Raw genomic sequence first — 69929 nt, forward strand, 5'->3', positions numbered from 1 at the left:
CTTGAAACGGGCCCGGGCCGCACCGTCAGCCAATCACCGCCCACTCCGCCGGGGCGCGGCCAATGAGCGAAGGGCGGGGGCGGCACCGAGCCGCTAAAGGGCGCAGGCTAGGCTGCGCGCCGCGCCGAGCGGCGGAGGCAGGTGCAGCGCGACGGCGGCGGTGGCGGCGAGATGGGCGCAACGGCGGCGGCCGGCGGTCGGCCCTGAGCCGCTCCTCCGGCCCGGCCAGCCTCGCGGCGGCCCGGGGAACCCTGCCCCGGCCCGGCCAGCCCCGCCCCGCCCCGGCCGGGCCGCCCGGCGGGCGGAAGATGCTGCGCACCGGGGGCCGGTAGTACTATGATTTGGTATGTGGCCGCTTTGGTAGCAAGTGTGCTCGGCGCCCGCGGGCTGAGCGTGCAAGGTGAGCGGGGCCGGGGGGCTGCGTGTGCGTGCGGTGGGGTTTGCACCGGGAGGTTGCCCCGGGATCGGCTGGTTGGTTGCACCGAGGGTTGATGCGGGGCTTCGCGCCGAGGTTCCGCACCTCGGGGCGCGGGGAGGACGGTGCGCGCCCCCGGGGCGCTGTGCGCGCGGCTTTGCTGCGGCTCCGGCTGGGTTTTGCATCTCCTCCGGTGTCTGTGCATGGACGAGGGCAGCGTGCCGGGCTGCGGGGAGGGCTTCACTGCTTTATTTTTTATTAGTATTATTATTTTGGGTCTTTTTAATAAAAACCGTTGGTAGGGAGGGCGCTGCGAGCGGAGCGTTTTTGTGGTGACCTCCCGGAGAGCAGCGGCTGCACGTCGGGACGCTGCGATCCCCCCGCGCTGCGGTGCCGCAAATTGGTGCGGATGTGCGGCTGCGGCTCCGCTCCCAGCTTTGGAATTGTCCTCGGGAGAAGTTAATGGGGACGAGCCCTTGCTAGGGATGTGTCCCGTAGGGTTTTTTTGCGCCCCTTTTTTTTTTTTTTTCTTGCAACTCAGGGAATGCGGAGTGCCTTTCCCTGCAGGGCTGTAGCCTCGGGGGAAGGTGGGGAGGGGGGGGTGGGTAAGGAGAAATGCGGAGGGGTTTGGTGCTTTCTCTGCACTGTGAAGTCAGTGCTCCCATCTGCAGGCTTTGTGGGGCGGTTTGCTCCCCGCAACCCCGGTGGTTCTTTCTCCTTCCCTGGGTGGCTGCTGCGCGCGGGTAAACTGAGGCACAGGGTTGTCCAAGGTCAGGCAGGAGACAGCTGCAGGGACTCACCCTGCTTTTCCTGCTCTGCCTTCAGCCGCCAGCCCTGCAGGGAGCAGGTGAGCCGCGAGCTGTCTGCTGATGCAGCAGCAGCTCCCGGATGGTTGGGGGATGGGGGGTGGTCCTGGGTGCCCCAGAGCCCAATTATGGGGACATGGGGGCTCCCCGAGCTTACGGTGGCACCGCTATGGGGCTGGCATCTCTGCAGCTAGTGTGAGGGGGGAGGGTCAGGAGGGGTCTGTCCCTAATGGGCTGAGGCTACCCTAATCGGGAGGGGGTGGCGGGGCTGGCACGGGCGAGTGGGCTGCAGGGGTTGGCTGCTGTGCGTACGGCGAGGCGCCGACGTGATGAATGAGCGCGCTGTGAGTAATGTGTGGGTGGGCACAGCGGGCGGGGGGCGTGCAGCCCCCGCGGGGATGCAGCAGCGTGGGGATGGGGACGAGACGATGAGGAGAGAGGGGCTTTGATGGGGGATGATTGCAGTGTTCCCTGCCCGAAGCGGTGCTGGGGGTGCAGCAGCCGATGGGCAAGGAGCAGGGAGTCCCGTGGGTGGGTGGCTGTCACCCTGCATCACTCGGTGATGGATGGGGACAGCGTTTGTTGGCGATGTGGCTGTGGGGAAGGAGCCGTCAGCGTGTGGTTGGTGGCAGTGCTACATGGATTCGCCGGTGTCCTGCCGGCCCTGGGCTCTTCTGCAGGGTCTGTCCATCCTGAGCTGTTGCACACAGTGCTGTGCTAACCAGGCTGGTGATGCTCATGGGCTGAGATCTCATCCTGCACCAGATTTCAGCCCTCCCTGCCTCGCCAGCCCTCCTCCCGCTGCCACCACCTCTTCTTGCTGCTCTTCCTCGCTCAGGGCTGACCCACAGCCCCTCACAGCCTTGCTGGCCGCAAGCAGCCCCCTGGCCTGGCGATGCTCTCCCAGGGCTTTCCAGGCGGTAATCCGCTCAGCGAGGCTGCGTTATCCCCTCTTATGGAGAGGGGGAGGAGAGCTGGAACGTGACAGTGCCGGGGTGCGGCGGCAGTGGGTGTCGGGGGGCCCGGCCTCCCGGCGTTCCCTTGGGGCTGTGACGATGCTGGGGCTTTCCTCTCTCTCTCCCGTTGGCGTGGCGTTGCAGAGATGGCACAGCACGGCGTGTGGAGGGATTTTAGGCTCGGTTTTGGGTGAACCACCGGGATGTTGGCACCGGGGGATGCTTTTCGTGGTGGTGCTGGAGCTCGGGCGCTGCATCTCTAGCACACGGATGGTTTGGCACCTGTGTTGAGCAGCGGGTCGGTCCCGTTTCAATCCTTTCCTGGAGGATCGTGTTCCGTTGGATGAGACGTGCGGGGATGGATGCGTGCGCCGCGCTGCCCGGGTTGGTGTTGGATTTGTGCGGTGATGGTTTTCTGGCTCCATTGCCATTCCACTGGACGATGCAGCTTCTCCTCTGATGGGAGGACCCTGCAAGCCTCCATCCCTCTGCAGAGCTGCTGCAGGACAGGTCAGCGTGAGCCTCCCATGTTCCACGCTGTGCCGTTGGCTCTTGGCACGCTCCCATCCCACAGGGATGTGATGGAAGCATCCCCTCTTCCTTTCTTCTCGGCAGACATCTCCCCAGCCTGCGGCTCTGGGTGCCCGGCTGGCCTTGCACGCATCGCTCCGTTCCTCCTGCTTCCTGGCATTGGTGGGAGGACTGCCTGCGCCAGGAACAGCATGATTCAGGATCTGCTGGCGGGTGGCTCGGCTGTCGGCACACAGAGTGCTTGTGCTGTAGTTGATATTAAGCTGGAGGACTGGGATGGAGAGGACCGTGCGCTGTGCAGGAGCCAGATGCAGAGCGGGTCTCCCTGGGGCTGTTTTTGCTCCAGCATCTGCTGCAGCTCAGTGCTATGAGATGGCTCCGGGTGTTGGGATGCTCTGGTGTGGGGAGATGGGCAGATGTGGCACTGGGGGTACTGTAGTGACCCCCCCCACACACCCCAATGTCCTTCGTGTGTTGGGGACACCAGTGAGTGACAGCATAGTCCCACCTGTGCTGTCACCATTATGGTGTGTGGGCAGCAGTCAGATACGCTTAACATGTGCCCCCATGGGGATGGCATTGATGCCACATGGATGTCCTTTGTCCCTGTGGATGGGGCTTGAGCTGCAAACCTGCTCATCCCGAGCTGCCACCGCTGCCTCTCTGTGTGACCTTGAGGTGCGTCGCTTGACCTCCACGCGGCACAGTCCGTCCATCTGGAAAATTGGGTTTAAAACACAGGAATCATGCTGAAAGAAAACCAGATGCTGCTGTTCAGCTGGGGGGGAAGGGCTCCTGCCTGGGGACAGGGACAGCAGGATGGTTCTTTTGCCTGTAATGCAGCAGGATGTCTCCATCCTTCAGGCAAAGCATCCTTCCTGTAGAAGGGGTCCTGTGGGCACATCCCATGGGGCATCCCAGTCTTTAGAGCCAAGCCTCATCGCTGCATCCTCGTTTCTCTCCTGGAAGCCTGGATCCCAGCAAGGAACAAGGGTAGTCCCAGCCTCAGTGGGAGCCCCATGATGGCATCACCCTACGAGATGGCAGCCTTCCCACTCCCTCTGGGATGTGTTCCACTCCACCTCCACATTTTGTATTCTCGCCTCCTGGCACGCGGTGTGCCTTTATTTTTCCTGGATCTGCTCTGATGATGAAGCCTGTTGATTGTGTGCTTTTCTTTACAGAGCATCCCCAGCTCGCTGTGAGCTGCTGCATCGTGGGGGCATTTGGGGTTTGCATCCCTGCTGTGGCTCTCTCCTTTGACCCAGGTCTCAAAGCCCCAGGTTATGTCTCGAATCCCCCCTGAACTTGGCTGGGAAAATCAAGTGCGTTTAAAAATACCCTTTCTATTTGTGCTCTGTTTCTTCTGGCGTCTGCGGGTTGTTTTCAAGCATTTCTTCACAAATGTGAGGGTGGGAAACACTTCTTTTAATGGAAAGCTGCAGTCTCCATTATTGATATGCTTTCAGGAGCTGGGACTGGAAGGGAAACCTGCATGTAGTAGGGTCAGGAGCGGCACCAGGGCTGGGTTTGCAGGCTGAGATGGGGCAGCCCTGCTGCTTCCTGATGAGTGGAGAGCCGGGTGCTGTCCCCATTCCCCTCTGCACCTGGGAATGTGAGATTGTGGGGGTGTTCCTGGGTGTCCATCCTTGAGCTTCATCCCTGGGGTGGGGAAGCTGCTTGGCTGGGGGCTCTCTGCCCACGTGGCCCATTGGCAGCCTTGCTGCACGTGGTCATATGCCAGAAGAGGAGACCCCAGCACAGCACTGCCAGCACTGACCTATTTTCCTCTGTGTGCATTCTGGCACAGTGGCTGCGGGTGGAGGGTCAGTGCTGGGTCTGTCCAGGAATTAGGAGTCGCTGGGGTCACCTCTGGGGACAGATGAGTGCCCAGGAGCAAGTGACTTCTATTGTGGCACCAGGAGGTCCCCCAGAGCCCTTCCCCTTGGCATGGGGGTGCATAGCAGTGCTCTGCCTTACAGCACCATCCACGCTCTGTCGGGCTTCTGGAAGCTGAAAACCAGCATCCCATCCCCTGGGGCAGGAGGAGTGCAGGGGGATGGAGCTGGAAGCAGAGAGATTTGGTGAAGGAGTGGTGGGGAGGCTCTGTCCTGTGTTCATTCTGGGAAGCAGGAGGGGTGTCCCTTGGAAGGTCGCGGGCGATGCAGTGCCTGGCGGGGTGCTGGGGACCCGCTGGGGCGAGACAGCAGCCTGTGCTGGGGAGGCTGGGCCAGCGTTGTCCTTGGATGCTCTTGAGCTGCACGTGACAGCTGCTGTCCCTGCTCTGCGCAGGGGGGCTGCGGGCAGCCGGGGGGAAATCCCACTGCTCCCAGTGCTGTGTCCCTTCCTGCTAGGAGCTTGGCCGCGTCCCAGTGCTGCCCTGAAACCCATCCCTCTGCCACAGCTGTGTGCATGGGAGCAAACCCAGGGCTTGGCATGGGGAACGGGGAGTGCTGGTGAGGTCGTGGGCATGCTTTTGGGGCTGAGATGGCTCCTTGCGGCTCCTCACCACGGGGGCAGAGCTGCCGCCGTCACTGCTGACAGGGTGCAAACGCCTGGGCTCATCAGCAATGCAGTGCTAACAGGGCCCTGGAGGTGCGAGTGCCACCAGGGTGGTGCAGAGCAATCGCAGTGGCCCCACTCTTCCCTACCCCGATGGGGCCACGCAGAAACCTCAATAGCAGTGCAATGCAGCAAAGCTTTCCTCCATGCGCTCTCCTCGCATTGTGGTGCTTTCACCCTCCTCTCTGCTCTCAGCCCTTCCCATTCCCAGCCGTAATCCAGTGCTGAAGGAAGCAGTGATGTCTGGCTTGGTGGGGGTTGCCTTGCTCCGTGGCACAGAGCAGGTTTGGGCTGGCAGAGCCCCGGGATGCCGGGTGGAGGGAGGGAGGGAGGGATGGATGGATGCACGGCGCGGGTCTCTCACCGGTGCACGCTTGTGCCAGAGCCAAAAATAGCCGGTGATGCTCGGCTCCCGCGGCGGGGAAGCGGTGATGTCATTCGCCGCCAATCACCGGCGGCCCCGAAGAGCAGCGCGGAGGAGTGGGAACGTGCCTCCCCGAGCATCCCTCCCCGAGCTTACCCAGGAGCGGGCAGCAGCCATGGATGGGCGGCTGCCTGTAGGATCGTGGGGTCCCTGCCGTGATGTGCTGGAGACTGTGCTCATAGGTAGGGTTAAACCCCACGTCTGCGCTTTTGGGAATCCCCAGCCTGCAGTGCTGCAGGAAGGCTGGTGTGTGGAGCTGCTGCATAGCCCCACGCTGCATCAGGCCCCCCCCCCATCCCTTCCGTACTGATTTTTTGGGGATTGTGGAGAGCTCTGGAAGCCCATCTAGAGCAGTTCCCTTCCCACATGCTGGTTGTGCTGGTGCTTTCTCACCACAAAGGCATTGAGCTGCTGTTCTGCAGGGCTTTCAGTGTGGGAAAGGCGAGCAGTAACTTGGGAGCGGGCACCTCCCTGCCCTGGGTGCCCGTCTCCCTTTGTGAAAGCCGTGCTGAGGATGCTGATGAAAAGCACAGGATGATAACAGGCTGTCTCCAGGGTGGAGCAGCACCTTCATTGGGAGCAAAGAGGCTTTAATTGCTGCGGACAGGCTGAGGAGCAGGGTGCCAGGCCTGACCCACAGGTTGCAGCTGGGTTTCAAGCCTGGGGCTCTTGGTGACACCTGAGGATGGGGACTTGGCCACTCAGACTTGGCCATCCCAGGGCTGCGGGTGCTCAGTGCTGCTTGCTGAGCTCACTTGGCTTCTGATTTTGGTGTGGTCCGACTCTTGGGGTTGGCGCTTGGCATCTCCATCCAGCCTCACTGTCAGCACAGTGGTGTGCAGCAGGGTTGAGCTTCCTGGTTCCCCATCCCAAAGTCTCCAATTCTGCCTTCATCCTCTTGCAGGTGCCCTCGGCTCAAGGGAGGAACCCGAGTTTGTGACCGCTCGCGCTGGCGAGAGCGTGATCCTGGGATGCGACGTCATCCACCCGCTGACGGGACAGCCGCCTCCCTATGTGGTGGAATGGTTCAAGTTCGGTGTCCCCATCCCCATCTTCATCAAGTTTGGGTTTTACCCTCCCCATGTCGACCCGGGGTATGCAGGTGAGGATGGGAGCTCGCCGTTTCCTCCGGGGTGCGTGCGGCTCCGCTCAATCTGCTCCTCCATCGGCAGCCGCGTGCGCTCTCTCTCTCATCGCTTTCTTTCCACCCAGTTGGTTTTAATTAAGCAGCAGCACTAGGAAGCCAGCTGGGCTGTGTGGGACGGGAGCAACCGAGGCAGAGAAACTCAGGGTGATGCGTGGTGGCAGCGGCTGCTGCTGCGCCCCAGAGCAGCTGTGATCCCGGGGAAGCTCAGGGGAGCGAGGCAGCAGTTCGGTCCCCTCTGGGGACATCTCCCTCCACTGGTGGCCAGGCATATGTGGCATTTCCAGCAGAGCCACGTGGCTGCACACTGTTGTGTCACCTTCCCCGTTGTGGCTGGAGGTGCTTCTGAAGGTTCCCTGGGCTGGTGGCACAGTGGGGGTGGACCCATCGCGATGCACCATCACCATGGGGACCTCGGGTATGCAGGAGGCTGAGGCGTCTCCTGTGAGGATGCATTGGTGGGGTTCAGCATGCTGGGGGCAATTAGAGCGAGGTGGGAGGGTCTGGGGTCATAAAACTGACGGGCTGTGCTCTCCCCACAGGCAGGGCCAGCCTGCACGACAAGGCATCCCTGCGCATTGAGCAGGTGCGCTCCGAGGACCAGGGCTGGTATGAGTGCAAAGTGCTGATGCTGGACCAGCAGTACGACACCTTCCACAACGGCAGCTGGGTGCACCTGACGGTCAATGGTGAGTCCCAGCCAGCAGTGCAGTGTTGGGGTGTGGTGATGCCACATCCAGCCCAGCGCTGCTCCTCTGTCTCAGCATGGAACCGTGGCATAGGATGCAGCAGGAGGTTGCGTGCTTGGGGAACACAGCTGTGCTGGGAGCATGGTGTGCATGAGTGGATAGAGATGGTGATGGGATAGAGGTGTGTGTGCTTTGGGTGTTGCGTGCACCAGGAGGACAGGGTCGCTGTTGCACTGAGATGTGGGGTCAAAACCAGTCCCTGTCTGTCTGTCACCTCCCTCCACGTGAATCCCTGCAGCACTGGAGTCGGTGTTTCAGGCTGGGCTGCAGGGTGTGATTCTGTGCATGGCTTTGTAGTTCTGATAGGTGATAGTGATGGACGGCCACCCTCCAGATTTGGCAAAGCCTGATCGTGCAGGCTGCTGGGGCTGGCACTTGGCAGAGGGCAATGGGGCAGGTGCCCAACCCTGGGGAGCTGCAGATGGCCTGGGCAGCAATGCCAGGAGTAGGGGCCAGGTCCCTGTCAAAGCCACGCATTGAGGCTGTTCTGCAGGATGATGCTTTGACCGGGGAGGGCAGAGGGCTCAGGTGTGGCCGTGCCAGATGCAGAGTTGCTGTGGGGCTGGGCCGGGTTCCCTTTGATGCTGGACTTAGATCCTGTCTGCATCTTTAACCAACAAAAAAAACCGTCCAGAGTGACTTCAAGCAGGGACATCACTCGCAACAAGGACAAACTTTTATTACTATTCACACCATTTAATTACACAATGCTTGTTGAAAGGCGAGACATGAAGAAGACAGGGCAGGGCCCGCATCTCCTCTTCACAAACAAATCAGAAAACCAAATCTTTGTTTTCTTGAAATTCAGATTGACTCCAATGACTTTTTCTCCCCCCCTGCCCCCCCCCCTTTCCATTTTATTAGTGCTGAGTGTTCAACTAATTAGCAATTTGTCGTTTTCCACGTCAGGAACCGTCTTTATTTTTAGCTCTGGGAGGCAGGACGCTGTGCTGCAGAGGGGCTGAGGCTCCTGCCTGACCTTGAGCCACTTATGGCACCTCCAGGAGGGCCGTGGCACGGTGCAGAGCTGCCTAATTGAGCCCAATTAACGAGCAGGAGCAGGGCATGGGGCGCGGTGGTTGTGTCCCTGCCCGCTGCCTCCTTCCATCCATGCAATGCAGGATGAGCTGCTGTCCTCTAATGAGCTCGGAGAGGCTGGGAAGGGAGGAGGGAGGGAGGAGGAGGAGGAGGAGCGCAGGGTGAGATGGGAGGAAGGCGTGTGCAATGGCTGGTGGAGCTCAGGCTGTGCAGGGATGCAGGAGGAGGATGGTGTGTGCTCCATCTGCACCATGCAGCGTGCACGGACCCTGTAGAGCACTTGGGAAATGCCATTGGGCTGTGCCTCAACTCCCAGCTGAACTGGCTGGTCACCACCTGCTGGTGTGAGCCCATTTCCCAGCACAGAGGGCACTGGGGTGAATGGGAGCTGCTGGGCGCTGCCAGCACGCCGTGGGGCTGAGCAGGGCGAGGTGACCCCATGTGCTTTCCCCATCCTTGTGCTGCTCTTTGTGTTTTCTGCAGCACAGGGCCTTAATAACAAAATAATAACTGTAATTCTGCAGGGTCGAGGAGCTGCGTTCAGGGGAAGGGCCGTGGCTTTCACCTTGCACATTAGAATGCTTAATTTTCATTGGGGAAGATAGAAATAAAATATAATTCTTTTCTTTTTTTTCTTTTTTTTTTTTTTTCCCCCCCAAGCAGATTAAATTGCCAACCTGTCTTCCTCGAAAGTGGGCTTTAACAACTGCTGGTAATTAGGGGCGGGCTGTAATCCTGCCAACCCCTTTAATCAGAAAGGAGTCTTTCGATCTGCACTGCGGTGTTTTCTTCTGTTTTGACAATAGCGAGTTAATGCGTGATGGGAAGCGAGGGGGAAAGCTGTGCTGTGCTGGGGAGGAGAGAGTGCCATGGGGTGTACTCGGAGGGATTCTGGCCTTCCATGTAGTGCTGTGACATTGCTGTCCTTGCAGCTTCAGCCCTGTTAGCCTTTGGGTGCTGCCTGCCCCTTTCCTGGGGAGAAAGGGTTCACAGGGTGTCCCCACCTCTGTCCCCGTGCCTCTGCATGACAGTGTGGGATGGGGAGGGTGACAGCACTCTGCTCCCTCCCCAGCACCCCCCACCTTCACGGAGACACCACCGCAGTACGTGGAGGCAAAGGAGGGCAGCAGCATCACCCTGACCTGCATGGCATTCGGCAACCCCAAGCCCATCGTCACCTGGCTGCGAGAGGGCGAGCTGCTGGCCGCTGGCCCCAAGTACCAGGTGGGTGCCATGAGGATCCCCACCACGTGTCCCTGCAGCAGAGATGAGATGGATGATAGTGCATGCGGTGGCTGGAGCCAGTCTTGCTGTCTCAGCACATTTCCCTGCTTCCCAGCAGTGGGAATGGGGGTGGGAGGGTTGTGATGCCTGGGCTGCTGGGGGCTGCGCTGCTCCCTTTCCCCAGGAGAGGGTGAGGGCTGGGACCTGGGGACGTGGTGGCTGCAATGGGGTGAAATCAAAGGATTTGTGCAGGGGGGGCTCCCCCAGCCCTGTTTCCCATCCCATAGGCTCCCACTCCTCTCCCGGGCAGAGATTCCATCCGAGCCATAATTGGTAAATCAGGCATTGGAATCAGCGCAGGCACTAATGAGAGTAATTAGGAATCATTTGTTACTAATTGAAATAGAAGGATGAGGCAGAACGAGCGGCGGGGAGGGAGGCTGCCTGGGAGCGCGGCGCTCGCTGGCGGGGGGGATGCAGCAGCCTATGGGGGTGAAAGTCCCCATCCATCCTCTGCACATCCTCAGCCAGGCCACGGCTGCCAGGCAGCGCCAGGGGCGGGAGGCTGGGGGTCACGGCTGCACTGTGACCATTGACAAGGGTGGGGGGGAGGAATGGGAAGCTTCTCATGGTCCCACAGCCCGCAGGGATGCCGAGCAGTGCCCCCGGGACTGGGATGCCCACTGAGCTCCGTGCAGAGTGCAGCACTGTTGTTGGGAAACGCTTGGCAGGAGTGGAGCAGTTTAGAGTCTGCTGTGCGTCAATCACTCCTGCAAGAGATGAATACATTGTGAGAGATGAATACGTTGCAAGGCTTTTTTTTTTGCTTTTTTTTTTTTATTATTATTTTTTCCCCCTTGGCGTCGAGCAGAGACGTGTGTGTTGGTTTATTAATATCTTGCAGAGCAGGGAAACCCATTTCTCAGCCGGCTCTACCGGCAGCCTCAAATCCCATCCGTTGCCTTCTTTTTGGCTTTGGGGGTGCAGGGAGAGAGTGAGCATCCTGCTGGTGGGCTCTGTGTGGTCCCCACATCCTCTGTGATCCCCTCTGGTTGCCTACAGGTCAGTGATGGCAGCCTGACGGTGCTTTCTGTCAGTCGGGAGGACAGAGGTGCCTACACCTGCCGGGCATACAGCATCCAGGGGGAGGCTGTGCACACCACACGTCTGCTGGTCCAAGGTGAGTGTCCTCGGGGTCCCCAGGAGGCTTTGGGATCCGGGACATCCCTGTGTGTCCCCAGTTGTCCCTGGGAAGATCCCAGCCCTGTCCCCATGGTATGGCAAGGACCAGGGTTGGTTGGTGGCACAGCTTGGCCACAGCACGCTGCCACCCCCTACCTGCAGCCTTCTGTTAAAAACACCACCAATAAATAAACAAAGGAGGAAGTGGAGCCCAAACCCAGGCATATAAATGATAATGGGGCTGCCAGCTCATCGGTGGCATGGAGAGCAGATTAGGGTCGGGCTGGGATCCCGGGCAGCACCAATATGTACCTCCTCCCCAGTGCATTGCAGTGGGAGATTTTTTGGGTTTGGGTTGGGGTCCTATTAACACCAGGGCTGATGTGAGTTGCCAGCGAGGATCTGCATCCCGTTTGTAGGGCAGAAATCCATTTAATTGGGGCACTCCAGTGGCCACCCTGTCATCTCAATGAAGCAGCTGTGCCGATTAGCAGCCGGGCCCTGATTGCAGCTCAGTTTTGTTTGGAAAGCAGGGAAAGATGGAGAATGTCACAAAGCGCCTTGTCAGAGAGCGGTGATACATGGCCTGCCTCCTGCTCCTCTTTATTAGTGAAGTCTTTAATTAGGTCAACAGCTTTTGGCAGAGAGAGGAGCTGGGGGGTCCTGGCGTGGACAGGAGGATGTGTTTGCAGGGAGACCGGCCCCAGCTTGGTCCCTATGGGGGTGATGGAGACCGGCCCCAGCCTGGTCCCATAGGGGTGATGCTCTCCTCCCCCAGGACCTCCCTTCATCGTTTCCCCTCCGGAGAACATCACAGTGAACATCTCTCAGGATGCACTGTTCACCTGCCAGGCCGAGGCGTACCCCGGGAACCTCACCTACCTGTGGTACTGGGAGGAGGAGAATGTCTACTTCAAGAAGTGAGTTTGCAATGCATCCCACGCTGGCGCTCTCCTTGCTCCCTCACTCCTGGCATCGCCGTTTCCATCCGTGCTCCTCCTGCAGCTTTTCTCCCCTCTCTTCTCTTGCAGTGACCTGAAGCTGAGGGTGCGGATCCTGATTGATGGCACGCTGATCATTTTCCGGGTGAAGCCAGAAGATGCTGGAAAATACACCTGTATCCCCAGCAACAGCCTGGGCCGCTCGCCGTCTGCCTCCGCCTACCTGACGGTGCAGTGTGAGTGCAGTGAACCCTAAGGGATGCTGTGAGGTGCCTGCTCCCTGCTGTGCATGGGGGGGGGGGTGTCCCCAGGGTGCCCATGCTCCAAATCTTGCACCATTAGGGCTGGTCTTATGCTTCTGCACAAGGCTGAGAGCATCTCTGTGTGCTGGTGGGGTGTCCTGGGTGCCACCCCTAAGTGGGATCAGTGCTTGCCTTCCTGAAAAGTGGTTTATCTCCTCTTGCTGCTGCTCCCGTGGGTGCTCCCGATTGCTGTTCTCATTGCTTGGGCACAGAAACACCAAATCAGGGCTTTTAACACCAAATACCCGCTTGTATTTTCTAGGTATTTATCATAGGTTGCGTGGATTTCTGTGAATTTGTAGCTGTGCATGGAGTAGTTTCAGGCAGTAACTGATCTAAACAAACGCAGAACAGCTCTGAAAGGAGCATTGCTGCCCACGCCTGTTCTTTCAGGCTCCCCCTGCTTTAATGGGTAGTGTGCCACGAGCGTCCTATGGCATTTGACAGTAATGGTCCAAATTGCTACGCTTTGCAATCGCGGTATTGCTCTGCTGTAAAAGACTGTAGCGATTTTATTCTATAATGAAAGATAGGCTCGAGCAAGCTGGGCTTGAAGCACGGTTCCCAATGGCCTTACAGCTTGTGTCTGCAGCCCCACTGCTGCTAAATGCCCTGCAATGGGAGAGCCTGATGCGTGCTGCCGTATGGCGTGCCCAGAGGAGCAGGGTGCACACAGAGCTGGCACGGGGCTTGTGCTGACCCAGACTGGAGCACAGCCAGCGCCTGGCAGAGCCTCTCGATCCCATTACTGTCTCCAACCCCTTGATTGCATTTCTGAAGAGGTCAAGTTAAAGGCGGGGGGGATAAAGCGGGTCCCATATGCACTGCTGTGTAAGCTGGGTTATTGTGGCAGTGCCTGGTTTTGGGGAGCTCTCATGTGTGCAGCTCTGTGCTGCTGGGGGGGCTTGCACCCGAGCTTGGTTCCTTTTGCCCTAAGAAAGCAGCAAGGTGAAGGATCTGGATTCTCGTGCCAGGCTTTGGCTCTGCACGTTTTGCCCACTTTGCATTTCTGCACCCCAAAAACGATTTCGTCTCTTCATGCAGCGTAAGCCCTGCTAGGATTTTCCCGTAACCTCGTGCTGCTGGTGTCTAGACAAGATTGTAGAAATACTCGCTCTTCCTATTAAAGTAACTTTTTTTTTTAATAAAAAAAAAAAAGCTTCTTATTAAAGAAAGTCTAGGTTCTCTCCAACCCACACGCACTTAATTAAAAAGCTCTTAGAAGTGCTGTTAATGACACGTTCTAGACTCGAGGATTGCGAGACGCCTTCCCGTGTGGGTGGTGAAACGTGGGGAGGTTGGAGGCATATTTTAAGCGTTTGCATCCCATTTGGAAGGGTGGAGGTGGCTGATTTTTCCACGCAAGCCAGCAGCAATTAGGCACAGGCTGTGAGTGCAAACAAACAGGAGGTAAACAGCTCTGGACAGCAGGTCTGTGCTGTGCTCCAGGGTGCTGCACTTGGTGTGGTTAAAGGTTCTGGAGTTGTTGTACTGGAGTTGTTTCCTATATAAACAGCAGGAATGGTGTTGTCCCCTTGGCAGATGCCTGCAGACTTGCCTGCAGCTTTTTCCTCTTGGCGTGCAAAGTGAGCTGCAGGGAGGGTGGGTGCCTTGCTTGATGCATGTGTCACCTTGTGTGTGTCCTGCAGGCTGAGGCTGTGCTGATGGAGCAAGTCGGTCTGGATGTGCCAAGCAGATGCATTTAGCATTTCGTTTTAGATGCAGCTTTTAATGAGCTCCAGGTAGGAGCGCTCTGGGTGCAAGCAAAGCCTCACAGAAATGCTGGGTATTAGAGTGGATTTCGAGTGTGTAGCAAGCCTGGAGATAACAGCTTGTGGGAGCTGGAGGGAGCATTTGGGTTTTGTACACATCACAAAAGCAGTGTGATCCTCAAGAGCTGGGTGGGGTGGCTGGGCTGATGGGCTCCTTCCCAACACTGACGCGCTGCTGCTGCTATCCCAGATCCTGCCCGTGTGGTGAACATGCCCCCCATCATCTACATTCCCATCGGGATCCACGGTTACATCCGCTGCCCCGTGGAGGCAGAGCCCCCGGTCACGCTGGTCAAGTGGAACAAGGATGGCCGACCCCTGCGCATCGAGAAGGTGAGCAGCCAGGGAAGGGTGGCAGGGAACAGGGTGGCTGCTGTCCCTGCTTGGCGTGTCCTTGCCTTGGACAGGATGGATGGTGCTGCTTTACCTTATCAGCAGCTTTGCTCTGAGTTGATTCAGGTGCCTGCAGACGTGCTGTCTGTCTCCCAGCCCTCTCCAATGACCTTTTGATGGCTCTGTTCTTCCAAGGGCAGCTAATGGTTAAAAGACCCTTTTAACAAGTCTCCGTCATCCTTTAATCATTGTTTGATGTTCTGAGCCATTAAATATTTAAGGAAAACACTTCGTGTTTTAATTTTTTTTTGTTTAAATATTAACGATTGGATGTTTTTATTTGGTTTAAGCTCGCTGTTGATGTGGGCTCCTTGGTGCCACCAGTCTTTGGTGTCCCCATTGCTTAGCTGCATTTCCCTGTGGTGGGGACACAGGAGCCTGAGTGGAGACTCCTGGTCTCCCCAGTTAACAAAAGATTGGGAGCTGGGTCCTGGAATGACTCCAGCCTGTGACACAGGAGGCTTTCTGTTTAATAAATGCCCAACAGGAGAGTGCTCAAAGGAAAAGGCAACCTCAGTGCCTGTAGGCACATGTTTGACAATAGTTGGAATGGACCTACGAAGATCACTGAGCCTGTCTGTTTCATCTGGGTATGACAGACTGTCCGTGAGTCCTTTGGGTTACTTGAAGAAGCCTGATTGTCTGTGAGGGGGAGAGCAGCAACGAGATAAATATGTGTCATCTGTGTGCTCAGAGCTGGAAATCCTTCCCAGGGAAGGACAGGCAGCAGCGAGATGCTGGCAGGGATTCAGACTCCGTGGGTAGGATTTGTCTCACCTAATTTTAGGTGTCTCCAGGGCTGATGGCTGTGTTGAGGACTACTCACCCAGGCTGCTCTCGTAGTCCTCAGAGAGAGAAGCGCTTCCAGGAGACAGCTTTTCTTTGATTGAGCTGAGGCATCCACGGCTGCAAGGGGTGAATCACACCCTGGGATGTGTGCGTATAGAGAAGGGCAACGAAGCTGTGAAGGATCTGGTTTGGATATTAGGAAGCATTTCTCATCGAAAGGAGCGATGCTGCACTGCACAGCTGCCCAGGGAGCGGTGGCCTCAGTGTCCTTGGAGATGTTCCAGAGCTGTGGGGCACTGAGAGACGTGGTCAGTGGCGTGGTGGGATGAGTAGGCTTGGGGAGCTGAGAGGTCTTTTCCAACCTGAGTGATTCTAAGACCCAGTGATTTCTCTTCATTAGCTAGAAAAGAGGGCTAGAGCAAGGCTGAGATGGGGGTTTCCTCGCAATGAGAGGACGTGTGCAGACAAGCTGATCTTGCCTGCGTTTCCTCTCTCTGCAGTTGAGGAGGTGGCTTGGAGATGGGTTGGACTTTGGGAACGGAACTGGACACTTGAAAGTGATTTGGGAATCTCCAGGAGACACACCAGGCACCCCTGGGCTTAGGTGTTGGGCTTGGCTGAAGGGAAACATAAGCAGTTGTGTGCGTAGGATGCATCAAACCCCTCTTTCTCACCACCACAGTACTCTGGCTGGAACCTGCTGGAAGATGGGTCGATCCGAATTGAGGAGGCAACCGAAGATGCTCTCGGCACTTACACCTGTGTGCCTTATAACGCCCTGGGTACGATGGGCCAGTCTCCCCCTGCCCGACTGGTACTGAAGGTAATGTGCATAGTGCAGCCCTGGCCCTGCAGCCAGCACTTTGGCTGGGTGTGGGATGCTGGGCACTGCTGGGTGCCCGCTGATGTGTCTACTGTGTGACTCAGCTTGCTCAAACCTATTGCCTTTTGCTGTGAGCTTTGTTCCTTACCTGAGAAAGGTGAGGGCAGAACCTCATAAGCACTCATGCAATGAGGGTGACAGCAAAACCCATTCTGAGCGCTCCCTGCCTACTGCAGCTGGAAATACCACTGTGCAGCTGCAATTTTGGCACAAGATTGGGCAAAGCCTGCTGCTGTCAGTGTTGTTGGCATGCACAAAGCCTGTGCTGCTGCATTGCCACTGCTATTTTAGGCTGTGCTGGAGTTGGCAAGGTGAGCTGGGGATGCCTACCTGTGCTGCTAAGCACCTTCAAATGCCAAATAGGCATTGCCAACACTCATCCATCAAGCATTCTTTAAGTTTGCAGCCATGCAGCAGGACTTGGGCAATGCTCAACCGCTCTGCAAGTTTGCTGCAGAAATTGCAAGAGTTCAGTGCAAAGAAATGCTGGAAGTCTGACTGCAGTGATTTGTTAATGGGTGTAGATTAGTGGGGCAGCCCAGGCCCAAATATGTGTTGGTGCCTAGCACTGAGTTTTAACAGTGCTGGACCGGGATAATTTGAGCACTTCATTCATGGCCCTGAGAGGGGCCATTTTTGCCAACGGAAGATTCAGACTTGCTGACCCAGCTTTAGATTTGCAGAGAATTTTAATGAAAAGCTGATTTCAGCTGTAGAGAAGCTCCACGTGCTTCTGCTGCGTGCTCAGCCCAATGCACGCCGGGCTCTGCTGGATTCACCAGTGCTGCTGGGATAGGAGCTGCTGCTCTTTGTTCTCTGAACAAAAAGACACATGCCTGCAAACGGTGGTGGTGAGTTGTGTTATTGCTGAGGCTCATGCAATGCAGCTTAGCAAACCTCGTGTGTACGCACATCCAGCGAGATGGTTGTGGAGCTGATGAAATCAGGCTGATACCTGATGTGACGTGGGTGGTTTTTTCCTGTTTGCCTCCTTAAAATTTAAACAAGGCATCATAGCACTGTGTCTTTTCAGAGAAAACTTCTGTGTGTGCGTGTGTGTAATTTAGTGTACCATAAAGCCTCCTCAGCGCACGCTTTCTGCTGCCTTCCCCTCACCCAAACTGCTGATGGTTCTCGTTTTGGGAGGGTTTGATGGCACAGGGCTGCTGACGTGTGGCAGTTCTTTGTGTGAGCTCAAGCTCCTTGCCTTTTCCCTTGGCTGCAGGACCCCCCCTATTTCACGGTGCTACCAGGCTGGGAGTACAGACAGGAGGCAGGGAGGGAGCTGTTGATTCCTTGTGCTGCTGCGGGAGACCCCTTTCCTATCATCGCCTGGAGAAAGGTACCCGGCCTGCCAGACAAATCTGCAGTGCCTTTGGCTTTTGGTGAATATTGCAGACAGAGAAGCCACACTCTGTCCCGGTAAGAACAAACTGCAGGTACAGCTGCTTCGCTTTGGGCTGAGCCACTGCCGTCCTGTCCCGCAGGTGGGTGGGGGAAGCCCAGCTTGTGGCCATCGAGTACTTAATACTGGGAAACCTTCTCAGCAGCATCTGCAAAGCTGAGCTCTGCTCCCACCCCGGCTCCCTGTTCCTCGCTGATGCTGCTCTCAGGACCCTCCCGGCCCAACACGAGGCTGGCACCGGTGACACTGATCCTGCAGCACAGACCTCCTGCAGCAGGAGGGGATTGTGCCACCACAGCGGGTCTGGGGGCTCTGCCCTGGGCTTGGCTAAGTTTTGGCAAGGGCCTGGACCCACCAGTGGCTGCTTTGCTGCCCTGGGAGTTGGAAGACCGTGGAAAGTAGCTTGTTTTGATCCTGCTGGACTGGACGTGGCAATCTGAGGATGTTCCCTTTTGCAGGGCCAGGTGTGATGTCACCAGGGCTTTCCTGTCTCCCTTTCCCTTTGCTTCCCAACTTTGCTGCTCCCGTAGGGAAGCCACTGCCCAGCTGACAGGATCATCTCCTGCCCCCTCCCAGCCCTTCTCAGGGGGATCCCTTCATTGCCCTGTGAGTGAGATGCTGGATCTATTCACCAAGTTACACCAGCACTAGGAGGACTGTAACTTGCACTGTTTTTGAAGGGCCTACCTAAAACTTGCTGGCTCTTTAATCATCTTATCCAACTTATTTTATCTTCCTTCCCCATCCCCTTCTTATTTAGGTTTATTTCAAAATACTTTTGTGCTTTCTGACCCTCTTCCTCACAACGCAACTTTGGGCTTTTCCTCCCCTGACATCATCTAGGACTGAATTGGGCTGAGCAGAGGTTCTCAGTGAAAGAAGTAAGCTCTCTTGCTCCCCACCAGCCCTTGAGGGCTGACCTCCTTCTCCTGGAGGACTGCAAAAGACCTGGGCTGGGCACTAGTAACCTGCCATGCTCCTGCTGCAGGTCCCTGGAGCCCATCAGTGGGATCCATGCATGAAGAATAGCAGAAGAGAGCTCAGAGCAACACGGGATTTGTGGAGCTTTGGATAATGGGCATAAACACAAGTTGTTTGAAGAGGCATCCTTCCGCTTGGCTTGAGAGCTGCCAGGCACCTCCATGCACGCCATCCTCCCATGTCCCCAGGCTGCCTCCTGCTGAAGTCTCTGCCACTGGCTGGGGCTGAGTGGAGCAGGAGAGGCCGCTGTGAATCTCCTGGGGCAGACCCCCACCTCAGAGAGTGTTTGTGGGGACACTCAGTGCCTCATCCTCCACAGCAGTGACAATTTCAGCTTCGGATGCTGGAGGAGCCACACTGAGTTCTTGTGAAGGGTTCGGTGTCTGTAAGACTTGTTTTCAGGCCTTTAGACCTATGTATGAGTTGGGAATATCAGCCTCTGTTTTGCGTGTCTCCTGAGTTACTGCACCAGGTCGTACTGAAAGCAGGGAGACTGCAGCAAGCAGAGAGATGGGAGCCCTCGCTAGCGCCTGGTGGTGCCCCATAGGCCTTGCAGATAGCTCAGTCATCGCGTTGCTGCCTTGCCTGGCTTGACGTGCTTCTGAATCGTGGTTTTCTCTCTTTGCCATGCTCCCCTTGCTCCTTGCCCAAGGTAGGGAAGCCCAGCAGGAGCAAGCACAACACGCTGCCCGGCGGCACCCTGCAGATCCGCTCCCTTGGCAAGGACGACCATGGCGAGTGGGAGTGCATCGCCACCAACGTCGTCGCAAGCATTACTGCCAGCACTCACCTTACAGTTGTAGGTAGGGGCAGGGGATGGGGCCTCGGGGATGGCTGGTGGCACAGGGACACATTCCTGGGGTGCGCCCAGCAGCGTGCTGAGCGTGGCACGGGATGCTTCCCGTGGAAAGCGATGTCTCCCTTTAATTCCAGCTGCCAGTGGTGCTGTGTTTTCTGCTCTTTTATTTTGGCCACACGCTGCTGGTATTTCTAGCAGACATTCTAGATAGGAAAGCCTTTGCTTTGTGCAGGCGGAGTCTCTTTGTGTCATGGCTGGAAGCAAATCCACACCAGGAGCAGTGGGCTGTGTTAGTGCTGGGAATCGCAGCCGTGCCACTGCTCCTGCTGCAGCCCATCTCTCTCCCTGCAGGCACAAGCCCTCATGCCCCTACCAGCGTGCATGTTGTGGTTGCCATGACCTCTGCCAATGTCTCCTGGGAGCCCGGCTACGACGGTGGATATGAGCAGACTTTCTCAGTTTGGTACGGCCCTCTGTGAGTCATCCTGGCATGCTTTGCTCTCTGCTTCTTTTTCTTCCTAGCTGAGCCCAGCTTTGAGCAGCGGGGCTGTGCTGTGGGGGGGGAGGGGGGATGGGCTGGGGGGAGGGGGGGACATTGCTTGGGTTGCACTGTGATGCAGGGTAGAGCCCCAGTGCAAATCTATACCCTGGGGTGGGAGGGATGGGGAGGATGGAGGTGGCCCTGGCTGTTCTCTGCAGCTTTTCTCTGCTCTTGCTGGGTGCAGAGGAGCTGCTTGTGGGGCACTGCAATGCCACCCAGCACATTGGAGAGACCAGCAACAGAAGTGCTGTGGAGGGCTGTAGGTCTGCAGTGTTTCCTTTCTCTCTTGTGCTAGCCAGTACATCTGTCTGCCCCAGCACATTTTAGTCTGCTTACACAGGGAGACACTTTGCATTCATGTAACTTTGCCTCTGGCATCTGATTTCAAGATAAACTGTTTATGAAGCTTAGCAGCCATGGAGAGGATGGAAAATGCAATCTTTAGAGAATGCATCCTGAAGAAATGTGACTAAGCAGAAACGATCTCTCCCTCCTCTGTGTGATCCCTGGGGGCTGTTAAATCCCAGTTTAGCTTGAGACCAGTGACGGTGAGATGCTGTCTGGGAGACTTTACTCCTTGAGCTGCTGGTACCCAAAGCAAAGGATACATTCAACCTCCTCACAATGAGGCTGGCTCTGCTGGCCCCCCACCCCGAGGCAAGAGAGGGCAAAATGTGTCTGCAGTGAGGTCAGGCTTTTCTCTGGGCTCTGCACTTACTGTTGTCCTTCTCTTCTAAGAGCCACACTTTGAAATGTGAAGAGGGCCTTTTCACAGGCTGGTGTTGATGTCCTCCCCCACTTCTTCAGCCTTTCTTTCCTTCCTTTCCTTAATTTGGCCGGATGGGGTCTGCTGATGGAGTGGAGATTGGAGAGATGCTGCTCATAATGAGTTCTGCTCTGCTCTAAACTGAGGCCGGTCTCTACGCTCGCACAGTGGGGTTGGATAATTGTGTCAGGAGACAAAGGACAGGAGAGAGGAAGAAGGAATTGAATGAGCGGAAGCGAAAAATGAGGAGGCAAACAGGAGTGGATGTAGCAGCGCAGACCTCGCGTAGCTGCCTCTGAAAACGTCCTTGGGAAGGACTGATCTGACCTCCTCGCTCTTGAGACGTGTCTCACCTTGCAGGGAGGTGGCAGCTGCTGGCTGCCTGCCCAGCCCTGTTTTTCTCCAGACCCCCCCACGAAATGAGAGCAGCCAGAGGCAGGGAAGGGCGTTGAGAAATTTAATGCAGGGGGCAGTGGGGAGTTGGAGAAGGAGGGAGAGCCCCACGCAGCTGCACTCCATCCAACTCCTATGGCGTGGGAGCTGGGGTCTCCACTGGAGTTGCTGCGATTTTGGGGCTTTCCTGCCTGCAGCTGGGTTTGGTCTAGGCACTCTGCACGTGCACAGAGCTCTGCTGAGCTGCTTGTTTCCATGGCTTGCTGCTGCTCCTCCTGCCTTCCCTTTTGCTCCCTTTACAGCAGCATTGCTCGGCTTTGCTCCAGATGGGTTTACCTGGCAGCGCACCGACAGCTCACGTATCTGCAGAACAGAGCTTCTGCAGTGATCCTTTCTAAATCCTCTGTGAGCACAACAGAAACCTGCAGCTGAGGGCTGGGACTCCCTAGAGCATCTCTAGTGCATGCGTGGAGCTCAGCAATATTTGCAATATCACTGCAGCACAAAGATGCTGCTTTGAGACATCGGTCTCTTTCACCACGACACTCCCGTTGGTAGCAGTGAATTGGAGATGGATGCTGTGGTGACTGTGCTTTATGTGCCCTGGATTTTGGGGTTAAACCCACAAAATGGGCAAAAATGAGGATTTAGCTAACCGCCTCCCTTATGGGATTGTATGTACAAGGATACAGCTGATGGGAAGCTTAGCTCTGGCCTGGGAGCTGTCAGGGTATGAATGAGAGCAGGGCCTTGTCACTTTGGCAGCACTCAAAGTTTAAAAACAAAACAAACAAACATAAAAAAAAAAAACCTCAGCCAACTTGCTTCTTTGCTTCGGGGATGTGATGGAGGTAATCCTTAGAGCGGGGCTGCTGGCTTTGCTTTTGTTTGTGGCCGCCCTGCTGTCAGGGTGTGGGGTGCAAGGTGGTGATGGCAGTGACTGTGATGCGATGGGACAGCACTCCAGGTCCTCGTGCACGCTGACCCTGAGCCAGCTTTTGGGTGGCAAGTGTCAGCACCTCATCCATGCACGTTGCTGCTGCCAACCAAACCATCTCTCGGGAAAGCTCCATTATCACTCAAGAAGTTAATGCAGCATCTTTGGTTCTCCCAGTCAAAGGCGCATTCCCTGAAGATGCTCCCTTCTCTCTTGGCAGGATGAAGAGAGCCCAGTTTGGCCCCCCATGACTGGCTGTCTCTCCCTGTGCCAGCTGGTTCCAGTTGGCTACTGGTGGATACACTGGAACCGGAGACCGCATACCAGTTCAGTGTCTTGGCTCAGAACAAGCTGGGCACCAGCTCCTTCAGTGAGGTGGTCACTGTGAACACTCTAGGTAGGTCCTCCCCGAGCACAGTGGGAGGAGGGCAAAGAGGGTTTCAGGAGGTCTGCAGAGGAGGGGAAATGGCCCTTTGCATAGGCTGTGTCCTCTGCCTGGAGGTGGTAATGTTCAGCATTAGTTTCCAGCTGCAAAGGAGGTGTTTGTGGAGTGTCCTGGATGGAACCTGTGGACTTGAGGCTCCCAAAAGCTTGTCCTAAGGCAGCTCAGGGGAATGGTACTGTGGTCCTGCTCACCTTTCATGTCTTCCTGAAGTTCAGCTTGGGGCAGGAGTTATTAATAGAGCACAGAATCACTTGCGTGCGGCTCAGAGCTGGAGCTCTCACAAAGGGCTTTGAGCTGGGTACCAGCCTTGGGGCTGTCTCAGAAATAGGTCGAGAGAGGAGGAGGCTTTCTGATGCTGTGCCCCTTTTCCTAGTCCTTGTATCTTTAGTCCACCCCTTTTTTGGAAAGCTGATTTTCTGTCTCTGGGATGAGAGAGCACGTGTCTGAGATATGTCCTGACCTGCTGTGAGGTGGGGAGCTGCTGCTGCAGTGATGCTCTGTCTGCTGCTGATGCCAGCATGTGGGAGGGATCCCGGCACGCTGCTCTTGTGCAGACCCATATGTCATGGCTGTGTGCAAAGGCACGAGGAGCCGCTGCCCCAAAACGCAAGGGGAGAGATCATGGCCATAACCTCAGAGAGGAGAGCATCTGCTGTGCTTCCCCTGGCCCCATCTCAAAGGTCCATCTCCTCTGTCTGCAGCATTCCCTGTAACAACTCCAGAGCCTCTGGTGTTGGTTACCCCACCGAGGTGCCTAACAGCCAACCGGACACAGCAAGGCGTCCTCCTGTCGTGGCTTCCTCCTGCTAACCACAGCTTTCCGATTGACCGCTACGTCATGGAGTTCCGCATTGGGGAGAGGTGGGAGATCCTGGACGATGCCATCCTTGGGACCGAGAGCGAGTTCTTTGCCAAGGACTTGTCCCAGGTGAACAGGGAGGGACTGCCCTGGAAGCTTTTCAGGGTGACTCGTTTCCTTCGCAGAGCTGATTGATGTGTTTGGTGTTTCAGGACACTTGGTATGAGTTCCGGGTCCTGGCAGTCATGCAAGATCTCATCAGCGAACCCAGTAACGTTGCTGGTGTGTCCAGTACAGGTAAGGACTGCTGCTTCCTCCTCCCTCCCTTTGCATGGCTGCTTTGGGAGCACCTGCACTCTGCAGTGCTGCTCTGGTGGGGTGCATTACTATAGCAGCGCTGGCTGGAGCAACTGCTTTTGTGCGTTTGCTTGCAACCTTGGCTGTGAGCTGGGTTAGGATTAGTGTCCCAGCACAGCTGCTGTCTCTCTGATCACAGAAAGCATTAGTCTGTAAAGCAGCATAGCAGTGTATTGGCTGATGCTGTGTTGGTGCTTTCCACAGCCGAAGGTGAATTTGAGAGCTGGGCCACTCTGCTCCCTTGTGTTGTCTTCAGAGCAGCAGTGCTGGGAGCAGGCAAGGTCAAAGTGCCCTTCTTGGTCCTTGCTGCTCTGTGGGGTGCCCTGAGAACAAAGCCCTGAGCCCAGCACTGCGCAGCCTGGAAATGGAAATGAAGGGTGCAGAGAGGGAAATGTAGCACTGCAGTGCGGTGTCTGGGGCAGCGGGGGGGAAAAGCAGCAGAGCTTTGAAATAGGAGATTGCTACACACTGCAGTGTGTCCCCTGCACCCCAGTGCAGCTCGGAGGAGCGCTCCTCCAGCCAGGGCTGGGCAGGTGATGGCGATGGGAAGGGGGAGGTCTGCAGGAGGCAGAGGATGCAGTGAACCCTGCTGGTGTGGTTTTCCTGGAAAAAGCTGAGGAGCCGCCCAGTTGGGCTGCGTGCAGGAATGAAGCAGTCTCTCTCTGCCCCCAAGTGGTGCTGGCGCGATGCAGGGAGCCTGCAGCCTGCTTCTCTGTCCTCCCAGTGCTGCTGCTCTCCTCTTGCCCAGTGTTTCTGATAGGGTTTGACAGCACATGGGGCACGAAGGCAGCTGCAGCCATGGGGCATGCGTGCGTCCCGACCCTCCTGGGTGCTGTCTGCAGCTCAGAGCTGCTGCTCCCAGCAGGCAAATGTGCACTGACCCTGTGTGTGGATGTGTGGCAGGAGCACTGGCGTGTGCAGGATTTGATAAACTGCTCTTGCATCTGCAAATAGCTGCAGCTAAGCTCTGGTGGTGGTTCAAATTCGCTCCTGGTTAGTGAAGTGGTGTAATGAGGGTTCAGAGGCGTGGGTGCTGGTTCCAGCCCAGTTTTCATTGGAGAGCTGAAATATGCTGTATTCACACACTGGGGAAAATACTTGGTGTTGCTACAGCCTGAGCTGCAGTGGGTTATTACAGCAGTAGATAACTGCAGGTTTGGTGCAGCTGTGTTCATTTGTGCATAGACCATAGCATCATAGAATGGCCTAGGTTGAAAAGGATCACAATGATCATCTAGTTTCAACCCCCCTCCTATATGCAGGGTCTCCATCCACTGGACCAGGCTGCCCAGAGCCACATCCAGCGTGGCCATGAACGCCTCCAGGGATGGGGCATCCACAGCCTACTTGGGCAAATAAATATGGATTTGTGTGGTGGGAGCACGTCTCCCCTAGGTATCCATCATCGGAGAAAATGGTCTCTTCTGCGTGACATTTCTGCATCACTTAGCCTGCAGCAACACTGCCTGGTTTTCCCACATGGGCTGGATATAGGGCAGGGTCTTTCCTTCAAGGTTATCATTCCAGGAACAAGTGAGCTGTCTTGCATGAAGGCAGCACTGCCCTTCAGACTGTTGATCCCGCAGGCAGGATGCGCGTGTGTGTGTGTCTCTGTCTAACACCTGATGGTTCCTCTTTTTCCCCAGACGTATTCCCTCAGCCTGACCTGACGGATGAAGGTTTAGCCCGCCCGGTGCTGGCTGGCATCGTTGCCACCATCTGCTTCCTGGCTGCTGCCATCCTCTTCAGCACACTCGCCGCCTGCTTTGTCAACAAGCAACGCAAACGCAAACTGAAGCGCAAGAAAGGTGAGCTTGGCCCCGGCGTGCTTCTCTCCTCGTCCTATCTGTCCTCTTGTTGTTTCTGTCCTCTATCCTGACTGTGTCGTGGTGGTAATGTTCTTCCCTGTCTTGTCTCTTCTTCCACCCCTGCGCGTCTTCAGGTGAAGCCCTGACTTCATCCCCCGGCTGTGCCTGAAAGCGCCTGAGTTCGGGAGTGGGACAGGAAGGGTGGGTGACGAGGCGGCACAGAGGCCTGGGATTTCTGAGGGCACAATCTCACGTGGTGACAGCTCTTAGAGCTTGGGGGTTAAGGCTGGGATCTGCCCTTGGCTGAGGGGAACCATTGCCCTCCCCAGGGCCCCCCCAGCAATGGGCTCTGCAGCCGCTTGGCTCTGCTTGGTGGTGTCCAATGGGTGTGCTAGGCTAGAGAAGACCCCAAGAAGGAGACTCCTTCATTTTCCTTCCCTAAAGCTGGGCCTGCAGCCACCTTACAGGAGCACCTGGTAGGGAAACCACCATCTTTTCAGGCAGCTGGGGCGCTAGAGAGGGCAGGGGAATCAGCTCCTTTGCCTCTAGCGTGTGAAATTGCGGCAGCAGAACTGATAGGAATCTGTGACGGGAGCTGTTTGTTGTCAGCAACCATTAAAGTACAGCAGCAATGAAAACTTGGCCTCTTGTTGAGTGTTTTCTTTGTGGTTGTGATGTTGTCTGTGTGTCTCTCTGTCTTGTTGCGCCTCCTCAGCGTTCTCTCTTCTTTCCCCTTTTATTCTCTTCCAGACCCTCCTCTCTCGATAACCCACTGCAGGAAGAGTTTGGAGTCCCCGTAAGTATCTGTCTGAGATGTGGCACCAGGCTGTGGGTCTTCAGGGTGCCTCTTCCTACAGTTGTTGCAAAGGTCGAATGGAAATATCTGGCCTTGTTTTGTGACGATTTGGTTTCGATGTTCTGTAAACTTGTGGGAACAAAATGGTTCACAAGAGACAAACAGGGTTTGGAGCAGAAAGCAGCAGGGACAAGCACAGCAACCTTTAAGAGATGACCGTGTGGATCTGGACGTGTTGAGCAGGTGGAAATGAATTACACACCCAGCTTGAAAATGGCTCCTCAAGGGAAGGGCTGCTGCTGTGTTCAGAGTCCTTCATGCAAGCTCAGTGTAGTTTTGAGTTGTTCTGTTGGCTCTGTTTTTCTTGGAAAAATTCAGAATCTCAAATGCATATCTTTTCATTTCCTGTGAAGTCTCTGCTGAAGTCTCTTTGCACATGTGCTCAAAGGCTGTGGGTCAGGATGCTGCACTGGCCACAACTCCTTCCAGAGCCCTTCAAAAGTGCTTATAGCCACTAATGCTTGCACTTCTGATGTGAGTGCAAGATTCTGAGGTGTGGACACGTCATGCTTAAGCTCCTGGACTGTTGCATAGCGTTCCTGTGTTGGTGGATCTTAATCTTCCTTTTTTTAGTTCATCCACCGTGCTGAAATGGCCACGCTCACATCATCTCTGTTGGATCTGCTACCTTTTGCCCTTCAATCTTGTTTGAGGCTTTCTGAATAGGGATGCTGTTCTGACGCTTATCTCTTCCTGCCATCTCTTTATCTTTTGAGGCTCTCAGCCTTAAATTTGAGTATTTGAAATGAGGAAGAAATTGATTTGAAACCATCTGTCAGCATCTCTTAGTGAGATGCTGAGATCTGCCGGAGGGAATGTTTGCTTGAGGTTCTTCTGCAGCCCTAAAATGGGGGAGCACCTCTTGGGGGCTTTCCCAGATGTGGGTAGCTTTGGTGAACGTAGGAAACTTTGGAAGGAGTTGGAAAAAGGCTCTGGATCTGTCTTTCATTCTGATGGGACTGTGGAGTTTGTTATGAGACTTTGGAGCAAACTGCCTGCCCTAAGGGGGATGCAAAGGTGTCCTGAGGAGTGGGGACTGTGTGTGGTGGTTCCAGCTCCTCTTTCCCACTTGCTTCTTGCAGCCTGTGTCGGAGCTGGCCGAGCCATCATGGTAGTCCCACAAATTTCTTCCAGCAGTTTCTCTTTTGAGATCTTTGCTTTCTGGATCCAGCAGTTCTTCTGGATGAGAAGAGCTTGTTTCCCCTCAGGTGACGACCCCCTCTCTCGGTTTTTCTCCCCTGTGGTCCAGGTTGTCTTCTGGCAAGGTGAGTCCGGAGAGCATCCGCACGCTCCGTCCCCCGTCCGAGTCCTCTGATGACCAAGGCCCGCAGGCCAAGCGGATGCTGAGCCCCACCAAGGAGAAAGAGCTCTCCCTCTACAAGAAAACCAAGCGAGCCATCAGCAGCAAGAAGTACAGCGTCTCCAAGGCGGAGGCCGAAGCTGAGGCCACCACCCCCATCGAGCTCATCAGCCGCGGACCGGATGGCCGCTTTGTCATGGACCCGGCGGAGATGGAGCCCTCGTTGAAGACGCGGAGGATCGAGGGCTTCCCCTTCGTGGAGGAGACGGACATGTACCCCGAGTTCCGGCAGTCGGATGAGGAGAACGACGACCCTGTCGTCCCAGCCTCCGTCACAGCCCTCAAAGCCCAGCTCACCCCTCTCTCTTCCAGCCAGGAGTCCTACCTTCAGCCACCAGCATACAGCCCCCGGTTCCACCGGGCGCTGGAGGGTCCCGGCGCCCTGCAGGCCACAGGCCAGGCCCGTCCGCCGGCCCCCCGGGCTTTCCACCACCAGTTTTACGGTTACCTCAGCAGCAGCAGCCCCGGGGAGGTGGACCCGCCGCCCTTCTACATGCCAGAAGTCAGCCCTCTGAGCTCGGTCATGTCCTCCCCGCCGCTGCACCCCGAGGGGCCCTTTGGACACCCCACCATCCCCGAGGAGAACGGGGAGAACGCCTCCAACAGCACGCTGCCCCTGGCCCAGACCCCCACGGGGGGCCGGTCCCCCGAGCCCTGGGGGCTCCCCTTCGGCAGCCTGGAAGCGTCCCCCGCGGCGACGTTCCCCCCTCAGCTCCAGCAGTGCGAGGCGGCGGCCGAGGGCTCCCAGCCCACCGGTTGTCTTCCTCGGGGGCCGCCTCCTTCCTCTCTTCAGGTCGTCCCCGCATCCTACCCGGGCATCCTGCCCCTGGAGGCACCAAAGAGTTGGACTGGCAAGTCACCCAGCAGGGGCCAACCCTCTGTGCCCACCACCACCAAGTGGCAGGACAAACCTATGCAACCCATGGGATGTCAAGGGCAGCTAAGACATACCAGTCAAGGTATGGGCATACCTGTGTTGCCTTACCACGAACCGTCCGAGCCCGTCGGCCACAGCGGCACAAGCACATTCAGCCTGGACACCAGGTGGTACGAGCCCCAGCCCCGACCTCGGCCCAGCCCTCGGCAGGTCAGGAGGGCTGAGCCCAGTTTACATCAGGTGGTGCTACAACCTTCGAGGCTTTCTCCTCTGACCCAAAGCCCCCTCAGCTCCCGCAACAGCTCCCCGGAGCTGACCGCCCGCGCCAGGCCCCGTCCGGGCCTCATCCAGCAGGCTGAGGTGTCAGAGATCACCCTGCAGCCTCCCACAGCGGTCAGCTTCTCCCGCAAGTCCACGCCGTCCACCGGATCCCCCGCGCCGAGCAGCCGGGGGGAGAGCCCCAGCTACCGACCTGCCACAGCCTTCACCTCGCTGACCACCGGCTTTTCTGGCTCCCAGGGCTCCTCCCTGCCCGCGGACACCATGGATGTTTTTGGAGACATCCCCTCTCCAAGGAGGGCTAGCGAGGAGATTCTCAGACCGGAGCCCACATCGACTACGGTAGCCACCTCGGGGTAAGTGCGTGAGACCTGTGGTCCGCCCCCCCACCCCCAGGCCCTCTCCCGACTTCCCCCATCCCACCTCGCCCCTCCCTTCCCTCCAACCCCTTCCCCGCCATCATCATCCGAACTGTAGGGTCTCTCTGGGTACGCTGCAGCATCCCTTTTGGAGATGGCGTCCCGCGGGCTTTGCTAGGCTGCGGCTCTGCAGAGGCTCACGCTGCGGGCGCAGGGTGCATGGCCGCTGCCCGAGCCGGCTCGGGGTTAGGCAGGCGGCCTTCCCGATGCTGCTTTCCTCCTCCCCGACTGCTGATGTGGGAACTGGAGCTCTGTGGTTGGGGTACCAGGCTGACAAATGCCTGGGCCGCAGGCCTGGCTCCTGGCTCACGTAGGTAAGTGTCCTGGTGTCACCGGCGGTTGTTTCCTCTTCTAGCTTCTGGCTCTTGGCTTTCTTCGAACGTTAGGGCTGCTGCGCCTGTGTCTTCCTTCTGTTCCATCCCGCGGAATCTAGAGAGCTTTAATGCATGACAGAAACAGCTATAAAAACCACCGCCCCATCTGCAAAAGGGATGCTGCAGCCCCAGGACGCGGGCAGGGAGAGATCAAGGACTTAGCCCCACCAGCAGCATGTCAGGAGAGGAAAAAATAACCCAGTGGAATTCAGGAGGCCGCCGGCACGCTCAGATCCTGCCCTAAAGAGGGATGTGGCTGCACTAGACTGTAGCGGCTGGTTTTCCAGGTACCAGGGTTGCTCCAGGCAAAAAGCGTCTCTCTCTCTCTGTATTCCTCCTCTCTTCCTCCGTCTCTTTCACAGCACCCCAGATCCCGTAGCCGTGCTTTTGTTCCATCCTTTCGTCTCGCTTCATTTCGGCTTGTTGTTGTAGGGGGGGCCGAGCCCCTCGGCTTGTGATGGAGCCCTGCGGCGCGGTCGGAGGCGTTCGGAGCAGAGCCGTGGTTTTTGGGGTGGGGGGAGGCAGCCTTTCACCCCGCAGCGCCCTCCGCATTTCACTCCCACTCTCTGGTACCTGGAAGCGTTATGGCCTTAGGAAATCCCTGCAGCGCGGCTGGGGAAAGGGGTGCGTAGGGTGCAGGGAGGGCTCACGGGAGAGGCTGGGGAGGGAGAGGGGGACCTGGAGGACCTGAGATGATTTCTGCGCGGCTCTTGGGAGCGCAGGTCCGTAGCGATGCAGACACGTACGCATAGATCCACGTCTCCACGCAGTCTCAGAGCCAGGGCACCCCGAGGAGCTCCAGGTACAGGACAGTCGCAGGACAAGTCTGTGTTAGAGCACTGTTGTCCGTGCTTTTAAGCAGTGTATCCATTCGCTTTGTTGATTATTATTTTTGTTCTTTTCCTTTCTCTTCTGTTTCTTTCCCCCTTTCTTCTCCAGCCTTGTTTCGTTTGTGTTTCAGTTTGGTTTCTTTCCCTCCTTTTTCCTTTGGAGTTGTTGACGTGCTGATGTGTTGCGGAGCTCGGCTCCTTGCGGGTGTTGATAACTGCTTTGTTTTTGATTAATCTCAGCTATCTGGGCAGTGTTGTCGAGACAAGCTTCTCCTCAGCTCAATAGGTAAGGGTGATCCATGTCCGAAAGGATGGTGTGGGCGCTGCGGAGGGTGGCCGGGAGCGGGGCATGAGAGGGGACATGGAAGGGGCTTCTCCAATACCATCTCTTCCTTTAAAGGGGAATAAGGAATTATAAAACACTAGGAAACACCTCTGGACGCACAGTTTCTGTGGCTTTTGGGTTTCCCCTATCCCTTTGGAGGAGCTCAGAGCCCCGCACCTCGAGCTGGTTGAAATAGGTGCCCCTGGGACAAGCCGGCTGCAAACAGTGCTTGCGGGCAGTGGCTCCAAAAGAAGTCTCCGGTTCCATTCCACAAAATGGAGATTTTTGTTTCCATCTGTTTTCTTCTTCCCAAGGCTTCTCAGATGTAGGAAGTGGGAGAAGTCTATGTTTCAAGGTGGGCTCTGTGCTTGGCAGCACCTTCGCTGCGGTTCCAGGCAGGTGGAGTGTTTCATCATTCCCGTGGCGAATGTAGTTACAGTACAAAGCCCTCCCTCTCTGAAAAGCTCCTTGGAGAAATCTGTAAGACTTCTCCTGACCCAGCTGTAATTAAACAGCCCTAAGCAAATCTGGAAAGGTTCTCTCAAGAAAATACCTCTCAGGGGCTCCCATGTCGGAGCTGTTTCCTGGATGGCCACAGGCATCCCTGGAATGGCAGCAGGAGCAATCTGGGAGATGGTTTCCGGATCATATAAGCAGAGAATTTCCTCCTTTTTTCTCTTTCACTAAAATGGATAAAACCAGGTGGGATGATGCTTGTTCTCAGCCCTGAGGAGTCAGCCAGGCTGGCTATGAAAGGGAGAGGTGGGATTGAAGATAGGACTTTGTAGGGCCTGACCATGCCCAAGCTTTGTTAGGTTCAAAACCTGCAATCACGAATGAGAAGTGTCAAGGGCCTGGCTCATACTCACCCAACAGCCTGAGAAGCCCATTGGAATGGGAGAGATGCCTAGGGAAATTAAGTAGATATTTCCAAGAGAGAGAAACCCCTGTTCATTGCAGGGGAGCTGGACTAGATGACCTCAGATGGTTCTGTGAGTTCCTCCAGCTCACATGGAGCTTTGTACTGAGGTGGAGAGAGGAAAGGAAGGAGTGTTGGATCTTGGTCATGGAGCTGTGATGGATGCTCCAAGGAGGAGCCATCCTCTTGGCATGGCAAAACCCCTCTGGTTTGAGCTTTGCAGCTTCCAGAGCTCCTGAGAGCTGTTTTATCTCTTTTATCCATGGTGCTTCCTTAATCCAAGAGATCTGGAGACCTGAATGAGTGTGGATTCAGCAAAGCCAGATCAGTCCAGTCTCATGTCCTAGCTTGATGGGGCTCTTGCACAAGTTGCCTTTGGTTCCTGTCTCAGCAGTGAGCCCCATGGGTGGGTGGGTGCCAGGAGCAGGGTGACACTGTCCTACAGGACACATGCTGAGAAACAGCAGTGAGTCCTGCTCTGAGGTGCTGCCAGGGGTTGGAATTGCAGGAGTGAGTCCAGAGTCATCATCCCAAAAAAGGGGAAGCCACAAGGAGAATAAATCTTGGTCTAATAAGCGAGGAATCCTGTAAAGAGCCCAGCTAAGTAATTTCGTGTTGATTTGGGGTCGTAAAATTGTCAGTGGATGCAGAGCACAGGGATTTTCTACTATAGCAGCTGGATTTCTGTACTGCAGTAATAAAAACCAAGAGGAGGAGAGGGAGAGGCGGTTTGTGAGTTGATGGCAGCTGCACTGGGAGCAGGAGCTGCCACGTGGTGGCTTTTGCTGGGTGAAGGTGAGCAGGGAGAAATGCTGCCATTACTGCACTAGCGGCTTCCATCTTCTGCTTCAACCCAGTGGGCGGTGATGCATCTCCTACCAGGGAAGAGGGCATTGTCGTCTCCCTGCAGAGGGAAACCCAAAAACCACAGACGTGACACCGAGCTCCTGTGTCCCTTGGCATCGCAGGCAGCCCCCCTGGCTCCCATTGCCAGTGCTGCCAATGCCAGGAGCTCATGGGCTGGGTGCATCGTAGCATTGAGTGACAAAGGGACATCGGTGCCAGGCGTGCAGGAGCACCCCTCGCTCCCCGCTTGAAAGCAAACAGGTTCCCCTTTAAAGACTGTCCATGTGCTGATCCTCTGCATGTGTTTCATGCCTCCTCCCGCTTGGAGAAGTTGTGAGTCCTCCTGTCTGAGTGCGTTCTTTCCTTTCTTCTTCTTATTTTTTTTTTATTTTCACTTTATTTATTTTTATTTTATTTTATTTTTTTTTACTTTCCTTATATATTTTCACACTCCTGTTTTTCATTTATCCTCCTTTTTCCCCCTCTTTTCCTGTGACTGTATCCCCCCCCTCCCCTTTCTCTCCGCTCCGGTCCCTTTTCCCCCATCCTCTCTCCTCTCCTGTCAGCATGGTGCAGTCCATGGTGTAGATGAGTTGTGTCATCTGCAGACCTGCAGAAGGGCCCCCCCTGCTCCGGTGTGCTCCCTGCTGTCACCAGCCCCCCCTTCCCTCGTTTTGGCAGCAGTGGTCTGGCAACAGCTCTGGGGGAAGGGGCCACAACTGCTGTGTGTCTCCAGCACCTCTTGCACTAAAGGATCTCAATCAGTGCATGGTGGCGTCCTGGGATGGAGGTGGCACTGGGCACTGCCTCAGAGCAAAGAGCATAAGACAATCTTGAGGGGATCCCGCAAGAACTTGAACTTGAGGTTGAGCCTCGTGTAGGCAAATGGAGCTCTTCATCCAAGGATGAGGGGGTGGAGGAGCCTGGCTGGGATGTGGTGGGCACTGGAGATGGCCGAGCAGACGCTCTGATACCTCCAAGCTATTCCTGGATATCGCTGACTTTACTCAAGGAGAAAAGAAGAGTGGAAGAGTGTGAAAGACCTCCACGATGTCCTTGAAGGTCACAGCTTGTGCTTTTGCGTGGCTTCCCCCTGGTGGGCGAAAAAACACTAGTGATGCTTAAGGGGCCTTCTCCCTTGACATCTTCACTTTGTATGTGGAAAGGCGTTTGAAGAAAACGTAGCTGTGTGGTATTTGTTGGTTTGGACAACTTCACCCATAGCTACCATTCCCTGTCCTTCCTGGGGTTGAGTACCTCGTCAGTCTTTCCAGAATGTCTCTGTGCACATGCTTCAGACCTTTGCTGGTGCAGAAGAACTGTCCTTCGAAGACTTGAGGAAAAATTGTGCTGAATGTTTTATGGAATCGCACAGCAGTAACGGCTGGAAATCCCACGTGTTTCTTGAAGCTTCTTTCCTTGGCTCCATCCTGAAGCCTCCAGAAGTTCATCCCCCTCTCTGAACCTCTCGTCTGTTGGCGCTCAGGATCCCTTGTGCATGGATGGCTGCCCAAAGTACAGACTCTGGGGGCAGGAGGAGGCTTTTTGGCTGGACTTAAAATGCAAATTAATTCGATTGAGTCGGAGACCTTTGAAGAAATAAAGGGTGGGTAGAGCAGATAAAATTTGGCTGGTGAGTAGCATCGTTTTGTCCTCCACTGTATCTCTTCCTTGCCAGAGGTCAGACTGTATTTATAGTGACACATGGGTTCAGTGCGCTCGCTGTTGATATTTGTGTGTATAAATACAAGCCCAATTAGGGAGGAACTAGCGGAAACGAACTTCAGGCAATTTCCTCATAATCCCTTGGTAAATCTGTCTCATTTTGTCAACATGCCACAGTCGCTAGCATCTTCTTAGAAGAAAAAAGAATGGAAATAGCAAGAGGCTTTAACATACGGAGCTCTAATAGTATTAGCAAAGTTGTCTGGGCTACGAGACAGAAAGACATGCTTGTGGCAATGCAGTGACATCCAGGGCTTGGCACACGTGAGCCCCGTGGCAGAGGACTGGTATTGGAGTAGCTGAGGTTGCAGTTGGCCAAGTACCTTTCTTGCTTAAGCTGCCTGTACGTCGGGGCTGTGGGAAGAAGGCATTTAAGCACAGCGACTCTACAAGCTTGTAAATGTCTTCCCTACAAGGGAAGACTTGTTTGGATCCCGCCAGCAGGGCTACCAGCTTGTGTAATGAGATGCTTCATTTTCAGCTGATGCACTGCTCTGCTGGGAGCTGGAAGAGAGGATCTCCGGGAGCATCCGTGCCTTGATGTCTCTGTTGCAATGGGAAACATGAAAGGGGCTTTCCTTTGGGTTCCCGTTGCGTCTGCTGCGCCCCAGCTGCTTCACCACATTATGCTGCGTTTTCCTTGGTCCTCTCCAATGCTAATAGCAAAAGCGAGAAGCTTTGTAATCACGTGCATCTTCAAAAACAGCCCCTTCTGCTCCCCAAGGGGGGAACAGCCCTGGGGAGCTCTTAGTGCCTCTCCAGCTGAAGTGTGCACAGCTCCAGCAGCCGCTTGGGATCTCAGATTGATGCGTTGCTTATGAGCTGCACTCCCACACTGGTATTTCATGGCACACGTGGAGACTGGCAGAGGGGGAAAGCCTTGTGTGTGCGCTGCTGGAGAGAGATGAGAAGCTCCAGATGGACCTCAGGCAGCATTGTGCCTGTCCTCCTCTTCCGTGCTGTTCCTGCTAGGCACCTGCAGTGTTTCTGTCATGGTGAATGGCTAACAGCTCATCGACAGCCCTAGAATGGAGTGGAAGAGTTTGGCTTCAAAATTTTGGTGACGCAGAGTTGGACTCAGTGATCCTTGTGGGTTCCTTCCAATGCAGGCTATTCTGTAACTTCATCGAAGTGATGCTCTGACCCATCCGTCCTCCTGCCTTGTGAGGTGCTTGTGGGGTCCTGTCCTTCACAAAGCTCTCAGCACTCCTCGCTCTGGGTTAGACACTTTGCTTATATACGCAGCTCACAGATCTCAAACCTGCTGATCTTTTCAGCTTTGGTGAATGGTGCAGTAGGTGGCATCCTTGCCACAGTGCTCATTTGCCATTCGTCGCCTTCCTCATCTGCAGCAGTGTGTTAGTGGAGAAGGCAGGAATGCTTCTCCTCACTTGTGATCCTCAACATTTCCTATGCATGTTTTTTTTCTGCAGACCTTATGTTTTGAGCCTGTCGTGGTTATTTGCTGTTAGTTGGCCTCTTGGACTGGATAAGTGCAGTGAAATGGGAACAGAAGAAAAGCATCGTGTGTTTGGGTAGAAGTAAACGTGCTGAGAAGATGCATTCACCATCAAGAAGTTCTCATTCCCCTAACTGTGTGTGGGATGTGCCATGTTTTCACTGCTGGAAACTGCACTGAGGAAGAGCTTTGCTCCCATTTTCTGCTGGCAATGGCTCTGCAAGCACAGCCAGCTCTGCCTGACCTCAGGAATGCTGGTGGGGGCTGCGAGAGGGGACAGACACGATGGGCTGGCACTTGAGCCTTGCAAGCATCGTAGAAGACTGAAGATCCTGGAGCTGCTGGCTGTGCTGCCTGCTGTGTTGCTGATTTGGTGACATGCTTTGGTCACTAAGTTAGGAGACCAGAAGACCAGAAGAGTGCCATTCCATTATTTGAAGGATGGGACAGGGTAAGCGCAGGCTCGTGTCATTTCTGGGCACCTGCTGTGCAGGCTGCTGTCACGTCTGAGGCTGATCCCAGGTCACCACCCATGGCCTTAGCTGCCTGAACTTACATTTCTGCTCCCCTGGCGTGAGGTTCATACAATATGGAGAGATGTGAAGATGAAACAAAGGGGAAAGAAAGGGGAATGGGGGGATGCTGTGATGTGTTACAGGTGAATGCTGGACCAGCTGTTCTCCGAAGGAAAAGGTTTTCTTCTACTGCCCTGCATTATAGCAGTCATTTTTCAATCCTTGGATTGAAAAATCCTTGGCAAAACAGGCACAGCGAAGGGAAGTGGAGCACAGAGCCTTTGCGAAGGGGAGACCGCTTAACCTTGAGCAGATTCCTGTACAAGAGTTACGTGGGGACTAAGTCTGGGAAACTATCTCTTACAACTACTGACTCTCCCACTGGAAAAATACCATTACAAATCCCCTCCTTGCCCCCTGCAATGAATTCTCGTTGGCATTTTCATTTCCAAGCCGTGGTGCGTCCTGTTCTGCGAGGCCAGAACGTCCAGCTCCCGACATCCCAGTGTGAAGGAGCAGAAGCTTCTGTGCCTTTATATTTGTTGTCGCTTCTAGCTGGGAGCAAGGTGCTGACCCCAGCTGTGCCCTTCGTGTCCCTGTCTGTTGTGCAGTCCCTGTTTTCTTTGCCATGGGAGCCAGGCAGGATCCCTGCCTCCGTCCTGCTCGTTGCGCCGGTGTCAGCCGCCCCGTGTCGCGCAGGTCTCGGTGCTGTCGTGCCGCTTCTGCGTGTCTCTTCCTCCTCTCTCCATCCCCAAGGGGTTTCCCCACCACTTCCCAAAAATACCTTATCGGACATAGGATCTGCCCCGTCCTTTGTGTCTAGCAGTGCCGGTGTGGCAGGCAGGTGAGCCGGGTGCCGGCTGCGCTCTCTTTGTGCTGGGACTTTGCGATGCAGCTGAGCGGGAGGGGACGGGGACACGGACACGTGTGGGTCTCCTGTCTCCTACGGCAGCGTGCCCGGCCTGGGCTTTCTCACCTTTTCCTTCTCCATGGCAGAGCTGGCTGGGGTCGACCGTTCCCCGCCTGGGACGCCCCGCAGCCCAAGCGTGACCCGGAGCCGCTGATGGCACGTGTCTGCTTTTCCTTTCTAGAAAACGTCCATCTCCGTCCTGGGACGCTGCTGCACCTGAGAGGCTCGAAGCTCTGAAATACCAGCGGATAAAGAAGCCCAAAAAGTCATCCAAGGGCTCCTCGAAATCCAGAAAACAATCCAGTGAGTGTGAGGACCCCACGATCCCCCAGCAGCGTCCCCCTGTACCCCCATGGATTGCTTGGGTTGGTCTCTGAGCGCCTGCCTAGCTCCTGCCTCCCAGATGGATGGCTGCTTGCCCACGTGCTGTCTGCAGTTCTTCCCCTGCTTCCCAACCCCATTCACCTTCCATCCTTTAACATCTGCCCATTACTCATCTTTAGTGACTTACTTTTTTTTTTTTTTTTTTTTTTTTTAGGATTCTTCTATGTTTGTTTCTTTTTCCCTGATGTCCAACCTGCTGCTTGCATGCTGGAGCCCCCCATCCTCCCTCTTGCTCCTCCCTCCCTTCCACTCGAGGCGACTTTCCACATCCTCTCCTACAAAGGCCTACTTTCCTTCCAGCAAATCTTTCCCCCTTCCTTACCCCACATCTGTTGGGGTTTGGAGTGTTGCGGGGAGGAGGAACAGACTTGATATAAGCTCCGTTTTATAGCAGTGTTACAGGTGGGTTCCGTATCTCATCCCTCTGCCTTCTCTCCTCTGCAGATGGCTCTGCCTCCCAGGTTCAGCACCTTCCCAGCTCTCAGGTACTGTGGCCTGACGAGGCTGTCTGCCTCCGAAAGAAGAAGAGACACCCTCGTCAGGACCCCTTTGCCCGCCTCTCGGCGCTGAAGGACGACCTCTGCCACCGGCAGCTCCCTGAGGACCAGACAGCCATCCTCAACAGCGTGGACCACGACGACCCCAGCGGGCACGCCACTTTGCTTTAGCCTCATGCTGACCCAAGAGAAGGTTAAAAGGGAGAGGGTAGAGGGAGCTGAAACCTCGACTGCGTGCACACCGGGGTTGGGCAGCTTTTGGCAAGGATGAGCTGGGGCGACCGGGGTGGGTTGGGGTCCATGGGGGGGGGGATGCTGGGGCTTCTCAGATCTGCATCTCTCCCTTAAAGCTTTGGTGAGATGGGGAGGGGGTGTCACACCTCTGTTTCAGAGAGTTTTCAGATGTAAAAGGCATAGATGGAGATTCTGACATCTGCTTCTGCAGGTTGTGTGTAGGTGGAAGTTGTGAGATTAAGCAGCCGGCCCTGAATTGAAAGAAGGAATTATGTGACACGAGGTGTGATCGATTGACAAGGAACTGACAACCCAGCTAGCTAACAGCTGGTAATCCCGTGAATCTGATTATGATAAAGTACATCCAAATGGTCCCAGGAAAGCTGCAACTGTGAAATCTCCTTGCCTCTCCCTGCCCAGCCTCCCATTATGTGAAGATAACAGCAACAACGTCACTGACATCTTTCCTTGCCCATCTCTGAACGGGAAAACTGGAAAGACCCCATGGCTTCACGCCAGCCTGAGAAGTGATAAATCACTATTTCTCCGTGCATATGCATTTTGAACCTTGTTAACACGTACCAAACCCTTTGCAAGCACGCAGGTATGGAGCCGTTTGCATCCACAGGTGGTTTCCCCTCAAAGTCTGGTTTGTGCCAGCTTTTATGAGGGTGGTTTTGACCAGTTCTTCCTGACGCTCCGTGTATCACTAACATATGTTCCTCAGTGCTGTGCAGAAATGTCCTTGCTTACTATGGTCACGTTTGTAATCTCTGTTCATAACTGCAGAACGGGGAGATGCTGCTGTAGGTGTGTGAGCGAGCAGGGTTTCACCATGTGTTCCCAAAAGCCCCTGTGGCCAACGTGACCCTGAGCCAGGGCAGCTGGAAAAGTCCAGCTCTGTGGGTCGTGATGGACGGCTGCTCCAAGCACAAAGCTCAGCCCAGCATTTGGCATCATTTTGAAATGTGTTGCTGCTGGTTTCACCCCTTCTCCCTCCTGTTCCAGCCCGGCTGTGTAGGTGACCTGTGACTCCTGCTTTGGGATTTATCCCTCCCTTTGCCCATCCGAGGAGACTCGCTGTTCCCCTCTTGGTAATGCTGTTCTAACTCTTCACCAGAATGTATTTCCTCTTCCTAGGGTAGGTTCATTTGGCAACTGATGTTTCTCTGGGTTATGTAGGCCTTTTCTCAGCAGGAAAGCTGCAGCCTGCTCCAAGAACACCGGGCTTCTCTTTCCTGCTCTGCCTCCACTATCGAACTGCGTGGCCTTGGGCAAGTCACTGAACCTCTCTGTGCCTCAGTTCTCCCATCTGTAAAATGGGGATAAGTCATATTTAAGCACTTTTGTAAAGCATTTGGCTGCCCACGGGCAGCAAGTGCTACATGTGTGCTGAGTGCTATTACTACCAAGTGATCCCTACCTTTAAGACACTTAGAGATTTTTTTATTTTATTTTAAATGGTAAGATCAAACACTGCATCCAGGTTTGCACACTTCTTCCTCTCCAGCAAAGTGCTAAACCTGCCAGCCTGCCTGGGAATAAACACCAATGTCACGTGGATGTTCTTCCTTTAAGCTGATTCAGGCTGTTAGAGAATCCAAAAGCCTGCAGGCATTGCCATTTGCATACAAAACTGTTTATTCCCAGGTAGAATTGCCAAGAGATGCTCTGCAATCTTGCCTTTAATTGTGATTTGCCTTGGTTATTGCTCTTGCTGCTGGTTGAACCTCAAAGGGCTTCGATATTTGGAGAAACATGCGACCTCTCAGCTGCACGGCCGGAGTGAAGGGTCGGGGCATGGCAGTGAGAACAAGCCAAGCTTCCAGGGAGGTTTTAGGTAGAAATCTGTTGATCAGCCTGCCTAGAAATTTCTATTTTTAAATGAAACTGTGCTTTGTCTTCCACCGAGATGTTCAGAAACCTGATGAAAGCAGAGCACGTCTTTTTTCAAATCTCAAAGCCCTGACTTAGGCTCGAACCGCTTGACAGAATCCTCTAATCGATGATGAGATATTTTCAAGCTTTAACAACTTCCTTTAGGTGGTCTTCAAACGTGAGCAAGTTTGTCTGAGGAAGGAGGGAGGGTCTCTTATGGGTGCCTCTCTCTTTCATGCCATCAACCACCAGAGTGAGACTTCAACTTCGCTAACAGTATAACAGAGTATTTCTTTTATTTGAGTGTGTTTTAGGGCTTGACCTAGAATCCACTTGGATCTGAATTGATTTAATGCCATTTGCCTGCTTGGCAGTGGGACAAACTTGTGGGTGACTTCAGCTCGCTGGTGCGAGAGGAGCTGATGTCGGCCCCAGACCTTAGCAGATGTGGAAGCAGGCTTAGCCCCAGGGCTCGCCTCCCTGCTGTCCCCATGGCTGCCCGCTGGCACCGGCCCTGGCCGCCCTCGCTGCACAGACCCTACAGGTGATGGTGACTGGGGATGCTCAGTGGTGTGGTGCCCTGTGGGTGGGGGGTGTGGAGGCTCTGTGCCGGCTGGACCGCAGCTTGCTCGCTCTTCTTTTGGCTCTCGTTGCCTGGGCCTCTCTAGCAGAAGGTTTCCTTGTTCATTTGAACGCTTTCCAAGCTCAAATTTACTCTGCCTGTTTGCACGGGCAAGGCAGCGTCTTTGGGCTGTCAAGGTTGGGGGACCGTGCCCCCATCCTGCTGCAAAGAGGAGGATCTGGAGTGCAGGAAGGTTTGACGGAGTGCGCCAGCTTGCTTGGTCAATCTTTTGAGAGTTTGTTTTCCTTTTTCAGGTGTTTTGAGCCGATGGGCCCTCTGCTTTTCATTGTCTTCGACCTTTAAAGGCTGGAGCTGCAGCCCTCTCTCTTTCAGCCGTGTACCTGCCACGCTGCTGCAGTGGGAAATCCTGCCGGGGCTCCTCATGGACGCGGCTCTTCCCTAAACCATCCCTACCTCCTTTCCCCGCTAGACCAAGTTACCTTCCAATAGACTCTTGCCACGTGCTGGGCCGTGCTTTGGCAGATGGGCTCGCCTCTTGCTTTGGCAACCTCCTCGCTTCTCCCAGCTCTGGTTTCCATGCCCTTCAGGGGTTTCTCTCCTCTGCTCCCGCGGACCTGGGACATCGAAGCTGTGTCAGATGATGCCAACCATTTTCCCCCATTCCATCCCTGTTTGAACTCCGTTTTTGTTTTGATGGTTTGCAAACACGGCTGCTGCTGCTGCTGCTTTTCCTTTTTCTTTTATGCTGCAAAATATATCTTGATTTTTTTTATCTTTCTGGGCCAAACTCTCTTATTTTGTAAGTTTGTCCTAGGGTAGATGGTTCTTGCTTTATTGGCAAACATAAGATCCGTTCCTCCTTGCACGGTGCAAAAGCAATGTGTTTCATTACGTCTCATGCAAAGCGCTGGGCTGTGGTGGAAGAAACACCTCTGAATCACAAGCTGTGGTGAGGACACAAGCTGAATGTGTCCGTGCAATTAACCCCAGTTTTTGGGGTCCTGGTGCTGCAGGTGGGCGAGAGTGTTGCAGCTCTGTGCTTCAGTTTCCCGTGGGCTCTGCAGCCAGGCTGTGGGGCTGGAGGAGCACTGAGGCTGCTGCGGGTTTGTTTTGAGAGCATCAGCAAGTGAGAAATGGGCAGGATTCAGCTGCCCTGAGCCGGGGAGTGGATAATGCAGGGAGGTGTATGTACAAGGGCACTGTGATCTGGTTTTGGTGGGCACCAGGCTGTTGTTCCTGCGTGCATTTCCTTGTCAGCTCATCCATGCATGGAGGCTGGAGATAGCTGTGTTTGTGGTGGAGTTTTGCTGGGCAGCTCTGCGGGCTGCAGGGAACGGCTCGCTGATTTGTGCATGGCAGTGGTGCTCAGTGAGGTGAGTTGTGCATGTTAAATGGTCTGCTTGGGGCATGGTTTGGCAGCTGGGAGTCACTGCTGTTGCCAGCTCTGCCTCTGAGCCTGCAGGCAAGTTGCTTCAGCACTCTGCCTTGGTTTCCCCATCGCTAGCAAGGGAATAACAGCAATGCTGTACCTACCTCCAGGGATGCTGAGGGCCCAGGGCTTGTGGTCAGCACTCCAGCAAACCTCCCAGCAGGGCTGGGTCATGGCTAGTGGCATCATGGCATGACACATGCCTTACTGCTGCACGTCTCTCACAGTTAGGACAGAATCTGCTTGGCGGTTTGATTTCTCCTCCTCCTTAAGGCAGTGATGCAGAATTTGGTTTCCTTTGAGTTTTGGGTTGGTTTCCCCATGTGCTTTTGGCTGTAGTTCTTGGCTCGGGGTGTTCTTCAGAGGGCTGAGGCTGGAAGGCTCACAGTCTGATGGCAGTGATTCCTCCACGGCCCGCTTGGGCTCGCTGCAGAGCTGGCAGAGCTGCTGCTTTTTGTGGAAGGGAGCTTTTTCAGGGAGCCAGCACAAAAAGCGATGTATATATGAGATATAAATACATAGAGAAGTGTAGGATGAGGGTAGATATGTATGCAGAAGTCGGGTATATTTGCATGTAAAGGGTACGTTTGTCTGTAGTGGGAGTGTTGGTGGAGGGGGAGGGGATTGGGATGGACAAAACCAGGCAGAGCCTGGGGAGGATTTGGGAATGGATGGGCACAGGGCACCTCTCTGCCTGACCTTCATGCGTCCCCATCCCTGCTACACAGGACCTGGTTGTCCTTTTTTTGCCTTTTTTTTTTTTTTTCAGTCATGCTCCTCCCCCAGATTTTTTTGTTGGCTGTGTTCTTTGTATGTGACTCATTACTGGACCATGGGAGTGGGAAGGTAGCAGTGAAGGGCCTCTTACCTGCACACATGGGCATGGGGGCGAAAAGGAGCATCACATTGCCTCATCTTCCATGTCACTGCAGTCGTTCAAAGAGGAAGCAGCACCATGCAGAACCCCTTATCTAAAATCCCTGTAGGTGCTGTTCTCTGCTTACTCCTGTTAAAGCATTTTGCTTTGCATCTGTTCTTTCCAGAAGAGCATGAGTCAGAAGAGATGAGAGAAATGTGGCTAAATGGGTTGAGAACTGCTGTGCTGGCTGTGCTCAGGCTGTCCCAGAGGTAATGGCTCCACAGGCCAGGATGTTCTGCCTCCCCCTTGGTTGCCACGTTGTCTTTTTTTAAACTCATTGGCAGGACTTTTGGGATAAGTGGATTCATGAAGGCATTGCTGGAGGTACCTTAGCAATGGCTTGCCTGATGCACTGCAGCATTGCTGCTTCGTGCATCAAACCAAGAGCTCCTTGCAGAGCACAGAGCAAGGCTGGTCCTGCTGTGGGGGTGCAGGCAGCACCCGTGGCCCAAAATTGCAGGTGTGCAGTGGCTGAGTTTGGGCTGGATACCCACTGCTCTCCAGGGAGTCCGTCACAGCACTGCTTGGGCATGGGGTCCCTTATAAAGGGACACTGACTCCTGTTCTCATGCTTCAGCTTTGTTTCTGGTTTCTTTTGCTGGGCTTCCCTTTGCCTGTCTTTGCAGAGGAGGACAGGCTGCGCTGAATCTGTAAGGGGAAACGCATGAGCCAAGTGCTGGAGGGCAAAGTGATGGTGTGTGTGATTTGGCAAGTTGTGCGTGCAAGAGAAGAAAGCTGAACGTTATTCCCGTGAGTCTGTGTGTCCCCTGTGTCACTGCCACGTGGCAAGGACTGTGCACAGCTCCTGGTCCCTTGGAGAGGCCAGAGAAAGGACCCTGCTCCCTTCTGCCAGTGACTGGGATGAGTTGGGGCCACCCGGTGCAGTATTTCCTTGATTTCCCTATTTAAGTGTTTCCATCTGGCAAGCCTGTGCTGTCTGAACTGTCTGTCCCTTGTCATTGCCTGGCACTGGGTCTCACCCAGCAGTGCAGGGTAACCTCAGGACATGTGCCGACGAGCATCCCGAATCCCCAGGGCTCTGAGTGTTTTTTGATACGTGCATGGATGGAAGAAGAACCATAGATGGGGAGGGGGTGGGCAAGAGAGAAAGGGGGGGGCAGGTGGGTTGCTCCAGGCTTAGGGGTTTTGGATATTGCAAGCATGCGTTGTAGTGGTAGGTAAGGATTTTTATACTGGTTTCAATGGGGCACGGAGGGGCTGGCATCCTTTTTTTTTTGCACTGGATGGAGCAGGAGGGCCTATGATGACCTCCTGTGAGGCTGGGGGCTCTGGGGACAGCAAGGCGTGGGGAAGGGGCTGCTGGCACACGCATGGACAACAGCCAGCCTCTCATTGCCATGGGGAGGAGGGCAGTTCGCCCAGGATATTTTGCTTTACCATCGAAATACCAATTTTTCTCCTGGGAAGAGTTTTGTTCCAGTTCTCTCGGGGCTACAGGTGACCCAGAGGGCTGCCCATCATCCTGGGGCAGCTCCGTCCTGTGCTCCCAAAGCCCCTCTGATTTCTACTCCCTTCCCCCATCCCACCCAGCACTTAAAAAAGAACCTGACCAGACGTGAGCCCCAATATCTCTATCTAAAGAAACGATATTGGTGTACCGAAACTGCGTTGTATATAAAATTATACAAATATATATTTACTTTCTATTTTAGAACGGGGGGGAGGGGAAGAATAAATATTTAAGATAATTCCTTAGTACTAGGTGTCTGAAACTTCTGTGCAGCATGAGAGAGGCTGTCAGAGGTGGGGAGAGTCTAAACAGCGGGAGCAGAGCGAGTATTTTTACATTATATTGCGCTTAGGCTTCTCTGCTTCTCCATCCACCTATAAATAGACGAAAAAAAATCTATATATACAAATATATATATAAAATATATATATATCTAAGCCACATAGCTGTTTTATTTTTGTAACCATGCCTAGTGCTGTCTGAGCAATACGGTGGCGAGGGGGACGGCGCTGGCTGGGGCTCGTGCCCCGCTTTGGCTCCATCCCGCATCCTTTGCCATCGCTGCTGCTCGCTGCCGCCTTGCTGCTTGAGTAGGAAAAGTGGGAAAAATAGGAGCGGGATGTGGGGCTGCACGGGGAGCCCCAACTGCTGCCAGCTAGATTTGTACCGTGGCAAGGTGATGGTGCCCGTCGTGCTTCCTCCAAGGGGCACGGCTTGTTTTTTTCATTTTGTTTTGCTTTTCGTGGAGGCAAGTGGAAATTCAGCTCGATGGGTGCTGCTTGGAGAGGTTGGGGATGCGGCTGGTGGTTGTGGCAAGGACACGGTGGGGACACGTCTTGCTTGTGGGTGTGCTGCTGCCTCACCTGTACCTGAGGACTCCTCCTTGGCAATCTACGTGCCTTGGGGAGAGGTGCGCAAAGGGCATTTGGTCCTTTGGTGCTCCTGCAGGCTGGGTGGCCTTGGTGGCATCTCCCAGCTCCTCTGTAGGACCTGGCCCTGGCACTTAAATACCTCTCTAGGGAAAGAAGAGATCCGGGACGGTGCTGTGGGGACTGCTGTTAGGTGGGTTAGGATGGATGGTGCTGCATGGGGAGACCCGCGCCTGCTGCAGGCCTGAGGGGAACGTGGCAGGGCTGCTCTGGGATTTTCCTTCAAAGCAATACGGACCCGCCGCCTCCCCTGATGCTCACCGTGTCCCCCATTTCCCTGGGGCTGCATAACCCCCATTCACCCACCCGTGAGGTCCTGCATTCGGGTGCCGAGCCGTGCCCGGGATTGATGCCAGCAGCCTTCCTTCTATTTCCCTCCTCAGGGGCCAGGATTTGGGATTGCCCATGGGCAGAACAGTGGGGTCAGCGGATGCTGCTCCCCTCGGCCGAGCTCACTCCCATGCCCTTGGCTCCATGGGACGCTGTTGGGGCTCAATTCCCCCTGCAGAGAGGGGATCTCCCCCTTCTTGCTTTTGTCCCGCCGTGTCCCCGACCGACTGAGGCATGAATGTAATGTGTTTGGGAGGGTGAGGGTGCCCAGCCGTGGCCCCTCCGCAGCGGCGCCGTCTCCTCTGTAGGTGTCACCTGTATTTTCCATGATATTTCTGTCTTCTTCGTTGGGGTGGGTTTGGGGTGGGGGGGGTGGAGGGGAGGGGGGGTGTGGGGGGCTGTTTCTAATATCGAGCCAAGATTTGTTCAGCACCAATTCTTGATATCGAAGCAAAGCATGTTTGACGGAACTAACTTGCATTTATTAGCGGTAAATACATAAGTGAGTATTTTATATGTTTAAAAAGGGGGGGAAAAGAAGAAAAAACAAAAGAGAAGAAAGCAAAGGGGCGAGCAGTCTCTGCAGCCGCTTCCTGCCGGCATCAGGGCTGGCTTGGCTTTGGGGTATCTCCTAGGGGTGGGCTATGGGGTGGGCAGCTCCCTCCTTTCCCCATCTCTCCTTGAATCACTTACAGAAAAAAAAACAGGAGGAAAAAAAAAAAGAAAAAAAAAAGGAAAAAAAAAAAGAGGTATTTAAAATAAAAAAAAAAAAAAAAAGAAAGAAGAGATGTTTACAAAGCACACTTTCCACAGTACTGTTAACCCTCTGGATGCCAAACAGACACACAGAGCCGCTCCTCCCCTGGGGCACCATGGGACCGAGGGGTGGCCGTGGGGACAGCATCATCCTGCGTCCCTCATGGATGTTTTTAATATCTCTGTTGTTTTGTACACACAACCCCGCCACATCCGTCTGCTGTACAGCACGTGTTCCTGATGGGAGCTTGCTTCTTGGGGGATATATTTGCTTCCTGGGCTCTTCTCAGTGGGAAAACAATGGGCAGAGATGCAGGGAAAGTGCCCAGCTCTGCCTGGAGGGGGTTTGGGCTCTGGTGCCACAGGCAGTGTGTCCATTCCCTGCCCTCCTGGCTGTACTTAAGGCCAAACTTCTCCTTTTTTTCCCTACCTGCTGCGTGGAGCAGCCCTGCCTCAGCTCCCCGTGGGGCCAGCAGAAGGCAGGCAGGGTGCTCCATCCCCACAGGTGCCATGGGACCTTCTGTACTCTGCTCCCTTTGCCTTTCCCTTGATGAAGCCCTGTTGAAATCGATCCAGAAAAGCCTACATTTCTGTAGCTTCTTTGTGCCATCCTTGGGGCATTGGAGATCACATTCGCCTGCCGGCTCCCTCGGAGCATCCCCTGCTCCCTCAGGCAGCGTAGACATAACTCTGATAGGTTTATAGAGTCTCTGAAACCCTCTTAGACTTCCATAGGTAGGTCTTAATTTCCGCCTAACTCTACAGTGCTCTCTCTTCAGGCAGGATTTCCTTTAGAATCCGACAGATCTCTGGTTGTGTGGGACAACTTTTCCTTTTTTTAAGAGTTCTTGCCTATTGATATCCAGACTGGACCATTCAACCTCGTCTCCATTTCTTGAATGTCGAGTATTACAGTGTATAACACACGTTAGGGTGCTCTTTGGTGCTGTTTCAAATGGCAACCAGTGGAACTGACTTTTTTAAAATCACAATAAAGGAAACTTTAGTACCGCTGGTTCCATAACCTTTATCGTCGTGACTTTTTGGGTTTTTCCTTCCTCTTTTTCTGTTGTACTTTATTTTTTTTTGAACTAAGAGTAGCGACCCGCTGCTGAATCTCTGCAGTGTTGGTGCAGTCCAACAGCAGCTGGGTTTGATTTGCTTCGTTTTATAATGGCACAGATGCACACAGCATAACTGGCGATTGGTGTGAGCCCGAGCGGCAACTAGAGGGTTAATTTTTGAACTTCAGGTATGTTCTTCAAAAGCAGAAAATAATAATAATAATAATTAAAAAAAAAAATTAAAAAAAAAAAAAGAAGAAACGAAACACTATTTTTTCAGTCAGCTTTTTTTTTTTTTTTTTTTTTTTTTCTGTAAACGATTTAGAAATAAATCTGAGACATGATGGTGCTGTACCAAAGCCTTACACGACACTTATTCCGCGCTCTGTATAATCTCTGTATCTGTATTGTTGCTCTCAGCCTCCGTTCTCGTGAAGACCTCTGAAATGCCAGCAGCAGGGACCGGCCGTGGCCTGGCAGGTGCCATCTCACACCAGGGTCCTCTATAGGGACCTCAATGGGGAGGGGAAGCCGCGATCCGTCCTCGCTCCCCCTTACGGAGCGGCAGTGGGGTCCCTCGCCCCGCTCTCTCCTTTTGATTGGGTGCTAACCTGCCCTGGGCAGGGAAATGAGACCTCGGGAGCCACCACGTGCTCCTCCTTGCTGTCCCCACCGCTGCGCTGTGGGGTTTGACATCTTCCAGCTCAGCCTACGAAGCGCTTGGCCAACGCAGAGCTCTCGGAGGCACCCGCTGCCGGGCCCTGAGCTGCGTCTGCTCCGATAGCTGTAAGCAATAAACCCGCTCTGCCAAGAAAACTTGCCCCCTCCGGCTCTTGGACTGTTGTTGGTTCTCAAGTCAATGCTGATAAGCCAACAAAAAATTGGAAGGAAATCGAGTTTGAAGCCCTGCCTTACTGGAAGTAGCTGGTCGCTCGGTCTCTGCCTGCTGGGATTTTAAGGCCTGCTGGGTACTTAACGATTTATCGGTAACATTGCATGTTGATGGATTGACTTTGTTTTGTTTTATTCTTTCTTTCTCTTTGTTTGTTTCTTTTTCCGATGTACCCACTTAAGAAATTATGGCAGTGTTGCAATGTTACGTCCAACTAGCCATGCTGTAGGAGAATGATGGGTTTTGGAATCGATTAACCTGCTCCTCATGTAACATGACCCTGCTTCAGAAATGTTTTGTATTTTGATATAAATAAACATTTGCTAAAAAAAAAAGCAGGGTCTTATTGATGATGTTGATTTGGGTTGGGTTCTGGGGAGGAATTTGTGTTTGTAGGGAGAGGGGGGATGCTTTTCCTTTGGGGTTGAGGGGGATGCCCTCCCCCTGTTGCTCCTGGAACCTCTGGGTGCCGGAGCTCTGACCCAATAATGCTGGGAGTGCTGGTGGTGCTGCCCCCCAGCAGGGTGCCCAGGATGATTGTGTCCTTATGGATGGCATACATTGCAGCTCAGAAAGGCACTGGTGTGCATACAGCCACTGATGACAACCCAGTGAGCAGGGGTTGGGAACGGGTGGGCACTGGGGCAGCATTTGGGATGGGAACAGCAGCTCACCGGGTGCCTCTCTTCCAGGATGGCCCTGTGATGGAGCTTGATGCGTTTTCCACGGTCAGTTGGTGTCTGCACAAGGTGAAGACGAGGCAGGCAAATGCCCACGATGGTCCATGGGATCATCTTTAAATCCTTCTATTCCCTTTGCAGGGCGAAGAGCAGATCTCCTGGTTGTTCAGGAGGATGCTGGAAATGTGGACGGCGCTGTGGGCAGGGCAGAGGGCAGAACCACAGGCAGAGCCTCAGGCAGATCAGCAAGCAGAGCCGGAGGCAGAGCACAGAGCAGCTCTTCCAGCCTCCCCACATCACAGCAGTCCAAGCTCCCAGGTTGGCATCCACAGCTGCATCCCATCCGGAGCCCCTCTCTATGAGATACAGGGCATCCTGGGGGCTGCTGGAATCCCAACCTGCCCCCAGGTTGAGAACTTTCAGCCATCCGATGCCCATAGGGTGAACAGGTCACTTCAATCCCCCACCAGGGTCACCCCATCCCCTGCCCAGACCTGTGGCCATGGATCATTTGTCCCCTCCTGGCTTTCTGCAGGATGATGCCAACGTGGAGGCGCAGAGGTCTGAGCAGGTGGCCCTGAAGGACAAGTTCCACTTCTTCTCGTGGAGGTAAATCCCTGCTGGGGTGCAGGGCTGGGTGCTGGGGCAGCAAGCAGTGCCTGTGGCAGCATCTGAAGGATCTCACCTGATTCTTGCAGCAAGGCCTGTTGTGTGCATCACTTCTCAAGCAAGCTGGAGGACAAGGAGACAGAGAACAGGCTGGAGCAAACAGAAAACGAGTGAGCTCCACTTGGCACAGTTTCTGGGGGGTTCCCCTTGCCCAGAGACCCCCATGCATGTAGCTTAGCAGGGGAAAGACCCGCTCCCATTTGCCCTGCTCCCAAAGTCCCTTTATCAGTCCAGAATTATAGAGATGAGGGCGCCAAACCCAAACTCCCTGCAAGGAGAAAGGGCTGCTTGATCCCGGCAGGTGCAGCAGGCGGGGTCCTGCTCCTCTGCCCCATAACCTCTGCTTGCTGCAGCATGCCCCAGCAGCTGCTCCAGGACACACCGGACCAAACGATGGATGCCACAACGGATGCTGGCAACAAGAACCATGATGAACATCGTGACAAGCACTAACATCCAGTTCAACTTCCCTAGCAAGAAGTAGGAGGTAGGAGAGCCCCTTCCCCATCACTCACATCTCCCAGGCAGTCCCCAGGATCACCCTGCCCCATCTGCCTCTCCCTCACCTCTGCCCCACAGGTCTCTGTTCTCCTCCCGTTTCCCAGCTGGGTCTGAAGCTGTTTCCACCTCTCCAGAACCGATCTGCCCCAGGAAATAAAAGGTTTCATGCACCAGCGGGGTTATGTGTGCTGTGTCCAGATGCCACATCCATGCCCTTAATCCATGATATCCCCTCTGTGATCCCACGGTGGGGTCCCAGAAATGGCCTGGAGGGATCACACAGGTGTCCTGGCAGGGTGTTGCCCCAGGCAGCAGGCAGGGCGATGGGCAGCCTGTTGTCAAAGCAGTCCCCATAGCATTTTTATCAGCATTACCATCCAATATTCCCCAGCTGGTTTGTCTTTGCTTTCCATTTATCAATATTACCAGCTGATCCTCCGGTCCCCCTCTGCGGGTTTATTAATATTGCCCTCTGATCTGCGGGTAGCAGCCACACTTTATATTCCAGCCCCATCCCCGGCTCCTCCAAGCCCCGACACCATGTTTAATTAGATTTTCATCTTGGCTCAGGCAAACACAAATTGAGCTCCTGGTATCTCTCTCCCGCGCGCAGCCGGTGCCTGGCCGAGGCAGATGCCATCCTCCTCTGCATTAATATTCTGGCATCATCCAAGGCTGGCGTGCAGCTCAGGGTGATGCTGTCCTGGGGGAATCATCAGTAAGAAGGTGCTGGTTTTTCTGTCCCCTCCCCGTTCCATGCAGCATTCCCCAAATGTTGAGGGATGGTCTCTTCCGCACAGCAGAAATCAAACTGAGATGGCAGCAGGTGAAGCTCTGAATCCCCTCACGTTGCACTGCCCCTTCCTGGTGCTCTCTGCTCCTTGATATCATCACTTCTTCAGGGTTTGGTTTTGGGGCTGCTCTCTGTGTGGGATGGAAGGGGTTCTCGGGGCTCCCCCAGGTCTGCATTTCCAGATCAGAGGGACAGAAAACGGCTTTGGCGGAGTCTGTTGGTTCCTGCAGGCACAGGGGGAAGCGAGGATTGTTCCCCAGCGATCTCAAATCTTTTGCCAATTTGGAAGATTAAACATTTCCTCTGCATCTTGCAGATGCGCTGATGCTGTGACTCCCAGCCCCGCTGTCCAGGAGCCTCTTGATTAGTTTGGTTTCGAATTTGTTCCGCTTGGATTTGCCCTTCTGGCACAGCCTTACCTTCCCCGTGCTTCCCCCAGGGATGTGGGCAGAGGGATGCTCCCATGAAGGGATGAATGTGCCCACAAGAGGGGCTGGACCTCCCCCACCTCCCCTCCCCCCCCAGCACCCAGCCTTCCCATAGCATTGCTGCTGGGGTTCAGGCTTTGCTCCCCCAGGCTCCGTTCCTTCTGCTCTCTGAGCACTGCCCAAGGAGTGCATTTGCCTGAGTCAATAGAAACTTAATGCAGGTGAGCTGTGTGCCTGCAGCTCAGAGCAACACCTCACAGGGGACCAAAACTCCCTTTCCCCCCCCAAACTCTGCTCTCTGTGCAGGCCAGGTTTGCTTCTCACCGTGCTCGGCTCTTTAGCTAAGCAGCCTGCACTCAAACTTTAAATTGACTTTTCTTAGCTAAGCCTTGTGAGGCTTTCTGGAGTCGCACTGTCTATTCTTCGGGGCTTTTAGATGCCTTTAGTGGCTTAAGATGCAACTAAGTTCCCCCTAATCTCTCATCAAAGCATGTCAGTTTTTCTGCCCTTCTGCTGCGTGAGGCTCTTAGCCCCACACTCTCCTTCTCTGTTGTGTTTATCTCGAAGATTGGAAGGAAATGCCTCCAAAATCCTCCTCTTAAGAGCCCAGATTCGCAGATGGGAGCTGCGTTTTGCTGTGCTGATGTGATGGGGGCTCAGCACTGCTCCCCATCCCCGTGTGCTCCCAAGGAGGCACTAGAGGGGCAGCCCAGTCCCAACCTGATGGGAGCTTCTCCATTTGCATGTTATCAGAGAGCCCATGAATTATGCAGCTGCCATGGCAAGGCCGGAGAAATCAGCTGCAACATGCACGAGCTAAAATGTGTATTTATCTTTGTGTCTCGTTGATTTATTTCCCACTCCTGCTTTTCAAGCTCAGGCAGCTGCAGCGGGGATGGGAAAACAAGGCAGGCATATGGGAGACGTCTGGAGGCAGACGGGTTGCCCTGCTAACAGCCTTCCCGCTGGGGTTCTCCACCTCCAGGCTGAAGCCACAGAGCTCAGCGCTGCCATGGGGAGAGCAGCAGCTTCTGAGCAGCTCTGAGATGCTGCAGAGAGGAGAGGGATGGTGGCTGCTGGGGCGCAGGGCCTTCCTTAGGCTGGGATATTTGGGGAGCTGAGCTCACTCTGTGGGTCTGTGCGTAATAGCTCTGTTTGAGAGCGCTATGCGGTTTGGTTTTGGGGTGCTGGGGTGGTGCCCTGCTTTGCCTTCACCCCAGGTTTGGACTGACAGCAGAAGCAGGGCTGTGCTGTTTGGGGTAAGCAGAGCTCCTCCGTGGGCAGTGCTGCATGCTGCTGAGCACGAGGCTGTAGGACACACCAGTCCCCATCCCAGCTGAAGCGCAGCCATCCATTACCACGTTTTCTCTGTTGTCTCTTTGTCCGTCCATCTATCCTTTCCATTCATTAACTCCACCATCTGCTCCTCCCTTTCTCTGCTCTCCCCACCAGTACATCCCCACTGTGCCTTCCCCCTCCTTTTCCACCGGGAGAGACCTCAGCCCTGATTCCCACCTATGACCCCATTTTGAGCTTGACATTCGGGTCTCCACCCCGAAGGAAAGCTCACAAACCTTTGGGGGCTTTGTTTCTTATTGCGATGGCTCCAAAACTCTCAGGAGCCCAAGGAAGGGATGGGATCTGTGATGATGCTCCTCCTGCATCCCACCCCATCCTCCCAGCTCAGCCCCTCTCCCCTGGCAGCAGAGGTTAGCCCGGATCACACAGCCAGCCGGATGCCCAGATTCCTGCTCCCTGGGGCTAATTATGGAACAACATTAGATAAAAGTCAACATATGTTGTAAAAGGCACTATGTATCACTGCCTGACAGTTCTTAACAATGTGCTCATGTAACAGCTGTCAGGCTGAAACGCTTGAAAATGAGTAACATGTTGATTTATGTATATCAGATCTGCCCTTACGTTCACCGGCAGCGCCACGTGGAGCCTCGGTGCTGCTGGCTGTGTGCCGGGGATGGGGATGCACTGTTTCCCTGTGCTGTGGTGTCCCTTCATGAAACCCCATCCCCATCCACTCGAATGGAACTGGAGCTCACCTCCATGCCAATAACTGCAATAACACATTTCAAATGCAACCTGTAAGTGCGTGAGGTCTCTCTCTCCTTCTTCCCCCTGCCCCGTTTCACAGCTCTTGGTGCTCTCTGCCTCCATCCGACCAAGCACTGGGCTGTTTCAAAGCCTCGGGGTGAGTGGAAGCACCAGATTGCTGCCAGCAGAAGTGTTCAGATGTGGGGACTGCTTACGGCTGGGGGCACAAATGGCTGGGGGTAAAACACGCTGCACAGCCCAGTGCTTTTCTCCAGCTCTGCTGTCCTCTCCAATTTGGACCCAGCGTCATCCCCATTGCAGCAAAGAGTAGAGAAACCCCACTTCCAGCTCCTGGCAGAGGCTCATTAACAGTTCACACTAATTAGCTTTGATGGGCAATGGGGTGAGATGTCTCCCAGTGCCACACTCAGGGGTGCTGTCAGGTGTGGCTGTGGGCACGGGGGCACCGACCCGACCCCTTCCTGCTGCTGCTGTGATGCTTCACTTTGTGCCGAGCCAAATCAGGTGGGATTTTTGGCCAACACTCCTTCACAGAGGGCTGAGTTTGTGGTGAGAGCCGAGTTCAGTGTGAGCTGTGTGCCTCAAGCAGCCCCAGCTGCGTGCTGGTGAAGAAGGCAGCAGGTCCCAAGCTAATCTGAGGTGGTGGTGAATTTTCAGCTCTCCTTAACGTCAGGAGGCATCACTGCTTTGCTTTGCTTTCCTAGCAGGATTTGCATCACCCTCGTCCCCTCTAATTTATTCCAGCTCGCATGTTTTTCCTCTATGTGCTCGCTGGTTTTCCAGCCTTTTTGTGGGGCTGTTTTGCTGTCTTTTATTTTTTGTGTTTTTCCCAAACATGAATAAAGATACCAGCTACACTTGCTCTGGCTTTTCTTCCCTTTTTTTTTTGGATGCCAGGGCCTCATAACCTGTAACAAGGCTGCTAAGTTTCACATGCTGCAGGGCAATGTGTAAATCTCCGGGAAATTGCTCATTTCATTGAGATTTGAGGATATAATGAAACCAGTTATGTCATTTCATAAAAAGTAATGTGGAAAGGTCAACGTTGTTCCTCAACTACCAGCCCGCGCTTTTAATCTGCAAAACAATAATGGAAATCTCCATTTATGGAGCTGTGAGTGGGTTGGTCTGTACCTTCACAAAACCTCACATAAGACAAAATAAACGAAGGCTCTACTGCAATTTGCTCTTTATAGACTGATATTTACCAGCCTAGCAACTACTGTACTTTCTAAGTGAATATATTTCATTTTTCTAATACATATTCATTATTTACAAACTTGTTTCTACTCCCAGACTTTTGCTGCTTTGTCTGATTTCTCTCGGGGATCCTTTTAGGATGCAGATTTCATCTAAAATATGATTTTATATATATGTATGTTGGCTGTACAATTATCTCGTTCGATTGTGTTTAGTTCTAAACACAACTTTTAAACTCCCTACACAACAAAAGCCTCTTCGGTGAGGGCCTTTTTGTGTGTGTGTCTGTAATGGAGCTTCCATTAACCACAGCACTGGGGCCTCCACTGACCACAGTGTTGGCACGTGGGTTGGGAGCTCCACTGACCACAGTGTTGGCACATGGGTTGGGAGCTCCATTGACCACAGTGTTGGCACATGGGTTGGGAGCTCCATTGACCACAGTGGTTGGCACACGGGTTGGGAGCAACATTGACCACAGTGTTGGCACATGAGTTGGGAGCTCCATTGACCACAGTGTTGGCACATGTGCTGGGAGCTCCATTGACCACAGTGTTGGCACATGGGTTGGGAGCTCCATTGACCACAGTGTTGGCACATGGGTTGGGAGCTCCATTGACCACAGTGTTGGCACATGAGTTGGGAGCTCCATTGACCACAACTGTTGGGACATGGGTTGGGAGCTCCATTGACCACAGTGTTGGCACATGGGTTGGGAGCTCCATTGACCACAACTGTTGGGACATGGGTTGGGAGCTCCATTGACCACAGTGGTTGGCACACGGGTTGGGAGCAACATTGACCACAGTGTTGGCACATGAGTTGGGAGCTCCATTGACCACAGTGTTGGCACATGTGCTGGGAGCTCCATTGACCACAGTGTTGGCACATGGGTTGGGAGCTCCATTGACCACAGTGTTGGCACATGAGTTGGGAGCTCCATTGACCACAACTGTTGGGACATGGGTTGGGAGCTCCATTGACCACAGTGTTGGCACATGGGTTGGGAGCTCCATTGACCACAACTGTTGGGACATGGGTTGGGAGCTCCATTGACCACAGTGTTGGCACATGGGTTGGGAGCTCCATTGACCACAGTGTTGGCACATGAGTTGGGAGCTCCATTGACCACAGTGGTTGGCACATGTGCTGGGAGCTCCATTGACCACAACTGTTGGGACATGGGTTGGGAGCTCCATTGACCACAGTGTTGGCACATGTGCTGGGAGCTCCATTGACCACAGTGTTGGCACATGGGTTGGGAGCTCCATTGACCACAGTGTTGGCACATGGGTTGGGAGCTCCATTGACCACAGTGTTGGCACATGAGTTGGGAGCTCCATTGACCACAGTGTTGGCACATTGGCTGGGACCTCCACGGAGGTGCTGCCGAGCTCACAGCCCCCTGGTCAGCCAGAGGGACCCAGTCCGGGGAAAAACAACCATTTGAAGTGGTGAACACTGGAGGAGCACAGTGCTTTGTTTTCCAGTGTTCATAAACCATGGGAAAAGCAAACACATGCTAATGGGCATTAGGCACAGAGCAATTCATCGGGGCCAGGCAGAAAGCCCTATAGCATTTGTAATGCAAATCGCCCCTTCATGCCTTAATCATTACCGCTGGGAGACAATTAGGGTTAAAATATAGATTTCTCAACAACAAGGGCAAACAATAAAGAAATAATAAGAAGAAAGGCTTGATATGATTCATTTGTATCAGCCTGTTGCTTTGAGGATTAGGTTAACTGTTAGGGGCTCGAGCTGTGAGCTTCTGCTTGAAAAACATATTCGGTACTAATGGCCCTCTCTGGGGACTGTTTGTAGGAGAAGAGTGGGGTTCGGGGGGGGGGGGGTTCCATCACCCCATGGGTTTGGGTTTGGTGTTTGTGCAGAAATCCGCTCTCTCCTGAGCCCTGCAGTGAAATGGGTTAGAACCATGGAAATGAATCAGCTCTTCTGGAGTCCGATCGAAAGTGCAAACCGAAGGACGGAGGAGGTGAGGAGCAAATGGCCTTTTTTGCATTTTTATCATCTTGTGAGTTTTATTGCCAAGGTAAGCTTAATAACACGGGACAAGAGCTCTGCTCAGCACTGCCCTGCGGTTATTTGGGCAGTTTTTCCACCTGGGTCCCACTGACTCCCTGAAATGCCATGAAATACAACATCTGTGTGTTTTCCACAGTTTTATTTTCTTGAAGAGAGAGAGAAATAAAGATGACTAATGGAACCAAGGAGCTGATTTTACACCTGGCCATAATTTCTAATCGTGTCCCCCACCTCGCAGCCCAGCATCAGCACCAGCACCCAGGGCTGAGCCCCATCAGCTTCAGCCTCTCACCACTTTTCACTCCCTCCTTTCTTAGCTGAAGTGGAAAGTGGGGAAAGCCAGGAGCACCGTGCTGTGCTCTGCAATCCCTGGACTTTGCAGCATCCCTATGCATGAACACCTGCAGGTGTTGGATGGGGCCCTGGGCAGCCTGGTCTGGTATTAAATGAGGAGGTTGGTGGCCCTGTCCATGCAGGGGGGTTGGAGATTCATGATGCTAGATGTCCCTTCCAACCCAGGCCGTTCTGTGATTCACAGCCACCACCTGGGTGATGCTTACAGAGATTTCATTTAAGGCTGTCCCCGTGGGGATAAACACCATCAGTGCTTTGATCTTTAATTAGGCAGTTAATTAGCCTCAGCGGCCATGTACCGCATCGTGAGCAAGGCGACAGGACATGGGATGGAGCTGCTTTGTGGGCGCAATAAGGGACAAAGACCACGCAGGTAGCAGAGCCTCGACTTCCAACCATCAGCCCCAACCTTGCAAGGCCGGTGCTGGAAAGGCGGCTGCGGCACCCAATGCAGGGAAACGTCCCCAAATATCCCCGTTCTAGGAGGAGCCTGAAGGCACCACGAAGCCCTGGTAGCGGGACGCCCCGTTCTTTCGCTGCCCACGAGGCGCAGGGCTGCGCTTTGCCCAGCTGAGGGTGCTCTAAGCCCACAATCCCCACCTGCCTTTTGCCTCGGTGCCCCCCCAGCCCCCCTCCCAACCAGGTCGGTTCCCTCCCCCCGCACCCCCAACACCCCCATTTTGTCACTGCGGGCTCCCCCACATCCCCAAAGCCTTTGCTAGCAGGCATTAGGGACAAAAAGCACCTTGAGGAGCGTTTGGGATGCCCTGCTGCTGCCACCCCCTCGGCTGGGGGGATTTGGGGGATATTTTGTGCTTTTAGCTGTACCCATCCGAGCACCGCGGGGGATGCAGCGCTGCTGCTGGAGAAGGAACGTGAGTGTTTTTGTTAAGGAAAAAAAAAAAAGAAAGAAGAGAGAAACCGGAGGATCGACACAACAAAGTTGACTAAACCAAATATTTCCATCCCTGTAGGAGGGAGCAGGGCTGACTGGAATGCTAAACTCACCTCTATTTGCATCTTTTTAAATAGGAGCCGATAAAAGCAAATACTCCACCACCAATAATTATAATATTTTAATTGCATTTCTTCAGGGCTTTTGTTTTTCTTTTCTTTTTTTTTTCCCCCTCTGTGTGTGAGAAAGAGACAAAGGCAGTGCTGCAAACTGGAGAAAATACCATTCCTGATGTTGCAAGCTGAGATCGGAGCTGCACTGAGCATCTTTATGGGCAGGGCCAGTGCTGGTTGGGTGCCAGCACTCAGAGGAAGGGGTGCACGATGCTCTGCTCCTTCCCTGTACTTTTATTTCCTTTAATGCATCCTTCACTCACCAGCAAACGGTGCTGGCAGAGCCCTGCAGGTGGGCAGCACAGATGCAGCTGGGCAGGGTGATTGGCAGTGCTGGGTCCCAGCAGCTCCTTGGCTGCACAGGGGAGCTTGGAGGCACGGAGGAGGACTGGGGTAGGTTGTGATTTTTGTTGCTGCTGTTGTTTTCTTGCATTTTGTCCTTTTTAACCATGATAGAAAGTGGTATTTTGCCAAGCAGCTTGCTGCTCAACAGCTCGGGGCGCAGGAGGGCTGGGAGAAGCAGTTTGGGGGTTAGGATGGGGGGAGAGGTTTGGGGCAGCGCACACAGTGATGGGACCAGCGCTGCTCCCCAAGCCTTCACTGTCTGCTCTGCTCCTGCAGCTTCTTCCCTTTCTTTGAGCCCATCCCAGCTCCTCTCCATGCCCTTCCAAGCACGTTGAGCCTGCTGTTGGCCCTTTGCTTTGGAGGCGTCGATGCGATCCCTCGTGCCAACAAACCCATGGCCCCATCCTGCTGCCACCCCCTCCTCCCATTCTGCTGGCATGCACGCACAGAGCTGCACGTGCCATAAGATATTTGCAGGGTCAGGGACTAATAATTTAAACTGCTGAGCAAAATAAATAAGTGTAAAGCAAAACCAAACCCAGCGCGCCACGGGAGCAGGCAATATTGTTTGCTTTTCAAATAGACACACGAAAAATACAAACAGTAGCGGAAGGATACAGAGATTAAAAGTTTTATAAAAACAAAATAGCAGAAATCCCACCAGGAAGCAGTGTTTCCATTCTGTGTGTGCATAAGATTAGCAGCACTTTGCTGCCTGCTGCAAAGTCCCTCTCCTCTTCCCCGTGGAAAACTTTGACGAAATGATCCTTTATTGGTGGAGGGGGAAAAGGAGAAAAAATAAAACAAAAAAAACAAAAGATTGAGATTTCCTATGGAAAATATTGACTTTTTAAATTGGAAAATGCCCCAGCTTTGGCCTGGAAGGCAGCCAGGAAATGATCCTTTTTGGCTGTTGTGAATCAAAATTGGAAATTCGAAAGGAAACGAGACGCTTTCCCTGCAAATCTTGATGTTGTCATAAAGCCAATATCCATCGGGCAGCTGAATGGGAGAGAGATCTCCTGCCTCTGACAGTGGCTGAGGAGCGGAGCAGAGCACTGCTGGAGCTGTGTGCCTTGGCTTTGCCGCTCCATCTCCCCCTGTGCATTTGGGGAGGGGGCTGCAGGGGCAAAGTGCAGGAAGGGAGTGGAGAGCTTTGCTTTAGCACCACGGAGGAGCCAGCTGTGCCTCTCACGTGCACCTGAACCTGCAGATCCTCCTTCCTTTAGGCTGTGCATCACCAGGCAGCGCCCAGCATCCTCCGCAGCGGTGCTCCGTGCGCCAACAGCTGCCAAAATGCTGAGCTGGGTGGTTCAGCTGGGAGGAAAGCTTCAGATGAGTTATTTCTCAGCTGACATTAAGCCTCTTTCTGCTGCAACAGGTTGTAATTTGACCAACCAGAAGCCTGGTCTAGTGTTAACATGTGAAGGTTGGTGGCCCCTGCCTATGCAAGGGGGTTGGAGATTCACGATCCTTGAGGTCCTTCCAACCCAGGCTGTGCTGTGATTTCAGCTAAGGCACGGGAGAAGCAGAGGCTGAACCCCCATCATCCCCAGTACTGGGAGCTGGCTCTCCACAGCACGTGGTCCCACCACAAATGCAGGGGCTGTGAGGAATGGGGCGGCTTTGACAAGCAGATCCCATCGCCCCCCGCAGCCACGTGCTGCTCGTGGTGCTGCGAGGAGCCCACCCTGCTGCAGAAGGCTGGAGCAGGCATTTGAATAATGAATTCTGTTTAAGACTGAAAGCTCGGAGATCCATCTGTAACAAGACTCGAAATAATTACAGCTGATGATTGCCTGGTACCTCAGCCAGAAAAAACAGAACAGATTTTGGCCGCCAGCAATTACAAGCAGCACCCGCCTGAGCACAGAGAGAACTTTCTGAGCGAATTCATGAATACATTTGAGCAGATCAGAGCGATGGGGATGGCACTTTGGGGTGGAGGTGGGACTGTAGGGACAGGGTGGCCCTGCTCGTATGGCTCTGGGATCTTTTGGGGCACGGGTCCCATCCCTGTGTGCTGCCCACAGCGTGATTTGAGGTAGGGGAGAGCAGGGCATCAGTCTCTGCCCTTAGCCAAGCTCGCACAGGCCTGTGCCTTTCTGCCTTTTGTACAACAAGTGGGGAGGAGAAAAATGCTGGCAAACACGGAGGAAAGGTGCGTTATTTGCTCATCTCCATATGAAATAAATGGCACCATCTCCATATGAAATTAATGGCACCATCTCCTTGCAGCTATTCCCGTCTTCTTCACCAGTCCTGGAGGTGTAGCAGAGCCGTGGGGATGTGGCACTGAGGGATGTGGGCAGTGGGCACAGCGTGTGTGGGGAGGGGTTGGCCTTGGGACCTCAGAGGTCTTTTGCCAACCCGAATGATTCTGTGATCCCTGCTGCCCAGGGGGTGCTGGTGGCTGCGTGCCTCTCTTAACTCCATCCGTCCTAAGCGTGGTCAGTAGGAGGTCACCATTTACAGACCCCATCTGCCAACCATTTGCCTCCTGCTCCTTTATTTTGCTTTGCAGCTCCAGGAGCTTGGCCTGAGTGCAGGGGAGGGTTTCTGTGCCCCATGGCAGAGCCTTTTGATGGCTGGGGAGAGTCTGTGCGCTGCCTCCAGCAGCACCGTGCATCTCCTGCACTCAGATTCGCCTCCTGTATAATAGCAATAATTTGTCAAATAGTGAATAATATGCTTTCCTTCTTCCGTGTCTCTTCCACGTATCATTTCAACAAGCTGAAAATTGTCAAATTAGACTATTTTCCTTGACTGTTCCATTTAGGAGAGGGGGGAGCTGAAGGCTTTGATAATTGCGCCGTGCGCTCCGTGTCTGCCTCGTAAAATAAGCAGCAAGAGAAAATGTTATTGCCCAGGCTTTGAGGAATGCCCTTGATGCTGAAGCCCAGCCTTTCCCTCCTGAGGTTAGATGCTGATGGTTGTAGCATTGTTTTCTTTGCCTCCTCAAGCGTGACTGCCTGCTCCTGGCTGAGACTGACATGGGCAAACCTTGGCCGCCAGCTTCGAGAGCCGCTCGGGGCTGTAAGTACATGGCACTATCACTTCTTCCCATGCACCAAAACTGCGTGTGCTTTGAATCGTCCCAGCGTAATGCGTCTGTATTCATCATTGCTCCCTTATCTTGTTTGGCTCCAATCTACAAGGATCTGCTCGGTTCTCCTCTGCACCTTAAATTCTCTTTTATCTCTCCGTGTGACAGCGCCGAGCTGCAAACAGCTGGAGCGCCGTTCTGCCTGCAGCTGGATGAAAGGCAAACCTTTGGCCCCTGGTTTTTGCACCAAGCATGGGACCGTTGCCATTGCAGGGGTTGAGGTGGGTCCGTGGCGACTGAGCACCTCGCTTTGCTCACGCCTGTGTGCAAAAGCACTTCATCTCATGCCAAAGCAGCCTGCCAGCCATGAGCCAGATGGGAGGTCTTGCCGTTCCACCCTTAAGTTCTGTGCTGATTTCACACCGCAGGGGGGGGGTTTGCAGGTAGGTATTCAGTTGAGAGGATGTCTTCTTCGGTGATCTGACTCACTTCCCCTGCTTCTCTTTTTATTGTTGGAGTTTGTTAAGTAAAACGGGCCTCACAGGATGACTCCGGAGGCCCTGGCCACAATGCCAGCTGTCTGCCTCTCCATCGCCCCACTCCAGGCCACACTGGGACATGTTGGCTCTATGTAAAAGTGCCATCCCAAGCTGCTTATCTCCACGAGCTCACCACGAACCCCCACTGACAGCACAGCCTGCAAGGGAGGACCCACATACAGGGAACAGCTGGTTAATCAGTTCAAGTGGCTGGGAACCAGTTTACCGTGCATTAAGTATCCTTTGATTCAGTTTAATTGGGACGTCGCAGAGACCCCGACGTCCAGTAATAAGGACAGTGGGAAGCTGATCAGACAGCTCGTTAACACTCAATTAATGTCGCTCAGTGCAGCACAGCAGTAACTTTTAAAAAATGTATGTGTGCAGCCGAGGTGGAATTAAATGGTGATGGCAATTTCCAGAGTGCACGATGTGAGATGTGCGCGCGGCGCGGTGTTAACTTTGTGTGTGTGCGCAATTGAAGTGGAATTAAAAGTTGAAGTGCAATTTTTAGGTGAATGCAGTCACTTTACACAGCACAGAATTAGTTCATTTCTAATTTATAGGTGCAATTAAAGTGCACTAAGAATAAAATTCATAAATCTTCAGCTAACTGACCGTGATTTTTCTGAAAACTCTTTTTGTTCCTTCTGATGCAGGCGATGTGGGCACCCGGTGTGCCTGGAATAATAATGGTTTGCTCTTCCCCTTCATGCTCTTCCCTGTCAGTCTTCGTGGACTTTATTAATCTCAGGGAGATGTGATGGCTGTGTGCTGGCGTGCAGCTTTTCTCCCTCTTGGTCGCTTTCCCATCGTCTCCCTCTTGGCACAGAGAGGCTGGAGAGGGGATTCCTACCTCTTCGTTTCCTTAATGAGCTCTGAGTCTGCTGATGAGCTGTTGGCCCTGCAGAGACCTCCCTCCAAAGGGACATGGCCAAGGGATGCCACTTGTCCCTGTCATAGCCGCTGTGTGCAGCTCCATCCAACTGTGCATCTTTGCCAACTGCCACTCATTTAAGGGCCTGATTTCCCTTCCCTTCCCTTCCCTTCCCTTCCCTTCCCTTCCCTTCCCTTCCCTCCCTTCCCTTCCCTTCCCTTCCCTTCCCTTCCCTTCCCTTCCCTTCCCTTCCCTTCCCTTCCCTTCCCTTCCTTCCCTTCCTTCCCTTCCCTTCCCTTCCCTTCCCTTCCCTTCCCTTCCTTCCCTTCCCTTCCCTTCCCTTCCCTTCCCTTCCCTTCCCTTCCCTTCCTCCCTTCCCTCCCTCCCCTCCCTCCCTCCCCTCCCCTCCCTCCCCTCCCCTCCCCTCCCTCCCCTCCCCTCCCCTCCCTCCCCTCCCCTCCCCTCCCCTCCCCTCCCCTCCCCTTCCCTTCCCTTCCCTTTTTCCTTTTCTTTCTTTCCTTTTTCTTCGTTTCCTCTTTTTTAATCCTTTTTTAATATCACTATCATTACATCTGCACACTCAGTCATGCAAAAAATTACACGTTTTTGGAGATTCCGCTCACTCCCTTCTCAGATCTGCTTAGCACTGCCATCACCATCCAATGAGCCCCAGCACAGGGCCAAGATGTACTGGGGTAAAACAGCATGGCTTAAGCACCGAGCACTGGTAGGCAGCATCTCCCATCCTCCTTCCATGCCTCAGTTTTCCCCCACATAAAGACATGCAGATTCAGGGGGTTTGGCTGCAAGAGCACTTGCGATCACTTTTATCCTCCCGGAGGAAGGAGGATGGATGGGCACAGTGGGACCATGCCAGCAGCAAAGCCCGTGGATGAAGGCAGCTCTGCCCACCTCCTTGCTCTCTCCTCCCTGTGCTGTAAACGCTTTGCAGTCCGGGTGTGAGCTCAGAGTGGAAAAGCCCATATTTTCAGAACGGCGATGATTGAAGTAAATCTGTTGCTTTGAAAGGAGGGGCAGAGGGCAAAATAAAAGTTATTTCTTTCCTTCCACCTCTCGCCCTTGAGTGGGAGCTGATAAAAATCCAAAGGCAGGCCTCTGCTCCGCCAGGAAATCAGACTCCACTCCGCCTTTGCCTCAGAGCCGTGCGGATAAAATATTAAGCAGCGGGGCTGGAGCGGGTACAGCAGGCATAATCAGATGAGTAGTTAAAGGTCTGGCATCCTTTGGGGACACGTGTGATTGATCAGCCCTTGCAAAAATAAATAACCCGGCTCTTCAGATCTATGTAGCAATTTTAAATTTTTAATAAATCTGTATGTATGGTGAAGGATAAGTCGTCACCCTGCACTCCGTGCCTGTGATTGTGGGTGAATTCATCATACTCTTTCTTTCAAAGGACTCCAGATCCCGCTGATAGACAGCAGTGGCAGCATTTAGAATTCTTGTCCCATCTTTATCTCTCTGAGGTGTGATAGGAGCCGGGCTGGGGACCGGCCGTGCTTGGGATGCTCTGACAGCAAGCACGGAGTGGGGGAGGAACCCAAAAAACAGCCCTGCTGCATTTGCTGACCCCTGGTTTGCAGCAGGAGGACCTGAAAGGTGGTTGGTACCAAGGCAGGCAGCAGTGGGATAACGCCACAGCCTGGTGGGCACGGGGGGAATTGTGACAGCAGGCAGATGGCACCTGCAAACTAATGAGGGCAGGATGAGGGCAGGGTGCTTCTCCGTGCTTGGCGCGGGGCTCCTGCCTCGGTCTGGAGGCAGAGGGGAGCCAAGCGGGCACAGAGATGCTCCAGGTGTGGGGAGGTGTCCAAAGCTCGGGTTCCGGCAGAGCTGCGCTGCACGCTGAGCCATAAGCAGCTGCAGCAGCGCTTCCAACTTTTGCTAACTGAAGCTGAACCTGAACAGGACTCCAGCCCGGCAGAGGGAACCGCAGGGCGCGGAGCGCAGCGCGAGCAGAGCGGACACCCGCGGTGTGCGGGACGCTGCTGCGGAAGGAGCCGAGCTGCAAAGATGGATTTTAGGCGCCCTGTTCCTCGCAGATAACGCTCCTCCTTTAGCAGCTCTGCTTTCCTCAGCGCTCGAGCTGCCTCAGGCTGCAGCCCGCTTCTGCAAACAGATTCTGCTGCTGCCGCCGCCTGCCTGCAAAGCGCAGCCCACGTTGCATTTCGGGACACGCGCGTTTGCAACATGCAAGACCTCTAAGCAGCAGAACCCAGCGCTCACCCCTTCCCCCTTTAGCCGGGTTGTTGCAAAGCTCCGCTGGGCGGTTAATTTCGTTAATCACCCCCCAGCTGACTGCACGCACCAGGTGTGCAGCACAGCTCCACACGCATTGAGGACCGCCTGCAGCACGCGGCCCTTGGGTTCTGCCTACGTGCACTGATTGGTCGGCCCACAGGTGTTAATTAATGCCCGGCTCTTAAATGAGCGGGGCTGCACCAGGTGGGGGCTTTTTGAGCTGCGTGTGGATGGGAGTTCGAAGTTTTGCTGCTGGGAGAGGCAAAGGAGCTCAAATGGATCGTGAGTTGAAGGGAGGAGCTGCTGCTGGAGCAATGGGAAACCCAGTCTTGTGTAAAGATGAGTGATTTCCAGGTAATGGGGTGGTTTTTTTTTTCCTCCTGTTTTTGGGCGTTTTTGTGCTTTTGGAAGCTGTTCACCCCCCCCCCCCCCCCCATGAGGGTGAGCAAAATGGCGGTCGTCTCCTCAACCCTCTTTGCATCCCTCCTGATTGGGAGTGTTGGTCACAGCTGCCTTCATCTCCCAGTTCCTTTGGCATTCTTTGCTGTTTTTCCCCTTTTCTTCTTCTTTTTTTTAATATATTTAAAAACAAACAAACAAAAATAAACAACAAAACGAGCTTTTGGAAATGAGGCAAGAGAGAAAAGCCCAGCCTGGATCCAAATTACCCAAGGAGGCTGTGGATGCCCCATCCCTGCAGGCATTCAAGGCCAGGCTGGATGTGGCTCTGGGCAGCCTGGGCTGCAGGTTGGTGACCTGCACACAGCAGGGGGTTGGAGCTGGATGAGCATCGTGCTCCTTTTCAACCCAGGCCATTCTGTGATTCAATGATTTCTAAGTTTTCCCTGGTGGAAGGGAAAGCGTGGAATGCAACAAATTAACCAGGAAAAAAAAAAAAACACCCAAGGAATTGGAGTGAAAAATGGGCTGGGGGGAACAAAACCCAGTGAGAAAGGCAGGCTGGTGCTGGAGCCCAGCAGGCAATAGAGGCATAGTGTGGTGGTGAAATAATTGTGCCCCTTCAGCTGACGTCCAGCTCTGCTTTCTGCCTTGCTAACCCAAGCCTGCCATCCTCTGTTAGCTCTTGCAATATTTTATCTGCCAGCTCTGACTCTGTTTCAGTGGTGATGGTGAGGACTTGATTAATTAGAAGAGATCTCTTTTAGCCAACCAGCCCGGCTCTGTGGGGGGAAGGCTGGGAACTATTTAAAGGGATGAAGATGTAGTGCAGCAGCTGCCACCTCTCTCTCTGGTTCTGTGCTCACTCACCTATCTGCAAATCCATCTCCTTTTGCCCTCTGCCAGTAAATCCCAGCGATCGCTGGTGCAGAGAAATAAAAGTGGGGTGGGCTCCCATGGCAGGGTGTGGGTTGGGTGGTTGATGAAAGCCAGTGGGAATGGGTTTGGGGCAATGTAAAACTCACCTGCACGCTCCTCTTGTTGATTATAACACTGCCTAGGGAGGCATGGATTGGGGGCTGTGGGTCTCCAGGACAAACCCAGCAGTGTGGGCAGGTGGCAGGAGCATCCTCCCCATGTTTCTCGGCTCATTACGGCCCAGCTTTGCCTTCCAGTGACACAGGTAATGAATCCTCTGCAGGGTGCCTGCTGGCTTTAATAAGCTGGAATGAACCGAGGGGGAGAATTAACCTGGCAGGATTAGCTTGCTCTGCGGCGGGATGCTGGGAATGGCTCCTCCTGTGCCGTGCAGGGAATTTTAACACTTCTGCTTCAGAAAGCACTGAGCACCTGCTGGGCTGGGCAGCAGCATGCAGGGCAGCAGCACCCTGCTCTGGTGGCTTAGGATGCTGTGTGGACCTGCTTGGGAGGTGCACGGGCAGCATGTAGGGCTGGTTTTGGCTTGGGCTCCTGAAGCCTGGTTTAACACAGCACTCAAATGCAGAGCTAGAGAACCTGGTGCCTGGAAACCCTGCAATTATGGTGCATTTGGTTGGGTATTTTGGCTTTTTGTTGTCAGCAAATGGCTTAGTAATGCAGACCCCTGTGTGTTTAATGCCCTAACAGCCAGTGGGATGCTCTGCTTCTGTGAGCTGCAGTGGGGCTGCAGCTGTGCCAGAGCTCCCAGTGCTGCTGCTGCATAGCACTGACCCCCAGCCCGGGCTCCTTGGGGTCACCCCATTGCGCCATGCACACGGTGTGTGCAGCCCACCAGCCCAGGGAATTGGTGCATTGCACTGCCTGGTGCTGCTGGGAGGAGGTGGGTGCACAGGAACCTTGCTTTTTGCTTTGCTTCCCACCCGTGCACAGGAGACCTCGCTCCACGTGTGCATGGTGCATGCATACTAATACGCCCTGCATGCAGCTCCTTGGCAGAGCCTTTGAAAACAGGCATGGGTTTTTGAGAAATCCTTGATGGCACTGCTTGTAATTATAATGTAATCGGCGTAATTGAGTGCCTGGGGCCCATCTTTGGGGCTGATTTGCATGTTCATAACACTACATGGGGTTAGACCCCACCTTCCCCTGCCTGCATTTGTGTGGCTTTTAGGGTCTGGGGTTTTGGGGTTCCTTCCTCCTGGTGGGAGCAGATGGGGGGGGGAAATGAGATTTGTGAATTCCTCGTGGCCCTGCCAGCCCCTGTTGGAGAGCCACCACAGCTTTCCATTATTGATAACACCCAGGCTCTAATGAGCTCCCAGTCTGGATTAGCAAATCATTTGCAAGCTGATCTGGATTTCCATGGAACATGGCTGCTCCTCTGAGGGATGTGCAGGCTTTGGGCTGCTGCTGCTCATCCAGGGTGTGATATCCATCCCTTTGACGCAGGGCTCCAGCATCAGCCTTGGGTTTCCTGCTCCATTCCCCTAGCTTGGGTTCCTGGCAGCAGGACACATCTATTAAAACATCTATTGTTTTAATTGCCATACAGCAGCTCTGGGAGCTGCTCTGTGTGCAGCGCTGCTGATAGGCACGGTCCTGCTCCGCTCCTTTGCAGAAGGAGAAAAGCAATCCCAGGAAATAGGGCTGGACGATGCTGTTAAATCCTCTGGGGATTTGGGAGGATATTGTTTGTGCTTCTTGAATCATGACTTTTGATGTGTAATAATATATCGTGCAGTTCTTGATGGCCAATATCGCATTTACTTTAAATGATGTAATCAGCCCTCAGCGTCTCAGTTGATTTAGTCAATTAAGTTTTTAACCTCATGTCTTCAATCTCATCTGTGAGTAATTTAAATGTGGTGATTTTAATGAAAGTACATCTACCTGTTCATTTATCCAGACGTATCGTTGCCCTTTAGGTCTTCTTGTGTTATAGGGACCGGTGATGCTTTTTCTCTTCTGCTTGCAAATGTTTACCAGCACTGAGGGGACAATGCATTGATTGGCGTTGGGCAGTTGGAGTTTTTCCTCAGTGCAATGCAAATGTAACAGATGCAGTGATATCCAAATGGAGGTGACTCTCAGAGGGGCAGGAGGCTTGTGGGGCTGTGTTTAATCCTGAGAGGACGTCATAGAAGCATAGAATGGCTTGGGTTGAAAGGGATCGTTGAGTTCCAACCCCTGTGCTGCAGTAGAGATGGCAGTAGTTACCTCCCCAAAGCCAATGCAGGTGCAGCACCCATTCATGCAACGCTGCAGGTTTTTGCATTGTGGCTGCAGAAAGGCTGGGTGGGGAGCCTGCCCTGGTTGGGATTGGGTTCACCCCGCACCCAGCTGTGCTGCTGTTACCTGAGCTTGGGGCTTGCAAAGCAGCCACGTCCCTATGGGAGCAGTGCTGGGTGTCCCAGCCCCATCTCTTCCCCAGCAGGGTGGGTTGGAAGGTGTCCCTGGAGGAACCCCAGAGCCCTGCCCTGCTCGCTGCTTACGGCTCACGCGAAATTCAAACTGAGAAAATGCAGCTGATGTTTTCTAGCCTCCGTTGGCGTTGCTAAGAGAAATCAAGATAAATGACCCGGGGCTCTTTGCTGGCTGGCTCTGCCTGCTCCCAGCCACTGGATGGGATTTCTCAGCCCCCCAGCACAGGGATGCTGTGTGTGGGCTCAGGGCTGTGCCTGCTCTGCAGAGTGCTGATGGACCCCATGGGAACATCTGTGGTGCAGTTATTGGAAACCAAACCTGGGAATGCTGTCATTGGCTTTTTGTTCCTGTCTCATAGCTGACATTCTTAAAATACATTTTCTTCTGCTTTTTGAAATGAAAATGCTTAGAAGGGGCATTATACAGTGTTCTCTTGCAGAAGGCAACCTCCCCCCCCCAACCTGCCACCCAAAAATACTTATTTTTAAAATTTAGAGTGGAAAATGCGAACAGTTTTTGATAAAAGCATTTCTATTCATGAGCAGTAGCTCGCAGAGATTTGCAAGAAATAAATAGGTTTTGGCAGCATCAAACAAGGGGATGGGGAAGGTTTGGAACTTGATTTGGTGTCGTTTCACATGGAGTTTTAGAACAAATTCACCAAGAGAAGTGTAAGGGATGTGTTGCTGTCAATCCCAAGACCAAACCTTGTGATGCTGGCGAGAGCTGCAACGCTTGCCTGTTAATTGCCTTCTGATTGTCTTTTGCAATGCTTTGCTCCTTGGAGATCTATCTCCATTTCGCCCTAGCACATGCTTGCCACTTGCTGGGCGCATTGGAGAGCTGGCCTTGAACTCCTTCCAGATTATTAGCAGGTGAAGGTCGCT

General features: G+C 54.0%; 1 protein-coding gene across 1 annotated transcript; it reads left to right on the forward strand.

The window, feature by feature from the left end:
• Positions 1-336: 336 nt before the first annotated feature.
• On the forward strand, positions 337-38088 carry IGSF9B (immunoglobulin superfamily member 9B; the record flags this gene model as incomplete). Its single annotated transcript, XM_079545920.1, is given in 21 exon segments — positions 337-400; positions 6599-6796; positions 7381-7527; positions 9698-9849; positions 10912-11029; positions 11810-11951; positions 12063-12208; positions 14237-14379; positions 15911-16051; positions 17337-17453; positions 19150-19300; positions 19648-19759; positions 22154-22175; positions 22177-22330; positions 23080-23306; positions 23390-23474; positions 25181-25342; positions 26093-26138; positions 27448-29070; positions 37218-37339; positions 37865-38088. Coding segments are annotated over 21 exon segments (4296 nt in total).
• Positions 38089-69929: the final 31841 nt, after the last annotated feature.

This window comes from Tetrao urogallus (assembly GCF_951394365.1).
Source record: "Tetrao urogallus genome assembly, chromosome: 22".
Taxonomy (NCBI): domain Eukaryota; kingdom Metazoa; phylum Chordata; class Aves; order Galliformes; family Phasianidae; genus Tetrao; species Tetrao urogallus.